The sequence below is a fragment of the Plectropomus leopardus genome, chromosome 3, assembly GCF_008729295.1.
Source record: "Plectropomus leopardus isolate mb chromosome 3, YSFRI_Pleo_2.0, whole genome shotgun sequence".
Lineage (NCBI taxonomy): Eukaryota > Metazoa > Chordata > Actinopteri > Perciformes > Serranidae > Plectropomus > Plectropomus leopardus.
This window is the reverse complement of record NC_056465.1, coordinates 8816016-8888104: the sequence shown is the minus strand read 5'-3', so window position 1 is coordinate 8888104 and position 72089 is coordinate 8816016. Positions and strand designations below refer to the sequence as shown.

General features: G+C 36.6%; 2 protein-coding genes across 2 annotated transcripts; both read right to left on the bottom strand.

The window, feature by feature from the left end:
• Positions 1-28181: 28181 nt before the first annotated feature.
• On the bottom strand, positions 28182-32318 carry LOC121963787 (complement factor H-related protein 1-like). The gene is made up of 5 exons (XM_042514037.1): positions 32135-32318; positions 30739-30897; positions 30193-30387; positions 29604-29783; positions 28182-28690 (listed from the first exon to the last, which is right to left on the bottom strand). The coding sequence occupies exons 1-5, from the start codon at positions 32202-32204 to the stop codon at positions 28599-28601; spliced, it is 696 nt and encodes a 231-aa protein (XP_042369971.1). The 5' UTR covers positions 32205-32318; the 3' UTR covers positions 28182-28598.
• Positions 32319-34152: 1834 nt separating this feature from the next.
• Positions 34153-59306, bottom strand: LOC121963012 (complement factor H-like). Its single transcript, XM_042513373.1, has 29 exons — positions 59093-59306; positions 58786-58968; positions 57872-57977; positions 57636-57712; positions 57290-57472; positions 56835-57017; positions 56516-56710; positions 56209-56388; positions 55148-55318; positions 54746-54913; positions 54102-54269; positions 53283-53441; positions 52642-52821; positions 52362-52550; positions 51562-51720; positions 47049-47154; positions 46494-46570; positions 44753-44944; positions 44387-44575; positions 43757-43942; positions 43033-43212; positions 42706-42895; positions 41171-41319; positions 39330-39506; positions 38001-38198; positions 37743-37931; positions 36587-36772; positions 35897-36076; positions 34153-35757 (listed from the first exon to the last, which is right to left on the bottom strand). Exons 1-29 carry the CDS (start codon positions 59160-59162, stop codon positions 35564-35566), a joined length of 4764 nt encoding a protein of 1587 aa, XP_042369307.1. The 5' UTR covers positions 59163-59306; the 3' UTR covers positions 34153-35563.
• Positions 59307-72089: the final 12783 nt, after the last annotated feature.

Sequence of the window (72089 nt, the reverse complement as noted above, 5' to 3'; positions counted from 1 at the left end):
AATGACATAAAATAAGCCTTCCAAGACACGCCATGGCATAGAATTTGCAAAAAGGGCCAAAAACACCAAAATTTGGCATGTTGAAAAAATGACCAAAAAATGCAAGGCTATAGTATGGCAAAAATGTCAAAAAATGACAGGTCCCAAAAACTGCTGAAAACACATAAAATGACATAAAATAGCCTTCCAAGACATGCCATAGCATAGAAAGTTGCAAAAAGGGCCAAAAACACCAAATTTGGCATGTTGAAAAAATGACAAAAAATGCAAGGCTATAGTATGGCAAAAATGTCAAAAAATGACATGTCCCAAAAATGCTGAAAACAACATTAAAAGACATAAAATAACCTTCCAAGACACGCCATAGCATAGAAAATTGCAAAAAGGGCCAAAAACACCATCATTTGGCATGTTGAAAAAATGACTAAAAATGCAAGGCTATAGTATGGCAAAAATGTCAAAAAATGACAGGTCCCAAAAACTGCTGAAAAACACATTAAACAGACATAAAATAGCCTTCCAAGACACGCCATAGCATAGAAAGTTGCAAAAAGGGCCAAAAACACCATCAATTTGGCATGTTGAAAAAATGACTAAAAATGCAAGGCTATAGTATGGCAAAAATGTCAAAAAATGACAAGGTCCCAAAAAACTGCTGAAAACACATCAAAATGACATAAAATAGCCTTCCAAGACACGCCATAGCATAGAAAACGTTGGCAAAAAGGGCCAAAAAAACAAATTTGGCATGTTGAAAAAATGACCAAAAAAATGCAAGGCTATAGTATGGCAAAAATGTCAAAAAATGACAGGTCCCAAAAAAACTGCTGAAAACAACATTAAAATGACATAAAATAGCCTTCCAAGACATGCCATAGCATAGAAAGTTGCAAAAAGGGCCAAAAACACCATCAAATTTGCATGTTGAAAAAATGACTAAAAATGCAAGGCTATAGTATGGCAAAAATGTCAAAAAATGACATGTCCCAAAAAATGCTGAAAACAACATTAAACAGACATAAAATAGCCTTCCAAGACACGCCATAGCATAGAAATTTGCAAAAAGGGCCAAAAACACCATCAATTTGGCATGTTGAAAAAATGACCAAAAATGCAAGGCTATAGTATGGCAAAAATGTCAAAAAATGACAGGTCCCAAAAAAACTGCTGAAAACAAACATCAAAACAGACATAAAAAAGCCTTCCAAGACACATGCCATGGCATAGAAAATTGCAAAAAGGGCCAAAAACACCATCAATTTGGCATGTGGAAAAAATGACTAAAAATGCAAGGCTATAGTATGGCAAAAAATGTCAAAAATGACAGGTCCCAAAAACTGCTGAAAACCACATTAAATGACATAAAATAGCCTTCCAAGACACGCCATAGCATAGAAAAGTGCAAAAAGGGCCAAAAAAACAACAAATTGGCATGTTGAAAAAAATGACCAAAAATGCAAGGCTATAGTATGGCAAAAATGTCAAAAAATGACAGGTCCCAAAAACTGCTGAAACAACACATTAAATGACATAAAATAGCCTTCCAAGACGTGCCATAGCATAGAAAGTTGCAAAAAGGGCCAAAAACACATCAAATTTGGCATGTTGAAAAAATGACAAAAAATGCAAGGCTATAGTATGGCAAAATTGTCAAAAAATGACATGTCCCAAAAACAGCTGAAAACACATAAAAACATAAAATAGCCTTCCAAGACACGCCATAGCATAGAAATTTGCAAAAAGGGCCAAAAACACCAAATTTGGCATGTTGAAAAAATGACCAAAAAATGCAAGGCTATAGTATGGCAAAAATGTAAAAAAAATGACATGTCCCAAAAAAACTGAAAACAACATTAAAAGACATAAAAGCCTTCCAAGACACGCCATGGCATAGAAAATTGCAAAAAGGGCCAAAAACACCATCATTTGGCATTGAAAAAATGACCAAAAATGCAAGGCTATAGTATGGCAAAATGTCAAAAAATGACATGTCCCAAAAACTGCTGAAAAACAACATTAAAAGACATAAAAATAGCCTTCCAAGACACGCCATGGCATAGAAAATTGCAAAAAGGGCAAAAAAACACCAGAATTTGGCATGTGGAAAAAATGACTAAAAATGCAAGGCTATAGTATGGCAAATTGTCAAAAAATGACATGTCCCAAAAACTGCTGAAAACAACATTAAAAGACATAAAATAGCCTTCCAAGACACGCCATGGCATAGAAAATTGCAAAAAGGGCCAAAAACACAACAGAATTTGGCATGTGGAAAAAATGACTAAAAATGCAAGGCTATAGTATGGCAAAATTGTCAAAAAATGACATGTCCCAAAAACTGCTGAAAACACACATTAAAAACACATAAAAGCGCCTTCCAAGACACGCCATGGCATAGAAAATTGCAAAAAGGGCCAAAAAACACAGAATTTGGCATGTGAAAAAAATGACAAAAATGCAAGGCTATAGTATGGCAAAATTGTCAAAAAAAATGACATGTCCCAAAAACTGCTGAAAACAACATTAAAAGACATAAAATAGCTTCCAAAAAGACACGCCATGGCATAGAAAATTGCAAAAAGGGCCAAAAACACCAAAAAATTTGGCATGTGAAAAAATGACTAAAAAAATGCAAGGCTATAGTATGGCAAAATTGTCAAAAAATGACAGGTCCCAAAAATAACTGAAAACAACATTAAAAGACATAAAATAGCCTTCCAAGACACGCCATGGCATAGAAATTGCAAAAAGGGCCAAAAACACCATCATTTGGCATGTGAAAAAATGACCTAAAAATGCAAGGCTATAGTATGGCAAAAATGTCAAAAAATGACATGTCCCAAAAACAGCTGAAAACAACATTAAAAGACATAAAATAGCCTTCCAAGACACGCCATGGCATAGAAATTGCAAAAAGGGCCAAAAAAACACCATCATTTGGCATGTGAAAAAATGACTAAAAATGCAAGGCTATAGTATGGCAAAATTGTCAAAAAATGAAAGGTCCCAAAAACTGCTGGAAAACAACATTAAATGACATAAAATAGCCTTCCAAGACATGCCATAGCATAGAAATTTGCAAAAAAGGGCCAAAAAAACACAGAATTTGGCATGTGAAAAAATGACCAAAAATGCAAGGCTATATAGTATGGCAAAATGTCAAAAAATGACAGGTCCCAAAAACTGCTGAAAACACATAAAATGACATAAAATAGCCTTCCAAGACATGCCATAGCATAGAAAGTTGCAAAAAGGGCCAAAAACAACAGAATTTGGCATGTGTAAAAAAATGACAAAAATGCAAGGCTATAGTATGGCAAAAATGTCAAAAAATGACAGGTCCCAAAAACTGCTGAAAACCACATTAAAAAAGACATAAAATAGCCTTCCAAGACACGCCATAGCATAAAAATTGCAAAAGGGCCAAAAACACCAGAATTTGGCATGTTGAAAAAATGACAAAAAATGCAAGGCTATAGTATGGCAAAAATGTCAAAAAATGACAGGTCCCAAAAACTGCTGAAAACACATTAAAACCATAAAATAGCCTTCCAAGACACGCCATGGCATAAAATTTTGCAAAAAGGGCCAAAAACAACAGAATTTGGCATGTTGGAAAAAATGACAAAAAAAAATGCAAGGCTATAGTATGGCAAAAATGTCAAAAAATGACAGGTCCCAAAAACAGCTGAAAACAACATTAAAAGACATAAAATAGCCTTCCAAGACACGCCATGGCATAGAAAATTGCAAAAAGGGCCAAAAACAACAGAATTTGGCATGTTGAAAAAATGACTAAAAATGCAAGGCTATAGTATGGCAAAAATGTCAAAAAATGACAAGGTCCCAAAAACTGCTGAAAAAACACATTAAATGACATAAAATAGCCTTCCAAGACATGCCATAGCATAGAAATTGCAAAAAGGGCCAAAAAAACACAGAATTTGGCATGTTGAAAAAATGACAAAAAAATGCAAGGCTATAGTATGGCAAAAAATGTCAAAAAATGACAGGTCCCAAAAAAACTGCTGAAAACAACATTAAATGACATAAAATAGCCTTCCAAGACACGCCATAGCATAGAAATTGCAAAAAGGGCCAAAAACACCAGAATTTGGCATGTGAAAAAATGACCTAAAAAATGCAAGGCTATAGTATGGCAAAATTGTCAAAAAATGACAGGTCCCAAAAACTGCTGAAAACACACATTAAACCATACATAAAATAGCCTTCCAAGACACGCCATGGCATAGAAAATTGCAAAAAGACGGCCAAAAAACACCAACAAAGAATTTGCATGTGGAAAAAATGACCAAAAATGCAAGGCTATAGTATGGCAAAATTGTCAAAAAATGACATGTCCCCAAAAACTGCTGAAAACAACATTAAAAGACATAAAATAGCCTTCCAAGACACGCCATGGCATAGAAAATTGCAAAAAGGGCCAAAAACACCACAAATTTGGCATGTGAAAAAATGACCTAAAAATGCAAGGCTATAGTATGGCAAAAATGTCAAAAAATGACATGTCCCAAAAAACTGCTGAAAACAACATAAAAAGACATAAAATAGCCTTCCAAGACACGCCATGGCATAGAAATTTGCAAAAAGGGCCAAAAAACACATCAATTGGCATGTTGAAAAAATGACCAAAAATGCAAGGCTATAGTATGGCAAAAATTGTCAAAAAATGACAGGTCCCAAAAACTGCTGAAAACACATAAAAACTACATAAAATAGCCTTCCAAGACACGCCATAGCATAGAAAATTGCAAAAAGGGCCAAAAACACCAGAATTTGGCATGTTGAAAAAATGACCAAAAATGCAAGGCTATAGTATGGCAAAAATGTCAAAAAATGACATGTCCCAAAAACTGCTGAAAACAACATTAAAAACATAAAATAGCCTTCCAAGACACGCCATAGCATAGAAAATTGCAAAAAGGGCCAAAAACACCAAATTTGGCATGTTGGAAAAAATGACTAAAAATGCAAGGCTATAGTATGGCAAAAATGTCAAAAAATGACATGTCCCCAAAAACTGCTGAAAACAACATTAAAACACATAAAATAGCCTTCCAAGACGTGCCATAGCATAGAAAAGTTGCAAAAAGGGCCAAAAACACCAAAATTTGGCATGTGGAAAAAATGACCAAAAAATGCAAGGCTATAGTATGGCAAAAATGTCAAAAAATGACAGGTCCCAAAAACTGCTGAAAACACATTAAATGACATAAAATAGCCTTCCAAGACACGCCATAGCATAGAAAGTTGCAAAAGGGGCCAAAAACACCAAATTTGGCATGTTGAAAAAAATGACCTAAAAATGCAAGGCTATAGTATGGCAAAAATGTCAAAAAATGACAGGTCCCAAAAACTGCTGAAAACACATCAAAATGACATAAAATAGCCTTCCAAGACACGCCATAGCATAGAAAGTTGCAAAAAGGGCCAAAAACAACAGAATTTGGCATGTGGAAAAAATGACTAAAAATGCAAGGCTATAGTATGGCAAAAATGTCAAAAAATGACATGTCCCAAAAAATGCTGAAAAACAACATTAAAAGACATAAAATAACCTTCCAAGACACGCCATGGCATAGAAAATTGCAAAAAGGGCCAAAAACACCATCAATTTGGCATGTGAAAAAATGACTAAAAATGCAAGGCTATAGTATGGCAAAAATTGTCAAAAAATGACATGTCCCAAAAACAGCTGAAAACCACATTAAAAGACATAAAATAGCCTTCCAAGACACGCCATGGCATAGAAAATTGCAAAAAGGGCCAAAAACACCAGAATTTGGCATGTGAAAAAAATGACTAAAAATGCAAGGCTATAGTATGGCAAAAATGTCAAAAAATGACATGTCCCAAAAACAGCTGAAAACAACATTAAAAGACATAAAATAGCCTTCCAAGACACGCCATGGCATAGAAAATTGCAAAAAGGGCCAAAAAACACCAAAATTTGGCATGTGGAAAAAATGACTAAAAATGCAAGGCTATAGTATGGCAAAAATGTCAAAAAATGACATGTCCCAAAAATAGCTGAAAACAACATTAAAACACATAAAATAGCCTTCCAAGACACGCCATAGCATAGAAAATTGCAAAAAGGGCCAAAAACACACAGAATTTGGCATGTGGAAAAAATGACTAAAAAATGCAAGGCTATAGTATGGCAAAAATGTCAAAAAATGACATGTCCCAAAAACTGCTGAAAACACACATTAAACACATAAAATAGCCTTCCAAGACACGCCATAGCATAGAAAATTGCAAAACGGGGAAAAAAACAACAGAATTTGACATGTGAAAAAATGACTAAAATGCAAGGCTATAGTATGGCAAAAATGTCAAAAAATGACATGTCCCAAAAACTGCTGAAAACAACATTAAAAGACATAAAATAGCCTTCCAAGACACGCCCAGCATAGAAAATTGCAAAAAGGGCCAAAAACACCATCATTTGGCATGTGGAAAAAATGACTAAAAATGCAAGGCTATAGTATGGCAAAATTGTCAAAAAATGACATGTCCCAAAAAACAGCTGAAAACAACATTAAAAGACATAAAATAACCTTCCAAGACACGCCATGGCATAGAAAATTGCAAAAAGGGCCAAAAACACCATCATTTGGCATTGAAAAAATGACTAAAAATGCAAGGCTATAGTATGGCAAAAATTGTCAAAAAATGACAAAGGTCCCAAAAACTGCTGAAAACAACATTAAAATGACATAAAATAGCCTTCCAAGACATGCCATAGCATAGAAATTGCAAAAAGGGCCAAAAACACCAGAATTTGGCATGTGAAAAAATGACTAAAAATGCAAGGCTATAGTATGGCAAAAATGTCAAAAAATGACAGGTCCCAAAAACTGCTGAAAACACACATTAAAAGACATAAAATAGCCTTCCAAGACACGCCATGGCATAGAAAAATTGCAAAAAGGGCCAAAAAACACCATCATTTGGCATGTGAAAAAATGACTAAAAATGCAAGGCTATAGTATGGCAAAAATTGTCAAAAAATGACAGGTCCCAAAAAACTGCTGAAAAACACATATTAAAAGACATAAAATAGCCTTCCAAGACACGCCATGGCATAGAAAATTGCAAAAAGGGCCAAAAACACCATCATTTGGCATGTGGAAAAAATGACTAAAAATGCAAGGCTATAGTATGGCAAAATTGTCAAAAAATGACAGGTCCCAAAAACTGCTGGAAACACACATTAAATGACATAAAATAGCCTTCCAAGACACGCCATAGCATAGAAAGTTGCAAAAAGGGCCAAAAACACCAAAATTTGGCATGTGGAAAAAATGACTAAAAATGCAAGGCTATAGTATGGCAAAATTGTCAAAAAATGACAGGTCCCAAAAACTGCTGAAAACACATTAAAAGACAAGACATAAAATAGCCTTCCAAGACACGCCATGGCATAAAATTGCAAAAAGGGCCAAAAAACACAGAATTTGGCATGTGGAAAAAATGACTAAAAATGCAAGGCTATAGTATGGCAAAATTGTCAAAAAATGAAAGGTCCCAAAAACTGCTGAAAACACATTAAATGACATAAAATAGCCTTCCAAGACGTGCCATAGCATAGAAAAGTTGCAAAAAGGGCCAAAAACACCAGAATTTGGCATGTGGAAAAAATGACAAAAATGCAAGGCTATAGTATGGCAAAATTGTCAAAAAATGAAAGGTCCCAAAAAAACTGCTGGAAAACACATAAAATGACATAAAATAGCCTTCCAAGATGCCATAGCATAGAAAGTTGCAAAAAAAGGGCCAAAAAAACACCATCAATTTGGCATGTGGAAAAAATGACTAAAAATGCAAGGCTATAGTATGGCAAAATTGTCAAAAAATGAAAGGTCCCAAAAACTGCTGAAAACAACATTAAATGACACATAAAATAGCCTTCCAAGACGTGCCATAGCATAGAAAAGTTGCAAAAAAGGGCCAAAAACAACAAATTTGGCATGTGGAAAAAATGACTAAAAATGCAAGGCTATAGTATGGCAAAATGTCAAAAAAATGACATGTCCCAAAAACTGCTGGAAACCACATTAAATGACATAAAATAGCCTTCCAACACACATGCCATAGCATAGAAAGTTGCAAAAAGGGCCAAAAAACCATAATTTGGCATGTTGAAAAAATGACCAAAAAATGCAAGGCTATAGTATGGCAAAATTGTCAAAAAATGACAGGTCCCAAAAACTGCTGAAAAACACATTAAACAGACATAAATAGTAGCCTTCCAAGACACATGCCATGGCATAGAAAATTGCAAAAAGGGCCAAAAAACACCATCATTTGGCATGTTGAAAAAATGAGCAAAAATGCAAGGCTATAGTATGGCAAAATTGTCAAAAAATGAAAGGTCCCAAAAACTGCTGAAAACAACATTAAATGACATAAAATAGCCTTCCAAGACGTGCCATAGCATAGAAAGTTGCAAAAAGGGCCAAAAACAGCAGAATTTGGCATGTGGAAAAAATGACTAAAAATGCAAGGCTATAGTATGGCAAAATTGTCAAAAAATGACATGTCCAAAAACTGCTGGAAACAACATTAAATGACATAAAATAGCCTTCCAACTGCCATAGCATAGCCGTTGCAAAAAGGGCCAAAAACCATAAATTTAGCATGTTGAAAATTTGACAAATGTGGTGCAAGGCTACCTGGCAAAATTTCGCGATACGGATCAAAAATGGCAAAAACGCTAATCCTGCTGCCTCTCAGAAATTCCTGCTCCCTTGCTGAAAAGTTTTCCTGATCCTGGCTGTAAAATTGAATGCCTGACCATGGTGATAGCATGCATGAATGCTGCAAAACCCTGCAAAAACACCAAAATTTGCTCATGCTGCATGTTGAAAAAAAAAATGCAAGGCTATAGTATGGCAAAAATGTCAAAAAATGACGTCCCAAAAACTGGAAAAAAAAACACCTAAAAATGCTTAATCTTGCCTTTGGACACCTGCCTATCACAACATATGCATAGACTTTTGCAAAAAGGGCCAAAAAACATCATCATTTAGCATGTGCAAAAAATTTCACAAATGACATGCAAGGCTATAGTATGGCAAAAATGTCAAAAAATGACATGTCCCAAAAACAGCTGAAAACACCTTTTGCCATAAAATAGCCTTCATTTGACACGCCATACGACATTGCAAAAAGGGCAAAAAAATTGTCCGTCCAAAAAATGACCAAAATCAAGGCCCAATCATCCTCAAACCGCTCTTCCTGAGGTTATTAGCTTATGGAAAAAAAAAAACAGCAGTTTTTCTATAGTATGCAAAAATGTCAAAAAATGACATGTCTAAAAACAGCTGAAAACCTCAAAACACTAAAAAGCCCTCCTGAGACACGCCATAGCATGTTTTGCAAAAAGGGCCAAAAAACCATGAATTTGGCATGTGGAAAAAATGACCAAAAATGCAAGGCTATAGTATGGCAAAATTGTCAAAAAATGACATGTCCCAAAAACTGCTGAAACCACATTAAACATGACATAAAATAGCCTTCCAAGACGTGCCATGGCATAGCATAGAAAGTTGCAAAACGCCCAAAAACAACCATCATTTGGCATGTGAAAAAATGACAAAAATGCAAGGCTATAGTATGGCAAAAATTGTCAAAAAATGACATGTCCCAAAAACAGCTGGAAAACAACATTAAATGACATAAAATAGCCTTCCAAGACGTGCCATAGCATAGAAAAATTGCAAAAAGGGCCAAAAAACAACAGAATTTGACATGTGGAAAAAATGACTAAAAATGCAAGGCTATAGTATGGCAAAATTGTCAAAAAATGAAAGGTCCCAAAAACTGCTGGAAACAACATTAAATGACATAAAATAGCCTTCCAAGACGTGCCATAGCATAGAAAGTTGCAAAACGGGCCAAAAACAACAGAATTTGACATGTGGAAAAAATGACTAAAAATGCAAGGCTATAGTATGGCAAAATTGTCAAAAAATGAAAGGTCCAAAAAACTGCTGGAAACAACATAAAATGACATAAAATAGCCTTCCAAGACACGCCATAGCATAGAAAGTTGCAAAAACGGGCCAAAAACAACAGAATTTGACATGTTGAAAAAAATGACTAAAAATGCAAGGCTATAGTATGGCAAAATTGTCAAAAAATGAAAGGTCCAAAAACTGCTGAAACACATTAAAAGACATAAAATAGCCTTCCAAGACACGCCATAGCATAGAAATTTGCAAAAAGGGCCAAAAACACCATCATTTGGCATGTTGAAAAAATGACAAAAAAATGCAAGGCTATAGTATGGCAAAATTGTCAAAAAATGAACAGGTCCCAAAAACTGCTGAAAACAACATTAAATGACATAAAATAGCCTTCCAAGACGTGCCATAGCATAGAAAGTTGCAAAAACGGGGCCAAAAAACAACAGAATTTGACATGTGGAAAAAATGACTAAAAATGCAAGGCTATAGTATGGCAAAATTGTCAAAAAATGAAAGGTCCCAAAAACTGCTGGAAAAACCACATTAAAATGACATAAAATAGCCTTCCAAGACGTGCCATAGCATAGAAAGTTGCAAAAAGGGCCAAAAACACCAGAATTTGCATGTGGAAAAAATGACTAAAAATGCAAGGCTATAGTATGGCAAAATTGTCAAAAAATGAAAGGTCCCAAAAACTGCTGGAAAAAACATTAAAAGACATAAAATAGCCTTCCAAGACACGCCATAGCATAGAAATTGCAAAAAGGGCCAAAAACACCATCATTTGGCATGTGGAAAAAATGACTAAAAATGCAAGGCTATAGTATGGCAAAAATTGTCAAAAAATGAAAGGTCCCAAAAACTGCTGGAAACAACATTAAATGACATAAAATAGCCTTCCAAGACATGCCATAGCATAGAAAAGTTGCAAAAACGGGCAAAAACACCAGAATTTGGCATGTGGAAAAAATGACAAAAATGCAAGGCTATAGTATGGCAAAATTGTCAAAAAATGGCATGTCCCAAAAATAACTGAAAACAACATTAAAAAGACATAAAATAGCCTTCCAAAGACACGCCATGGCATAGAAAATTGCAAAAAGGGCCAAAAAAAAACACCAAATTTGGCATGTGGAAACAATGACTAAAAATGCAAGGCTATAGTATGGCAAAATTGTCAAAAAATGAAAGGTCCCAAAAACTGCTGAAAACAACATCAAAAATGACATAAAAAATAGCCTTCAAGACGTGCCATAGCATAGAAAGTTGCAAAAAGGGCCAAAAACACCATCATTTGGCATGTGGAAAAAATGACTAAAAATGCAAGGCTATAGTATGGCAAAAATTGTCAAAAAATGAAAGGTCCCAAAAACTGCTGGAAAAACATTAAAATGACATAAAATAGCCTTCCAAGACGTGCCATAGCATAGAAAGTTGCAAAAAGGGCCAAAAAAACACACAGAATTTGCATGTGGAAAAAATGACTAAAAAATGCAAGGCTATAGTATGGCAAAAATTGTCAAAAAATGAAAGGTCCCAAAAAAACTGGAAAACAACATTAAAAGACATAAAATAGCCTTCCAAGACGTGCCATAGCATAGAAAGTTGCAAAAAGGGCCAAAAACACCAAATTTGGCATGTGAAAAAATGACTAAAAATGCAAGGCTATAGTATGGCAAAATTGTCAAAAAATGAAAGGTCCCAAAAACTGCTGAAAAACACATTAAATGACATAAAAAGCCTTCCAAGACATGCCCATAGCATAGAAAGTTGCAAAAAGGGCCAAAAACAACAAAATTTGGCATGTGGAAAAAATGACCAAAAATGCAAGGCTATAGTATGGCAAAATTGTCAAAAAATGACATGTCCCAAAAAAACTGCTGAAAACAACATTAAAAGACATAAAATAGCCTTCCAAGACACGCCATAGCATAGAAAATTGCAAAAAAAGGCCAAAAACACCATCATTTGGCATGTGGAAAAAATGACTAAAAATGCAAGGCTATAGTATGGCAAAATTGTCAAAAAATGAAAGGTCCCAAAAACTGCTGAAAACAACATTAAATGACATAAAATAGCCCTTCCACACGTGCCATAGCATAGAAAGTTGCAAAAACGGGCCAAAACAACAACAGAATTTGCATGTGGAAAAAATGACTAAAATGCAAGGCTATAGTATGGCAAAATTGTCAAAAAATGAAAGGTCCCAAAAACTGCTGGAAACCACATTAAAAATGACATAAAATAGCCCTTCCAAGACGTGCCATAGCATAGAAAGTTGCAAAAAGGGCCAAAAACAACAGAATTTGCATGTGGAAAAAATGACAAAAAAATGCAAGGCTATAGTATGGCAAAATTGTCAAAAAATGAAGGTCCCAAAAACTGCTGAAAACAACATTAAATGACATAAAATAGCCTTCCAAGAGACATGCCATAGCATAGAAAGTTGCAAAAAGGGCCAAAAACACCATCATTTGGCATGTGAAACAATGACAAAAATGCAAGGCTATAGTATGGCAAAATTGTCAAAAAATGCATGTCCCAAAAACTGCTGAAAACAACATTAAAAGACATAAAATAACCTTCCAAGACACGCCATGGCATAGAAAATTGCAAAAAGGGCAAAAAAACACCATCATTTGGCATGTGGAAAAAATGACTAAAAATGCAAGGCTATAGTATGGCAAAATTGTCAAAAAATGAAAGGTCCCAAAAACTGCTGGAAACAACATTTATGACATAAAAAAGCCTTCCAATAAAATACACGCCAAGATGGCCATAGCATAGAAAGTTGCAAAAACGGGCCAAAAACACCATCATTTGGCATGTGGAAACAATGACTAAAAATGCAAGGCTATAGTAGTATGGCAAAATTGTCAAAAAATGAAAGGTCCCAAAAACTGCTGGAAAAACAACATTAAATGACATAAAATAGCCTTCCAAGACGTGCCATAGCATATAGAAAGTTGCAAAAAGGGCCAAAACAACCAGAATTTGCATGTGGAAAAAATGACCAAAAAAATGCAAGGCTATAGTATGGCAAAAATTGTCAAAAAATGAAAGGTCCCAAAAACTGCTGAAAACAACATTAAAAGACATAAAATAGCCTTCCAAGACGTGCCATAGCATAGAAAGTTGCAAAAACGGGCCAAAAACACCATCATTTGGCATGTGGAAACAATGACTAAAAAATGCAAGGCTATAGTATGGCAAAATTGTCAAAAAATGAAAGGTCCCAAAAACTGCTGAAAACAACATTAAATGACATAAAATAGCCTTCCAAGACATGCCATAGCATAGAAAGTTGCAAAAACGGGCCAAAAACACCAGAATTTGGCATGTGGAAAAAATGACTAAAAATGCAAGGCTATAGTATGGCAAAATTGTCAAAAAATGAATGTCCCAAAAAAACTGAAAACAACATTAAATGACATAAAATAGCCTTCCAAGACACGCCATAGCATAGAAAATTGCAAAAAGGGCCAAAAACACCATCAATTTGGCATGTGGAAAAATGACTAAAAATGCAAGGCTATAGTATGGCAAAATTGTCAAAAAATGAAAGGTCCCAAAAACTGCTGGAAACAACATTAAATGACATAAAATAGCCTTCCAAGACGTGCCATAGCATAGAAAGTTGCAAAACGGGCCAAAAACAACAACAATTTTGACATGTGGAAAAAATGACTAAAAATGCAAGGCTATAGTATGGCAAAATTGTCAAAAAAATGAAAGGTCCCAAAAACTGCTGGAAAAACAACATTAAAAGACATAAAATAGCCTTCCAAGACGTGCCATAGCATAGAAAGTTGCAAAAACGGGCCAAAAACACCATCATTTGGCATGTGGAAAAAATGACTAAAAATGCAAGGCTATAGTATGGCAAAATTGTCAAAAAATGAAGGTCCCAAAAACTGCTGGAAAACAACATTAAATGACATAAAATAGCCTTCCAAGACATGCCATAGCATAGAAAAGTTGCAAAACGGGCCAAAAACACCAGAATTTGGCATGTGGAAAAAATGACCAAAAAAATGCAAGGCTATAGTATGGCAAAATTGTCAAAAAATGACATGTCCCAAAAAACTGCTGAAAACAACATTAAAAGACATAAAATACCTTCCAAGACACGCCATGGCATAGAAAATTGCAAAAAGGGCCAAAAACACCATCAAATTTGGCATGTGGAAAAAATGACTAAAAATGCAAGGCTATAGTATGCAAAATTGTCAAAAAATGAAAGGTCCCCAAAAACTGCTGGAAACAACATTAAATGACATAAAATAGCCTTCCAAGACGTGCCATAGCATAGAAAGTTGCAAAAAACGGGCCAAAAACACCATCATTTGGCATGTGGAAAAAATGACTAAAAATGCAAGGCTATAGTATGGCAAAAATTGTCAAAAAATGAAAGGTCCCAAAAACTGCTGGAAAACAACATTAAATGACATAAAATAGCCTTCCAAGACGTGCCATAGCATAGAAACGTTGCAAAAAGGGCCAAAAAACAACAGAATTTGACATGTGGAAAAAATGACTAAAATGCAAGGCTATAGTATGGCAAAGTTGTCAAAAAATGAAAGGTCCCAAAAACTGCTGGAAAACAACATTAAATGACATAAAATAGCCTTCCAAGACGTGCCATAGCATAGAAAGTTGCAAAACGGGCCAAAAACAACAGAATTTGACATGTGGAAAAAATGACTAAAAATGCAAGGCTATAGTATGGCAAAATTGTCAAAAAATGACATGTCCCAAAAACTGCTGAAAACAACATTAAATGACATAAAATAGCCTTCCAAGACGTGCCATAGCATAGAAAATTGCAAAAAAGGGCCAAAAACACCATCATTTGGCATGTGGAAAAAATGACTAAAAAATGCAAGGCTATAGTATGGCAAAATTGTCAAAAAATGAAAGGTCCCAAAAACTGCTGGAAACAACATTAAAATGACATAAAATAGCCTTCCAAGACGTGCCATAGCATAGAAAGTTGCAAAACGGGCCAAAAACACCAGAATTTGGCATGTGGAAAAAATGACTAAAAATGCAAGGCTATAGTATGGCAAAATTGTCAAAAAATGAAAGGTCCCAAAAACTGCTGCTGAAAACAACATTAAATGACATAAAATAGCCTTCCAAGACGTGCCATAGCATAGAAACGTTGCAAAAAACGGGCCAAAAACAACAGAATTTGACATGTGGAAAAAATGACTAAAAATGCAAGGCTATAGTATGGCAAAGTTGTCAAAAAATGAAAGGTCCCAAAAACTGCTGGAAACAACATTAAATGACATAAAATAGCCTTCCAAGACGTGCCATAGCATAGAAAGTTGCAAAACGGGCCAAAAACAACAGAATTTGGACATGTGGAAAAAATGACTAAAAATGCAAGGCTATAGTATGGCAAAATTGTCAAAAAAATGACAGGTCCCAAAAACTGCTGAAAACAACATTAAAAGACATAAAATAGCCTTCAAGACATGCCATAGCATAGAAAAGTTGCAAAAAGGGCCAAAAACAACATCATTTGGCATGTGGAAAAAATGACTAAAAATGCAAGGCTATAGTATGGCAAAATTGTCAAAAAATGAAAGGTCCCAAAAACTGCTGGAAACAACATTAAATGACATAAAATAGCCTTCCAAGACGACGCCATAGCATAGAAACGTTCAAAACGGGCCAAAAACAACAGAATTTGACATGTGGAAAAATGACTAAAAAAATGCAAGGCTATAGTATGGCAAAATTGTCAAAAAATGAAAGGTCCCAAAAACTGCTGGAAACAACATTAAATGACACATAAAATAGCCTTCCAAGACGTGCCATAGCATAGAAACGTTCAAAACGGGCCAAAAACAACAGAATTTGACATGTGGAAAAAATGACTAAAAATGCAAGGCTATAGTATGGCAAAATTGTCAAAAAATGAACAGGTCCCAAAAATAACTGGAAAACAACATTAAAGACATAAAATAGCCTTCAAGACATGCCATGGCATAGAAAAGTTGCAAAAAGGGCCAAAAACACCATCATTTGGCATGTGGAAAAAATGACAAAAAAATGCAAGGCTATAGTATGGCAAAATTGTCAAAAAATGAAAGGTCCCAAAAACTGCTGGAAACAACATTAAATGACATAAAATAGCCTTCCAAGACGTGCCATAGCATAGAAAGTTTCAAAACGGGCCAAAAAACAACAGAATTTGACAGTGGAAAAAATGACTAAAAATGCAAGGCTATGGTATGGCAAAAACTGTCAAAAAATGAAAGGTCCCAAAAACTGCTGGAAACAACATTAAATGACATAAAATAGCCTTCCAAGACGTGCCATAGCATAGAAAGTTGCAAAACGGGCCAAAAACAACAGAATTTGACATGTGAAACAATGACTAAAAATGCAAGGCTATAGTATGGCAAAACTGTCAAAAAATGAAAGGTCCCAAAAACTGCTGGAAACAACATTAAATGACATAAAATAGCCTTCCAAGACGTGCCATAGCATAGAAAGTTGCAAAACGGGCCAAAAACAACAGAATTTGACATGTGGAAAAAATGACTAAAAATGCAAGGCTATAGTATGGCAAATTGTCAAAAAATGAAAGGTCCCAAAAACTGCTGGAAACAACATTAAATGACATAAAATAGCCTTTCAAGACGTGCCATAGCATAGAAACGTTCAAAACGGGCCAAAAACAACAGAATTTGACATGTGGAAAAAATGACTAAAAATGCAAGGCTATAGTATGGCAAAATTGTCAAAAAATGAAAGGTCCCAAAAACTGCTGGAAACAACATTAAATGACATAAAATAGCCTTCCAAGACGTGCCATAGCATAGAAAGTTGCAAAACGGGCCAAAAACAACAGAATTTGACAGGTGGAAAAAATGACTAAAAATGCAAGGCTATAGTATGGCAAAATTGTCAAAAAATGACATGTCCAAAAAAAACTGCTGGAAACAACATTAAAAGACATAAAATAACCTTCAAGACACGCCATGGCATAGAAAATTGCAAAAAGGGCCAAAAAAACACCATCATTTGGCATGTGGAAAACAATGACTAAAAATGCAAGGCTACAGTATGGCAAAATTGTCAAAAAATGAAAGGTCCCAAAAACTGCTGGAAACAACATTAAATGACATAAAATAGCCTTCCAAGACGTGCCATAGCATAGAAACTTTCAAAACGGGCCAAAAACAACAGAATTTGACATGTGGAAAAAATGACTAAAATGCAAGGCTATAGTATGGCAAAATTGTCAAAAAATGAAAGGTCCCAAAAACTGCTGGAAACAACATTAAATGACATAAAATAGCCTTCCAAGACGTGCCATAGCATAGAAAGTTGCAAAACGGGCCAAAAACACCATCATTTGGCATGTGGAAACAATGACTAAAAATGCAAGGCTATAGTATGGCAAAATTGTCAAAAAATGACATGTCCCAAAAACTGCTGAAATTCACATTAAACCACACAGAGTAGCCTTTCAAGACACGCCATGGCATAGAAAGTTGCAAAAAAGCTCCAAAAACACCATACTTTGGTTGTAGAAAAAATGTCAGAAAATACAAGGCTATACTATGGCAAAATTGTCAAAAATGACAGGTCCCAAAAACCGCTGGAAACAACATTAAATGAAGTAAAATAGCCTTCCAAGCACGCCAAAGCATAGAAATTTGTAAAACAGGCCAAAAACAACAGAATTTGACATGTGGAAAAAATGACTAAAAATGCAGGCTATAGTATGGCAAAATTGTCAAAAAAGGACTTGTTCCAAAAACAGCTGGATACCTCATTAAACCACATAAAATAGCCTTCCAAGGCACGCCATGGCATAGAAAGTTGCAAAAAAGCTCCAAAAGACCATGATTTGGGATGTTGAAAAAATTAGCAAAAATGCAAGGCAAAAAAATTCTTTGCCTTCCAAGACGCGCCATAGCATAGAAAGTTGTAAAAAGAGCAAAAAACACAATTATTTGGTATGTGTAGAAAAAATGACCAAAAATGCAAGGCTATAGTATGGCAAAATTGTCAAAAAATGAAAGGTCCACAAAAACTGCTGGAAACAACATTAAATTACATAAAATAGCCTTCCAAGACATGCCATAGCGTAGAAAGTTGCAAAACGGGCCAAAAACAACAGAATTTGATATGTGGAAAAATGACTAAAATGTAAGGCTATAGTATGGCAAAATTGTCAAAAATGAAAGGTCCCAAAAACTGCTGGAAACAACATTAAATGACATAAAATAACCTTCCAAGACGTGCCATAGCATAGAAAGTTCCAGAACGGCCCCAAAACACTATAATTTGGCATGTGGAAAAAATGACCAAAAATGCAAGGCTATAGTATGGCAAAATTGTCATTAAATGACATGTTCCCAAAAACAGGTGGAAACCAAAGTTAACAATATTAAATAGCCTTCCAAGACACGCCATGGCATAGAAAGTTGCAAAAAAGCTCCAAAATACCATAATTTGGGATGTTGAAAAAATGACTAATAAGCAAGTCTATAGTATGGCAAAATTGTCAAAAAATGGCATGTTCCAAAAACACCTGAAATCCACATTAAACCACACAAAATAGCCTTCCAAGTCATGCCATGGACAAGCCATGGCATAGAAAGTTGCAAAAACGGCCCCAAAACACCATCATTTGGCCTGTGGAAAAATTGAGCAAAATTGCAAGGTTATAGTAATAACCGAAGAAGGCAAGGGAAAATAGCATTGCTAAAAATGTCAAAGTATGACATGTCCCAAAAACAGCTGAAAACACCGCCAAAAGCGGAAAATAGCGTGCTGAGTGCATGTTGAAAAAATGACCAAAAAAAGGTAAGGCAAAATTGTCAAAATATGACATGTCCAAAAACAGCTGAAAACACTTCAAAACACATGAAAAACATGCCTAGACAGCCATAGCATAGAAATGTTGAAAAAAAGGTCCAAAACACCATGATATAGGATTGAAAAAATGACCTGAAAAGGGAAAAACAGCCAAGAACACCAAATAATGCATGTTTAAAAATACCGAGATGGCAAGCCTATAGTCTGGCTAATAGCATGTCAAAATAACATGTCCCCAAAAACAGCTGAAAACACTCAAAACAGCATAAAAACGTGTCGAGACATTCCATATGATAGAATGCTGCAAAAACAGCCAAAAACAACACCATAATAATGCCTGTTGAAAAAAATGACAAAAAAGGCAAGGCTATAGTAATGGCTCAAAAATGGCTAAAAAATGTCCAAAAACAGCTGAAAACAGCTGCAAAACTGCATAAAATAGCGTGCCAAGAAAGGCTATAGCATACAATATTGCAAAAAGTGCCAAAAACACTATATAATGGCATGCTGAAATAATAACTCAAAGAGCAATACTGTAGTATAGCAAAAAATGTAAATTCATTCTAACACAGTATGTACATTCAGTACTAACACATGTTGCAAATATGTTGCAAAGAGTTTTCCAATTTAAATTGGTGGTGGTTTCAAACATAATCACAAAGTACAGGAATTCCACACCAAAGTCAGGTTGTGGTTTAGGTTGTGTAAGCACTTTGCTTAAGATTGGGAAACACTTTGGTTTCTGTTAAAAAACAAAGACCTGAGGAGCAGCACAGTGCTTTGAAGCCAGTTTTACACAGTAGCAAAAGGGGCTCCATTTTGGATGTCATGGAGCTCAACAAAATGTTTTTTCCCATAGACTTGCATTGTAAAACAGATGTCTGTTATTCAGTGGATAAATTGCCCATTAATTATAAAATGACACGTTTCATATCTTGCATTGCTCCGGAATGAGCACATTAATATATCGCAAAACTCTCAGAACACAAACATGTATTTCCTTAGAAAACTTAAAATCACAGACTCTTTGAGGCTTTTACTCTGTGAATCATTTTCTAATTATCTGTGAAACAGCAAGCCTGCTAAAATATCTTCAATTGTATTTCAAGCCTGAAAAATAAGAGATTACAAAAGGTTACTGTGTTTTGTATTTTCTTACTTAAACATTCTGGAGATCCTATCTAAACTGAATCCTTACAGGTCATATTAAAACTCCCCTCAAAACCATTCTTGCAGATTTACTCGACCTGGTTATTGTACTTATATTGTTTGCATTTTGGTATATTTATATTCCATATCCATGGATGCAAAGACAGGGATTAATGAAAAAGGAAAAAAGAACATCAACAAAATATTACCTGTGCATTGACCATTCCCGGTCCAACCACCTTCCCCACAGGTTAGAGTAAAAACTCTTTGATAACCTTCCTTGCACTCATATCTGGTCCATTCCCTGTATTTGTATGTCTGCTTGATACTGCTGACGACATTTCTGAACATATTGTTTTGTTATTACCAGCAGTATGAAAAACTGCTTATATGTTTCATAATTAGGCTACATTTAGTTTACACTGAAATAGCTTGGCCATGTGGAGCTATGGGGCTGCAAGAAAAGACAATCAAGAGATTGAGAGATTGAGAGACATGGCAGAGTGGTAGAAGCATTACAAAATAGTAATGATCAGCTAGATATCACTTTGTGGTTATAATAATGTAAAATCTGATGCTGCTTCTTTTTGAATGTGATCACCAACAGTTATTTCTGTATTCATGTTGTGGGATGATGGGTGTGTATTGGGATGAATGTAATGTAACCATATAGTTAAGCTGCATAGAGTACTACTTAACATAATACCTAGTTTACAGATCTTCTTTAACCCTTTAAAAATCACCATAGACTGTGACGAGGATAGATTAGAAAAGTTAGGTAATTTTTAAATTATAAACAGGACTTTTAGTTCCTCATTTAGTGATCTCTATGAACAAATACCTGCCTATATATGTATAATCTGTATGCAAAAGGACAAGATTTCGGTATTGGAAGCATTGTGGTTTCTGTTCATAGTCTGAGTAGTATTGACCAACTAAGTTTAAGTGGGTTTTGGTTGCTTGCTGGTAAGCAGCCCCTATAGAGAGCAGAAGAGGCAGAAAGCATTGGCCAAAATGCAACCTTCTTATTCATATGCAGATATCTGTTATTGTGATTAGCTGAAATGTTGCCTGCAGATGTCTTAGATGCAGATCTTTCCTAATCCAACTGTACAAAATGACTGGTACATGGAAGATAAAGTGTGGATATCTGCTGGTTATACCAGAACTTCCGAATATCAGCCGTTGCCTGGAGGGGCTACGTCATCATCAGACCAATAGCTGAGGCTCTGAGATTGCTGATTTAGTTCAAGAGTTAAGTAGCTCTAAGGTTCTGGGCCTTTGTGGTGGAAAGTAGCCTTTAGAGTTAAAGCCTTCAACCTGACCGAGAAAAAAAAAGCTCCTCCCCCATTTTCCAAAATAGGGATTCAAAATGAAGAATAATGTCATAAACATAAGGTTAACTTCACAATACCTTCACAAAGTGGATCTGGTTTCCACCCATCTCGGGTGCATTTGGCCCCGCTGGTAGTACCCGTCCTCTTGTAGCCTGTCCCGCACCAATAATTTGTAGTTTGATCCAATCTGATTATTTGTCCCCAATAGACATCCTTGTACTGAACATGTTGAGGTCTTCGATTGCTACACCTAATCTCTAGAATTAATAAAAAGGACTTGAGTATCTTAAGTAATACAGATAAGAATGGTAATTATCATCATGGGTTAATAAACCATCCAAACTAAGTTAAGATCAACAACAATCTTCTAATCTGTTTAAGGTACTAAAGCCCAATGTAGTTTCATACCTTGTCATACTGGATTTCCATCCTCATTGCATGTAGTTACAGCTGTGATGTTGTGATGTTTAGAAAACCAGTGCTGAATTTGTTGAGAAAGGAAATGCACATTGTCTGTTAGCACCAAATTTCACTAGTAAGTGTGAGAGCCCCCCCCCCCGCACCTCCAACAAACACACACACACACACACACACACACACACACACACACACACACACACAAAAACCCTGCCATTAATCAGTTTATACTTACGTTCACACACCGGTGTGGGGCTCCTCTCTGCTCTTTGTCTTAATTTTGTGCATTTTGAAGATCTTTCTTCAGCGCTTGTATATCCATGATCACACTCATAGTGCAGGACATCGTGTTCTTTGTACTGTTGGATGTCGTCAGGTACATGTTGTTGCTGTTGAAGAATACATACAAGCATGAATATAACTACATTTGTCCATGAAAAAGTTCTGTTCTTAAGGAAAGGTTCTACTGGTTCCTTACAGTGGCGGTAGTGTCAGTATACATTTCATTTATGCATTTGCTGAGAAATTACACATTACTGTTAGCTTGTGGAACTGAAAAAGAGCACTCTGACATCTCTTAATTAACTATCCAACTTTCACCAGCATAATCAAAACCTTAAACTGGATTACACTGTTTATACTACACTAACACTCTGCATTCTCTACCTTAACCTAACTGTGAGCAAACACACTGAAGCCAAATTTGTATTTTCAGTTTTGCTGAGTAATAAAAGCAAAACAAGTTAAAATCAATACTCCAGTATATATATATATATATTATAATATATATAGCTGGTATATAGCTGGTATATATATATATATATATTATATATATATATATATATATATATATATATATATATATCTAGGAACTTATATAGACAGTCCAGGTTTTCAAAAGTGGGTCTTGTGGATTGCTGCAAATGAGCTCTATAAGAGAAAGACTTGTGGTTATCTTAAATAAATCCAGTTAAGACTTATAATTATCATCACAGGTTAATGTTCCATAAATAAACAGGGGAGAAACACAATCTTATAATTTGTTTCTGTATAAAGCCCAAGTTGTTACATTCTGGTATGACAGTCCAGTCTACATCCTCTTTGCATGTCGTTTCAGCTGAGGTTGTCTTAGGGGTTGAAATCCAGAAGTTATGTCCACATATGACTCTCACTGTGTCACCAGGTGAAAATTCATTTCTCAATGGAGGTTCGTACCTGGTTTCTTCCAGTGTTGGTTATGTCAGTTCACATTTTATGTCTGCATCAGCTGAGATATTAAACACATTAAGATTAGCTGGTGGAAGTGAAATGAAAACCCTGACATCTGACTATCTAGTATCCAGCCTTCACCATAAGTGTAATCTAAACCATAAACATAATTACATTATTCATACAGGTTCACACTCTGCATAAAAATAAACCCAAGTTTAACCTATGTCAGTCATTAGTAAGCACTGGCCAGTAAACTGATAATGCAGAGCCGCTAAGTGCATTGTAATAGAATTAAGACAGTTACAGTGGTAAAATGTGGAGTAAAAGGATAAATAACAGAAACTAGACTTCTGAAATCTATACATTTCCATTTACACTTAAAACCAATATATGTGTCCACTGACAAGATTAGTATTATTATTGCAACCCAACTTTAAACATTTTTATAACAACTACAGGTGTATTGAGGTTAACCAGATTCTGTGTTGAAACATGGCACTGTATGAATTCTTATAAAAAAATGCTCACAAGATGCATGTGCTAGAGAATTGGATTGGATATTGGATTTCTCTGACTTCACTGTTTTTATTTGTGAATGGTGCTAGTATTAATCATGTGATGTCGGTACAAATTGCAGTACCTCATACGACCACCGGTGCTGTTCCTGGGGGATTGACTACAACAATAACTGTTATATTACTGCACAATTATAAAGTTAATATGGAAACACTTGCATGTAGCCTGCACACAATCATTTTAAAACATTTACAAATGGTTACAAAAGTCTCCAATATTCCAACTACTTCTTTGTTTAAAAATATTATGAGACAACAAAATAGCTTCACAGCTAAAAAAAATGTAGCTTTTCTTTAGGCCTCTAGCATTTAGTGATGAAATGTCTGATTGCTGTTTTGCAACTGCAGTAAAACAGCAAAATAAACAGACCATTCTTACCATTCTGTTGTAATGACCTATCCATATTCAGCCACAGGATAAAATGCCAAAGAAGGTGAAAATGTCTCATAATGACGATCAAGGAATTTCTCTCTGTGTGATTGTGTTAATCTTTCTCCAGTACAGTTATTCGAATCAATTGTAGAAATGCACACATTTGCAATGTAAGCAATCTCTGGAACACAGGCACCTTTCCTAAAATCCTCCCCCCACCACATGTACACATGAGCACACACACAAAGCCAAATCCGCTCAATCATGCTTTCCCCTCCACACTTGCCCCCTGCTTGGGTCTCAGTCAATGATATTAAAAAGCTGGATGCATTTGACAAAAAACAAATCTCCAGGTTTATTATGACGAAGACTTTGCATTTATAATTTACAACTAGTAGTCTGTATCCAAGTGCAATTGCCAAACAATAATATAGCATGCTCCTTATTTGCTACTGTTGACAGCTGTACAAACCATCCTGTGTCAGTAGATGCTCAAGTTTTATCGACTAATTCATCCAATACATTTGGCTATTTCTTGACTGACAGAATTCAGAAAAATAGATGAGCTGTCAGTTCCTCTATATGGTCTGTAATGTCATTGCTTCCCCTTAAAAGTTCAGTGTAAAGTATTTTGTGGTAAAAGATTTGGGTATATTCCATATTTGGGGTTTTATGTCTATTTTGCAAGTCTAAGTGGTTCTTTTTGTGGCTGGTACTGAGAGGATGGTGGACTGTGGAAATGTGAGGTGCTGTCCTGTTCCTGCTGCAGATCACTGCTAGATGTTGCGCAGAACCGGCTGCAGAGCGGTGCTGCCAGAGATGTGGGAGGAGAAACCATGAGGCTGCTTTGTTTAGGTTGGGACATACGGATAGTTAATTCATTAAAGCAGTAGGCCAACAATGTAAGAAGATACAAAAATTATGATTGAAAGTACCTAAAATAGAAACAGGTTTTTGGAGATAAACTCAGTAGGTTTGACTCCTGTTATGCCATCTTTATTTCCAGAAGGTAAATCAGATGGCGACAGTTGTTAACAGATTCCTCACAAACATCACTCCAGTTCTAAAACCTCTATACTGACTCCATGTTTGTCAAATAATTGCTTTTAAAATGCTAATGTTGGTTTATAAAGCACTGAATGGTTTAGGGCCCAAAATACATTTCTGATCTGTTCATACAATATGCAATAAGCAGAAAACAGACGGAGTTTGATTACAATCATTACAAATGACAGAACTGAATTAAGAACAGATGACTGGTGCTTAACTGTTCTACAGTGCACGGCTTCCTCTTTACCTCTGTCAATCATGTTTGTCCAGCCAGCTCATGTCACTTCCAGTTAACTAAAGCTATTACTGGCAAGATAGCTAGGATCATTACACCATCAAAACACCAGAAAATTTCAATGTACCAATAGATCTTCCTTTGGTAAATTTTACTTCTGTTAAACTACTTGAGTATCATCAGTAAAACATGCTCAAAGTTTCAAAAGTAGGAGTCATTAGGAACAAAAAGGCTGGCGAAGATTTGTTGTTGTTCAAGCTGCAAGCTGTTACATGCAAACACTGAATGAATGAATCAAAATCTATTTCATGTGTGCAAAATCCTCCCAGAATGCAACATGAAAAATATAAAGGGAATTTAACTTACTGAGGCATCTCATCTGTCCAGTCCATTTAACCCTTCCATCGTATCTGCACTGGAGGAGAGCTTTCTTTGTTATCTCCATCTGCAAGGGGTGGTGGTTTTTATCAATCCAAAGGACCTAAAAGAATATGTGATGGTAGGTGATGAAAAAGAAAGCTGAATTTTAGGCTTTAGGGTGTTGCCGTGATGACATTTGCACCATGAGTGAGTTGCACAATACTTAACCATGTTTTGTGGCCTTTAAACTCAATCTAAATAACATAATTAACTTTGTCAACAAATAGGAATCAACATGCTCTCCAAAAAAAATTGAAAGCTTCTTCTATGGATATTTATTTTTTTATTTGTACACTGTCACATTGATCTTTACCTCTCAAAGAAGGGGATGGATTATCCCACATTTTCACCACGTCACCTCAGAGTTGTCATTAAGGTAATATTTCCCAGGACCATCACAGCTGAAATTGAGGAAGTGACCAGGAAGTATTGGATTGTCGTCTTCTGGAAAACCATTAACTGTAACTCCTTCATCTGCAGGTGGGTGGGTACAGCCAGAAACTGAAAACAAACCAAACAGTTAAGTTACAAATTAGGTTAATGAAGAAAAAAGCTGAACAATGTAATTTTGTTGTATAAGTACACCCTTTTTGTATGCCAACATCACAAAGATTTCCAACACATAAAAACAGGTCCTGTAAGCGTGAAACTATTGTTTGCTGGGATGGCAAGATGTGATTGGTCACAACATGCCAACCTGAGGACATCACTTAGACCAGAGTCCTACACAATGATGAGTGGTCTGCAGTCAGTTGCCTTCAATTTAGCAGCACTGTAGTTAATTTGAGGTGAGGTGACTTTATTTGTACTTGTAGGTAGATTTGTTTTGCAGCGTAACAGAGAGAGCATCCATGTTAGTTTGTTCAATTTAGTTTCATCAACAGGTCTGTTGCGACTTACACATTACAAACTCGAGCTTTGTCAGCTTTGGTGATGCTGTTGCCTGCTGACATTAATTAAGTAGCTTCACCTGTAAGCTCATAGGTGATAGTAGTTTCAGAACAGTTTCCCCAATATGCATATATATTGAAACAGAAACAGTGAAAAAACAAACAAACAAACAACAACAACAAAAAAAACTCATCTGCATGTTTATTTTGCTCCAAACTGCATGTGACTAGCGTTAAGTGGGCATGTCTTCAAAGGGGAGACTCATGGGTACCTGTAGAACTAATTTTCAGTCAAGTATCTTGAGATGAGAAGTCAAGATACCCCTGTGAAATGGTAACACTGTTTTCCTTGCCAAAATTTAGCATAGGAGGTACTTCCCCCTGAGAAGCTTGCATGGCATGGTTGGATTCCTTGGGTTTTTCATACGATACCAGCATCTTTACTCTAGTTTTAAAAGTCAGCTTGGTACAGCCTCTTCAAGACAGAAATGTCAGTCAGGTTTAATTGTTATCAACACAATAAACAAAACCCCAAAACACACAAAATATATGTATGGGTGTTAATCATATTCAATCAATTTGTGTCAGTATGTTCACTGTTTTCTGTTCAGGCATTCTTCATGAATTTAAGGTAGCATGGGCTAAGTAATTGATATAGGGAGACCAGGGTTGGTTGGCACACTTCTTTAGTCTGTACAATACTTTTTGGGCATAATTTATGTCAGTTTATTGTAACCAGCAGCAAATTAAAGTTTCAAGGAATACTTCAACCACAAAATAAACATCTGTAAATCAATTACTCATGCTGTGTTACCTTAAAGTTGTGAAGAAAACTTTGTTTCTCTCATATGTTTTTCCTTGAAAACAGGGAACATAATGATTTATTGGCGCCCAAACTGTATCAAATCATTGGTTTACAAATTCTCACAAAACTCATGCATTAATATCCAAATCATTTATCCAGTCATATACTCAGAACATCTTATGGGAGCCTGCCTCTGAGAGAGCATATATAGCCTTCACTTTTTTTGGACCCCGGGAAGACTAGCTTGTCGCCTTGGCGTCAGCTACTGGGGATCCTTATCAAAAACAATAAACAATTAAACTTTCAGTTCAGTTTTACACAGTGTTTCTTGCTGACAGGCACTTTCTCTTTGACTTGTACTCATAATAACAGGTATAATGGAGGAAATAACAGACTGTGAAAAATAATCTTTCTAATCTATGAATAAAGTTGCCTGCGGTCCTTTAATTGTTCAGAGCTGTAATTTACACAGCTGACTTTTTTAACTACATGGTCTATCAGAAACAACCAACCAACCAACCAACCAACCAACCAGCACGCACGCATGCACGCACGCATGCACGCACGCATGCACGCACGCACGCACGCACGCACACACACACACGTTTTCTGTGAAGTGCAGATGTTAAGATGTGTCTGGTCAGCTATTATCCAATGGGGGGATGTGTTGGTGGGTAAAAACTGCCATGCAGGTTGCTCTTATGTACCCTGGGTCACTGCTACGAGGAGGAAATGTAGAGGAAGCGAGGAAATATCAAATAAGAGACTTAGGATGCACACTTAACTCTCATCATACGACAAGAAGGAGAGGAAAAATGATCACACACAGCAATTAAGTAAAGAAACTGGATCAAGACATAACTGGTCCATCTCTTCACTTTGGTTCACTTACTTTTATTATTTTTATTCAACCATCTCATGTTTATCACATCCAGTTGACTGAAAAGCTTTACTGGCAAGTAGGCAGGCTCAACACACCATCAACACACCTCTGACGCATGCTCATTGTACCAACATGTCTTCTTTGTCCTTTACACTTGAACTCGATTACATCATTGTGGGTTAAATACAGTTTATCATCACGTTTATATCTGAACTCAATATTATGTGAATTTGTGGTGTGATTTATCATTTACATGTACGTTTGTCCATCCAGGTCATGATAATCCTATCTAGTTATAAAAGCTTTACTGGCAAGTGGGCAGCTGCATCTCACCATCAACACACCTCTGACGCATGTCCACTGTTCCGATGTGTCTTCTTCGTCCTTTACACCTGAACTCGATCATATCATTGTGGGATGAATACAGCTTTATCATCACGTTTATATCTGAATTCAATATTATGTGCGTTCATGGCTTCTCTATCCACAGTGCAGGGTTCTACAAAAGATGAAAGATAAGCAGCATTTTATTAATGGTAAAATGACAGTACTACGGAAGCCCTAAGCGGACGTGTTTTTTTTTTTTTTTTTTTACAAGCCGTTTTTTCTCGATATAACGAGATATTATCTGGTTATAACAAGATATTATCTCGTTATCTCGAGAAAATGGGGTTTGTTTTCCTGAGATATTATCTCGTTATCTCGAGAAAACGAACTTTGTTTTCCCGAGATATGAAGTATTATCTCGAGAAAACGAACTTTGTTTTTTTTTTTTTTGTTTTTTTTTTAACTTTATTGAATGAATGTCGAAGAAGAAGAAAAAGTGGCGGGTGAATGATGTGACAGCAGGTGCCGTGCGGTGTTCAGCGCGGACAAATGCGCAAGGTAAGATGATTATTACAGGAACACATCACCCAAATTCATCAGTAATCATAACTAGATTATTATACTGTTGCTCCGGTGCTTTTTGGTACGTGCAGGGGCGAGAACCTGCACGCATTTGTCCGCGCTGAACACTGCACGGCACCTGCTGTCACATCATCCACCCGCCACTTCTTCTTCTGACGTTCATTCAATAAAGTTTAAAAAAACAAACCAAAAAACAAAGTTCGTTTTCTCGAGATAACGACTTAATATCTCGGGAAAACAAAGTTCGTTTTCTCGAGATAACGAGATAATATCTCAGGAAAACAAACTCCGTTTTCTCGAGATAACGAGATAATATCTTCTTATAACGAGATAATATCTCGTTATATCGAGAAAACGGCTTGTAAAAAAAAAAAAAAAAAAAAAAAAAACACGTCCGCTTAGGGCTTCCGTACAGTACAGCATATTGCATATTTAATTATTGCTAGTCTTGCTAAATCCTCACAGAATGCAATGTGGAAAATAGAAAGGGAATTGCAACTTACTGCGGCATCTTATCTGCCCAATCCATTCACCATTTTTGCAGATTTTGTAAGTCTGAGTCTCAATAGTGTAGTAAGGCTGACACACGTATTCAATAAAGTCATTATGCCTGTACTCCAATTGAACAGTCGTCTTGATGTCTCCATTTTCAAGTGGTGGTGGAATCCCACAGCTCAAATCAGCTAAAAGAATGTACAGAACCATAAAAATAAAAACAAATCAATAACTCTGTGATCAATCCACCCTTCATCGAAATTTTGATGTTCAGGTCTAATTTGGAGTCCCTCTTGAAAGGTCTCTCAATACATCCATGCTCTCAAATGCCTGGATAAATAAATATATGTATATATATATATATATATATATATATATATATACACACACACACACACACACACACACACACATATATATATATATATCACACACACACACACACATATATATATATATACATATATATAGTATTTAATCAAGACCATGATCTCTAGCCTTAAGCAAGTATCTCAAAAAAAAAACAGTACTTATCTCTAAAAATTATCATGGAGCGTTCTGTGTGCAACTTTGTGAAATGCTTTTGGATGTACGTACATGTGCACACAATGTTCTTCTCCTCCCATTTTCCACCAATGCATCGAATTGTGTCTTCTCCCTTTATAGTATATTCATCACGGCACTGATAAGTCACTGCAGAGTCAGGCAAGTATTCACTCTGATATGGAGCTATAACAACTGCATTGTCAATTTTTAGTGGAGGATTGCACCAATTGGATTCAATGGATTTAGCTGCAAGAGATGAAAACATGTACAGTATTAATATCAAGATTCTATGCCAACAAATACTTCACATCTGCTAATATAAGACTGGAGATGACATAGTCTATTAAAACAAAATTGTCACGTGGCTGTGGTAATATCAGATTTAGTTTTTCTATGAGGAACAGGGCCACCTGAGCTGCCCAAGTATAGCATGGGATTGGGGGACTCCTCTTTCAGAAAATACTCCTTGTGTATGTCCTTAGGAAATGTTTATGGATTCCTCATGTAATTTTATTCCTAAAATGTCAAGCAGCCTGAGCTTTTGGTTCACTTCATGCTGGTTACAACTAGACTTGTGAGGCATTAAAGACTCATTACCGATGCATTTGTCAAGCCCATGCCACACGCCATCATGGCATTTAGCCTCAGCCCACCAGCCTTTGTTGAGAAGTTTGAAACCTTCATCGCAGGTGTAGTACAGTGTGTCATTGTATGGGCCAACTGCAAATCCGTGTTGAATTTCAGGGTTTGGACATGCTGTCAATGAAAACCAAAAAAGAAGAAGATCCATTCAGAAAGCATCAATCGATACATAGCAAATATTAACTTGTTAACACCCTTAACTAAGATATGTTTACCATGTTAACTATTAGCATGTTAGTGTTAAATCTTGACAGCATGTAAGCTTACTGGCATTAGCGTTCTTATTCTGCAGGAGTTAAAATACAGAACTATCTCTTCATAAGCAGCACTCATCACTTTCATACAATCAGGCTGATCTTAATGCGACAAATGGAGCATTAAGTACAAAAATTGTTCAACAATACATACAGGTGTGTAGATTTCTGGAGGGAATGCAGGGGACACACACCCCTCAATATAAAGAATGTGTGGACTTGCCCTTGCAATAGGAGTTACTTTTATAACTTTTATTTAAAAGATAAATAAAAGGAGTTTTATTTTTATAAAATTAATAAAATATTTTTGCTAGAAAATTCCTGGCACCCGTGAGTAATCAAACAAATAATATAATTTGAATTTTATGTCGCCATAGAGGCAGTTTTAGCTGCTAGGAGATATTTATTTTTATTGCTATTAAAACACATAAACTGCGATCACACTATAATCATGCTTTAAATTTATCTGTTGTGGTTGTATATGTTGTTTCCTGGACATGTCTGAATCCCAGTCCAAACATTTTGCCCAAAGGTAAGAGCAAAAACTTTGTCAACGTTGCGCGTGCATGCATAGTGGACTTCTTCATTGAAGCCATAGGTGTCGCAGGTGATATATGCATTCTCGATGTGGAGTTTTCTACACTGTCTCTCTTAATTAATTCAATGACATTTTGAAGGAATTCACACACCCTTTAAGTGTTTGGTTTACTCTTAACTAGTCTGAAAGAAACTACATCATATATTATGGCTTATCTTAAAGGGAGATAAAAACTAGACTGAAGAGCTCCAGAAACTATGCGAGAGCATTTAAAGACAAATCCATAAAATAAGAAACTGACCCATGTTATATCTCATATCTTGCCTCTTGTCCATTCTTGCATATATGTGGTCTGTTAATTGTCATTATATGTCTGCTTGTTATTGCTGATAATATTTGCATTCTGGATATGAACTCTGTTGCATCTTATCTCTGAAAATAGCAAAACAAACAAATGAAACAGTTACTCTCTACACTGACTAGACAGGGACTTCACAATTTTCTAACTACAGGAACTAGAAGTCACCAAAAAACAGCAGAGTAAATAGACAGTTCTTACCATTCTGTTGTAAAGATTTATCCATATTCAGCCACAGGATAGAAAGCCAAAGAAGGTGAAAGAGTCTCATCGTGAGAATCCAGCAATTACTCTCTGTGTGGCTGAGTTAATCTCTCTCCAACAGTTATTCAGATCAATGTCTTTCTGCACAGTAGAAATGCACACCTTTGCAATAAAGACAGGAACGTGGCTACCTCTCCCAAAATCCTCCCCCCACCACATGTACACACGAGCACACACACAAAGCCAAATCTTCTCAATCATGCTTTCCCCTCCACACTTGCCCCCTGCTTGGGTCTCAGTCAATGATATTAAAAAGCTGGATGCATTTGGCAAAAAAACAAATCTCCAGGTTTATTATGACGAAGACTTTGCATTTATAATTTACAACTAGTAGTCTGTATCCGAGTGCAATTGCCAAACAATAATATAGCATGCTCCTTATTTGCTACTGTTGACAGCTGTACAAACATCCTGTGTCAGTAGATGCTCAAGTTTTATCGACTAATCCATCTAATACATTTGGCTATTTCTTGACTGACAGAATTCAGAAAGATAGATGAGCTGTCAGTTCCTCTATATGGTCTGTAATGTCCTTGCTTCTCCTTAAAAGTTCAGTGTAAAGTATTTCATGGTAAAAGATTTGGGTATATTCCATTGATGTCGCCACTAGTCGCCCCTCTGTCAGCTCTTCTAATTTTGTGCTATATTTGGGGTCTTATGTCTATTTTGCAAGTCTAAGTGTTTCTTTTTGTGGCTGGTACTGAGAGGATGGTGGACTGTGGAAATGTGAGGTGCTGTCCTGTTCCTGCTGCAGATCACTGCTAGATGTTGTGCAGAACCGACTGCAGAGCGGTGCTGCCAGAGATGTGGGAGGAGAAACCATGTGGTTATTTTGTTGAGGTTGGAACGTGCAGACAGTTAATTTATTCCACAACCAGAAACTATTGATTACTAGAACCATCCGGACACATTATAAAGCAGTATGCCAACAATGTAAGAAGATGCAAAAAGGACAAAATTACAGCACGCAAGCTAATGGAGCTGAATGGACCACATTTCACTGGAGGTGTATCCCGTAAAATTGACAAATAAATGATTGATTTATTGATTGATCTTTTGGCTGAAATGGAATGAAACAAGTGTGTTTTCTTTGGTGTATAATCAACTCAAAATAATAATCATCATGTTCTCCCTACCTTAGAATCAGCCATTTAGTTCTACTTAGGAAGCTGTTCCTCTTCAACATAGAACACCATGTTGTATCTCATGATCTACATTAGCCCAGAACAGACAAACTAAACATTGGCTCTAAATACGTCCATTTGTGTTTTTGCATAGACCATTGCAGTTAGAAGTTGCCCCGTAAAGAGAGAGTCAGAATAAGACCATTTTTTTGTAATGTGCTGCTGCTTCATTGTGTGAAGAAACTGAGGAAAAAATCTCTGCAGATAATTTGGTTCCCAGTAAAAAAACATTATTTGGTATGAGGCGAGCAGCAGCTTCTGTAACATACAAAAGCATAGGAAAAAACACTTATTTGTATCGTAAAACTGCTTTACCCAGTGCTTCTTCTACCTTTCGTCACCTAGTATGTTTGTTTAGCAGAGAAAAGTAACTCTGTGGATAATTTGTCTCACGGTAAACATCTCCTGAACAATGAACAAAGAATTCTGAAGAAAGAAGTCTTACAGATCCAATCGTCACTACTAAATGTCACTAAATCCACTAAATCTTAAACATAGTTCCTTTAAAACTGCAGCCACTGTGAGGATATTATTAGAACAATACAGATATTTCATTAACTAACAATTAGCCAATACACCCACGTCAAACCTCCCATTTTAAAGTAAAATAATTTAGAGGCAGTTTTTCAACAGCCAATCATGTTCTTTGCCCTAAACCTTTTTTCCCCTTTTTCTCTATTTTCCAGGCAGAATTTCGACCACACAACAGAACTGAGACTGCTCTTGTTAAGGTCTTGAATGGCATGCACTTAAACACAGCAACCAAACAAGTCTTGGTATCATTTAATCTCAGTGCCGCATTCATCATGGTCAACAACTACAAGATATTATTGGACAGACTGTAAAACAAGGTTGCACATTGCTAAACTGGTTTGAATCCCATTAGAAGGACAGGGACTACTTTGTGTCAATCAGTAATAACTTATACAAGCCCACAAAAGTGACATGGAGCACCCAAGGCTCCATTTAAGAGCCTCTTCTGTTCAGTTTCTATATGCTCCCACTCACTCAGACAATGGAAAATGACTAATTATCGTTATTATGCAGACAACACACAGTTATATGTACTTTATCACCAGGTGACTTTGGTCCCATACAAGCACTAAGTGAGCGCATTAAACAAATCAGTGATTGAAAGTACCTAAAATGCAAGATAAAGGACAGATGCGAGATAAAACTCAGTAGGCTTGGCTCCTGTTATGCCATCTTAACAGCTATTTTGAAAAGGTAAATCAGATGGTAACAGTTGTTACCAGATTCCTCACAGACATCACTCAAGTTCTAAAATCCCTATATAGATTCCATGTTTGTCAAATAACTGCCTCTAAAATACTAATGTTGGTTTATAAAACAATGAATGGTTTAGGGCCGAAATACATTTCTGATCTGTTCATACAATATGCAATAAGCAGAAAACAGACGGAGTTTGATTACAATTATTATAAATGACAGAACTGAATTGAGAACAGATGACTGGTGCTTAACTGTTCTACAGTACTTGGCTTTCTCTTTACCTCTGTCAATCATTTACATGTTTGTCCAGCCAGCTCATGTCACTTCCAGTTAACTAAAGCTTTTCCTGGCAACATAGCTAGGGTCATTACACCATCCAAACACCAGAAAATTGTGACCAATAGGTCTTCCTTCCTACATTTGAATGCAGTGCAGTAATCTAAAAGCAGCAACTGGGTAGATAACTTAAAGGTTAAGGGAAGGCAGGGATTAGACACAATGCAATTACAAATGGAAACAGAAGACAGTAAGTTTTACTTCTGTTTAACTACATAAGTATCATCAATGAAACAAGTTCCAAAAGTAGGAGTCATTAGGAAGAAAAAGGCTGGCAAAGATTTGTTTTATCTTAACGCCCTGTATTTGATTAGATGTCTTTTAAATAAATCAGGGCTCGAGGAAGCCCTGTGAATCTGGCCGTTTTTTCCTTGCCAAAATTTATCATAACTTTGGAGAGTTATTTAGCCACTGAAATGTTAGCATGACATGGTTGGTACCACTGGATTCCTTTGGTCTTTCATATGATACCAGTATCTTCACTCTTTAAAACTCAGCCCAGTACAACCTCTTAAGATGAGGATGTCAGGCTGGTTTGCCTGACGTTTGCCTCAATTACTTGTATGTTTATTCAGCCATTTCATGCTTATCACATCCAGTTGACTAAAAAGCTTCACTGGCAAGTGGGCAGGCTCACCACACCGTCAACACACCTCTGACGCATGCTCAATGTTCCGATGTGTCTTCTTTGTCCTTTACACCTGAACGTGATCACATCATTGTGGACTACATACAGCTTATCACTATGTGTATATCTGAATTCAATATTATGTGCATTCATGACTTCTCTATCCACAGCGCAGGGTTCTGCAAGAGATAAAAGGAAACAAAAGCATTTTATCAATAGCAAAATGACAGTACAGCATATTGCGTATTTAATTATTGCTGGTCTTGCAAAATCCTCACAGAATGCAATGTGAAAATTATATAGGATATTGTAACTTACTGAGGCATCTCATCTGTCCAATCCATTCACCATTGATGCAGGTTTTGTAAGGCTGTCCCTCCATCGTGAAGAAATTTTGACAGATGAATTCAACCCTCTCATTATGTCTGTAACTGAAGTAAACAGTCGTCTTGGTGTCTCCATCTGCAAGTGGTGGTGGCCTCCCACAGCCCAAAGGAGCTATCAGAATGTAAATAACCACAAAAATATACACAAACATTACAAATTTCCAGAAAAGCCCTTTAAGGTGTTAACTTAAAACAAGACATAAAACTATCTTTATTCATACACTGTCCGTTTATCAGGTAAACCTGGCCAAAATTAATACATCCTGTCTGATACAGCTCTGCAGTCAACCCCACCTTCATGAGGCCTAAATGTTCACCTCTTGCTCAGCCGCCCCCCTCAAGAGGTGTTAAACTTAACACCTCACTTAACACTTCATGGTAGAGCTAAATGAATGTTGGTCACTTTTTATTAAACATGAAACACTAGTAAAACTACTTTATAATAGGGAAAAACAGCAGAAAGACAATATGTATTGTTTAAAAGTTAAGGCAAACAGCAAATGAAGCCCTGTGAGAGCAGTGCACTGTGGGACAGGTGGGTTTCAACCGCTGAGTCATGGATCATCTTTTCTCATTACTTCCCTCCATAAAGACTAAGAGGGTAAGAAAATAGATGAATTACCTCCACATGTTGGGAAGGGATCGCTCCACTGTCCGCCTGCTGAACATTCAACCTCTGCCTTCCCTCGAAGGAGGTCTCCACGCCTCCTGCACTGAAACCTTAACTTTTGTCCTTTTTCGACTTGATTGCCTGGTACACGTGTGATGAGATACACGCTGTCTAGTACACCTGCCACTTTGCATTTTTCTGTTTTGAAGAAGATAGACTGTTTAATCATAAAGGTTATACAGTATAAACAGCAGATTATTAGACTTGACTGTGACTTCTTGGGTTTCATGAACCAAAATTTAATGCAAATCCTAAATGTCCAAATCTATGTAAATAAAAAATTCAAATGTATGCAAATGTGGTGCTGATCAGCAAAAAACCTCTAAAAACCAAATGTTGCTAGCAGAGCCCTTGGAAAGAAACAGATTGTTTTATGAGCTGGTGGAGACAAAAATTGAGCTAAAAGGACAGTGAATATTTGACTCTCATTTGCCAAGTGACCAGAAACAAAACAAAAAATATGTGGATAAAAAATCATGTTTCTTTTCATCTTCCTATACTCTAAAAATATTCTAATGGAATTTTTCAAGAATTGATCATGGCACATGGCACACAAAACCAACCAATCAGAGCCAAGGAACATCTAACACAGCTGTCAGTCATGCCGATTCACTTTGTCAACTGTGGTCAAACTAGGAGGTGCTAATCAAACAGGAGACAAAAATGAAGCTAAAAGGACAGCCCAAATTTGACCATGTGCACGTGCAACCCAGAGCACAGACAGATGACACAGAAGGAAACCTTAAAAGTCATTGGTAGATGTGGAAGGTCCTGACAGAGTGGCAACATGTGATGAGTTCAGAGTGAGAAGGTGTTATGGTATTATGGGGTTAAGTGGGGGCAGATATCATAAAATTACCTTCAATACTCAACTTTACCTTTGACCTGTTGTCATGCTTTGATTTTAATGTGATGTCTGACGTATGTCACATGTCAAAAAAAAAATCTCTTAGATTTTGTCCTTTTCTAATCACCGTTCATTTTTTACTATCTTCTATGAGTTGTTCCGGGAATTACTTTTCAGGTTTTCCTAAAGAAGACTGGTGAAGTCAAATGTGCAAATAACATCAGTGTAAATGGCACTGACTTCCAATGACAGTGAACATACCAGTGCAAGTTGGAAATGAGGCATTCCACTTCCCAGTCTGTAAACATTCAACTTCTTCTGATCCATCCATTGTATATTGATCGTTGCAGCTAAATTGTAATTTATGTCCAATCTTCATCGCCTCATTTCCTGCTGGTAGTCCAACTACATTGAGATAAGGGGGCATCACATCAGCTTCACAAGTGATGTCTGCAAAGGATAAAGCAGATGTTATAAAATGAAAGACTAAAAATCTTTGTCTCGTCTTAAAGGGTTTACCTTCGCAAAAGGGGAATGGATTATCCCACTGTCCGTCTTGACCGCACATCAGCACTGAACTACCATTCAGATATTTTCCAGGATCATCACAGCTGAATGTGAGAGGATGGTCAGGAAGTATGGGATCATCATTTTCCGGTAGACCTTTTACTGTGACGCCTGCATCTGCAGTTGGGGGGGTACAGCTCACACCTGAAACTAAACATGAAAAGTAAGTCAGTTAATACACTGAGGGGGGAAAAACAAGGCAAGATTTTGATATGTAATGTTGCTAGGTACGCATCCTGTATCTTTGACACAATAAAATCTGAAAAGAATGCGGTAAATTCACTATTGAGGCATCGAGGAGACATGCTACATTATTAACAACAAACCTGTGTTGAAGATCCAGAAACAGTGGACTATTTTGACTTCTGCAATAGTTGGTGACACAGCTAGATCTGCTAGCTCTCTGTATTTTGGACATTTTTGCATTTTTGATCGTAAGTATTTTGAAAATATTTCTCATCTCACAGATGCTGAATTCACTCATATCGATACGACCTGATGATGCTTTACCCACCAGGTGACGCTCTGGGATGATGATAACCTGCAAAGTAAAGCCTATTTACTCCGAAGTTGCAGTGTGAACTTTTATCTTAATATTGTACTAGTGTAGTGCCTCACTACAGGGTATGCAGCCTGTACTATCAAGGCCCCCCTTGTTACATTTAATTACAGGGTAATTGCAGGGTATGTGGGTTGCAATCAGGGTGTTACCCAGTAGTATCCAGTAGGCAATGATAACTACAGTATAAAGTCCTTATTACTCAGTACCAAGTAGTTAAAAAGTTGTTCCCCTTTATTCCATAACACCACATCTTGTTCTCCAATACCTACATATATTTTGGTACATACTGTGCTGGTATTGTCTATTTTTCAGTTATTCTGCAAATTTTTACACTTTTCCAGACGTCTGCATGCATCTTGTTATGGTCATCTTAACCTTTTAATAATTTACTGTTACAAGTACAACTGAGTCAATAATCAGTCAAATTACTTACAAGCTATGCAGAAATGACATGGAAATGTAAGTAGGTTTGATGTAGTCAGCCTGCCATTGGAACTTCTTGAAAAAAAAAAAACAACAAAAAAAGAAAAAGGAAAGGCTTGTTTAAAGTGAAGCTGCTTGTGTGTGAGGGATGTACTGTTATCCTTCCAAAAAACTCTAACATGGTAATGTATCTTTAAAATCTATCGAACAAAAGTGTAAGCAAATTACATGATCAACAACAACAGAAGTCATTCAGTCTGTTTTGAAAGTGTAGAACAGTCAGACAATCAACTTACAGTCGCATGTTCCCTGACGGACCAACAGCCAGCCGTTGCTCATGCATATATATTTGATACCAGGACCTGATGCAGTATAACCTGGTTTACAGGTAAACTGTATCAGGTCTCCTTCTTGGTACTGCTGGTCTGGATCTGACACATGGGCATGAAGAACATCTGGGAGCTTCAAACATGCTTAGAGACAAAAACATGGTGACTTGATGAGACAAATCCTGCTGTGACACACTGCACCTTCTTATGCAGGTTATATTCATCTGACTATTGTCTTAACAAAACCTATGTACTTGTTCATCTGGAGGATTCACGCATAACATGCATTAATCATGGCCTTCTAATGTAATGGACATACAGCAGCTACTGTGACATCACCCACTGGTTTGTGGACTGCGATTTTAAAACCTTAAATGTTGCATATCTGACTCATAGACGGTACCAACGCCTCACAGACAGCCTGTTACTCAAGTGGCCCTGCTCTGATTTATGCCTTACTTTTGGCGTTAATAACATAAAAACTGCCAAGTAATAAAGAAATTCACCAATGTACGGTTGTCTTGAAAATGGAAATTAGCTAAAGGGACCAAAATTGTTTTTTTTTTTGTATGCTTATTTTGCAGTATATTTGGGCATTTTAACATGGGGGAGTCTATGAGGATTGACTCACTTTGGACTCAGTCTCCTGTGGCCATTCATAATAGTGCCATTTTTGGCATTTCCAGGTGGGCTTCTTTATTCAGTCTCTCAGGATGCCACCTTAACATCATCCATTCTATAGACTGCTGTTTTAAAGCATAGAGTTTGGTATTTCAGCCATCTTTTTTTTTTTTTTTTTTGAGCCAAAAGGGACCATATCTGGGCAAGAGACTGATGCTGTGGGGGAGTGAGGAAGGGATCTGACTGAAAAGCCTGCTTACTTAAGGTCACTTAAAGCAGCCCGCCCTTTATTATGCGTAAATTTGAGCTTTGAAATGTAAATGGATGAGTTACATTAAAATTCACTGCCCATACAGTATAGTCAGAAAGGGTTAGCTATCAAGACCAAAACTATTTTTCTTGCCAGGTAGTAAGCATGTTTATTTCTGCTGTAATGATGGGTATTTTAACACTGGAGTCTATGGAGACTGAGTCACTTATGGAATCAGCCTCAAATGGTCATTTAAAGTAGTGCAGTTTTCCAGGCAACATTTGTATGTGGAGTTCATGTGGGTGATACATGGGCTGGTACTTGGCACTTCTGCACTGTTTTCTTTTTGCATCAATCTATAAAGTCCTCATGAACAAAGCTAAAAAGGAAAGCATTTTAAGGACATTGTAACAATAAGTGAGCTCATGAGGTCACTCTTAACAACAGTAACAAGAAATATAAGAATAAGGGTCACATGTCACGGGAGCCCCCCCCCCCCCCCAAAAAAAAAACCCAACAAACACAAAAAAAAAAACCATCAACAAATTGTCTACAGATTCCCCCCAAATAATGTAAGAGAATACAGCATTATTTGGGCAAACATGGGCATTTTCAGATGTGACACAGATATCAGTAATCCTCTTGCATCTAGAGTCACATCTTCAAATAAAATAGATTTTTTTTCTTATTGGATGCCATTAGGTATTGGAAATCTATAACTTTTTATGGCCCATAATGACAGTTTTTAGAGTAGAAAGATCACAATATAAAACATTTTTCTTGTTTTTTTTTTTTAGACAATAAATACACCCTTCAGGCACACATACGCACTACTTCCATTGTAATGACGTTATGGTGCAAACAACAGCATCAATTTTATTTCAACGTTGAACCCTTTCAAGGCTAAACCATAACAATGCAGTATTTAGAGACTTACCACTCTGTGATGAAGAAACCTCAACATTTGTCCACAGTTGGAGAAACAGAAGGAATATAGAGACTCTCATGGTCCTTTGACAAATGCGTTTTCTGACAAATGTTTTCTGAGAATTTCTTTGTGTGTTTGAGTCCCTGCAAAGTGGCAAAGTTCATAACATGGACTACCCTACCCAGTGGGATTGCACAACGCATGTCACATTGCAACATACGCACTGTTTGCAATACTAGAAGTCCCATAATTGCTCACACACAGCATATATGTTAAGTATAATATCAGTCTAATTCATAAAAAAATACTAATATTCTAAGACAATCTTTCAAGCTGTTACACTAATCAACAGTTTTAATTAATCTGTTAAAATGTTTCTAGATTGCTATTATTAGGTGCTTAGCTTAAGTTGTACATTATTAATAAATAAATAAATACATTATTTGAGCAAATCAGGAGGTGAGATCCTGAAAAAGAGGTTATGATGGATGGTTGGATGTACAAAGCACATGACTTTAATACTGAAGACCAGGTTTTCTGTCCTGTTTCCCTCATGTTGTTAGGTTAAGGCCACTGAATCATGATTGTAATTTTGGTTAAATACTGCAAAATTCAAGGTATATTTTGCTTCAATTCAGTGTTAACTGTTTAAATATTTTATGTTTTGTGTTAAAAAACCCCCCACCAAAATATTTAAGCTAACACATATTTTCAGCCAGTGCTTTCTGGTGGTATATTTTTAGACTCAAGTTCTTTTATTCATTTATGTTTTGTATGTTTTGCAACACACCTCAAGCTCTATAATACAGAAAAGATGACAGAATTATCTTCTATGAATACTGAAAAGACAGCTTTTGGTTTAGGTCAGCAGGCAAAGTTTTCTTTCTGAAACTGACCTCCACCCAGGAACATAAATTATCATTGTGGCAAACTTAAGATATGGACTGTGGACATTAAGAGAATAGTGCCCCTTAAAAACTAATTGACTGTATATCAATTACATGCCCCATGTTAAGATGAATATGTAAAGAAAACATTTCTCTAAGCACAGCTTACAGGAAGTTAAATATACAAAGTTACTTTAAAATGTATTCAGCACCATCTTTAGCACCAGGCATGATTTGGCCTGAATCACCAACCCAAAACATTAGCGTTTAATGACCAGGGAATGAGACTCAACAATCGTCTTTCTCTCACGGCAGTTACATGCAGCACTTTTAATATTTTGGTTATTATATATTATTTCTCTTCCAAAGAACAACATTTTTCTCCAAAAACGCTGACACGAATCTTCCTCTTAACACATTAGAAAAAATCAAGATGAAAAAAAAAACCCACAACCCTCCACTACCATAATATTGTAGATGGAGGCAGAAAACAGATTTAGGGGAAATATGTTTAATCAAAATGACCATACACAAAACACTTAAGTATAGAAACTGGATCAGAACATAACTGGTCTAACTCTTCATTTTGATTTATCATTTACATGCACGTTTGTCCATCTTGGTCATGATAATCCTATCTAGTTATAAAAGCTTTACTGGCAAGTGGGCAGCTGCATCTCACCATCAACACAACTCTGACGCATGTCCACTGTTCCGATGTGTCTTCTTCGTCCTTTACACCTGAACTCGATCATATCATTGTGGGATGAATACAGCTTATCATCACGTTTATATCTGAATTCAATATTATGTGCGTTCATGGCTTCTCTGTCCACAGTGCAGGGTTCTTTAAAAGATGAAAGATAAGCAGCATTTTATTAATAGTAAAATGACAGTACAGCATATTGCATATTTAATTATTGCTAGTCTTGCAAAATCCTCACAGAATGCAATGTGGAAAATAGAAAGGGAATTGCAACTTACTGAGGCATCTCATCTGTCCAATCCATTCACCATTTTTGCAGATTTTGTAAGTCTGACTCTCAATAGTGTAGTAAGGCTGACACACGTATTCAACCCAGTCATTATGCCTGTACTCCCACTGAACAGTTGTCTTTATGTCTCCATTTTCAAGTGGTGGTGGCTTCCCACAGCCCAAAGGAGCTAAAATAATGTACAAAACCAAAAAAATACAAACAAATCAATAAGTTTGCAATCAATTCCTCCTACATCAAAGTTTCAATGTTCAAGTCTTATTTGGAGTCCTTTTGGAAAGGTGTTTATGATGAAACTGAGTCAGTTGTCAGAATAATTTATAAGAATCTTGAAACACTGAGAAGCACTAAGAATAACTACCCTATACTAGGACAAAAATAGCACAAAGATAATATCTTGGCATTGCTCATTTCTGCAAACCATGAATAAATTTGCAAAATTCATACATTTTGTAGCAATGTTTCCAAAGTGATGCATTGTATGAGCCAAGTAACCAAGTGGTTTTGTGCCTCAACCTAATCAAAGTGTTGTTGAAACATAATGTTTCACCACATCCACATTTTAATAATGTGCAATGCAAAGTATCTATGATTTGCCAGCATTTTTCTTGCAATTGGGTTAGCGGGCAACATCTGATAGTTGAGTCATGGATCATCTTTTCTCATCATTTCCCTCCATAAGGAGCAAGAAGGCAAGAAAATAGATGAATTACCTCCACATGTTGGGAAGGGATCGCTCCACTGTCCGCCTGCTGAACATTCAACCTCTGCCTTCCCTCGAAGGAAGTCTCCACGCCTCCTGCACTGAAACCGTAACTTTTGTCCTTTTCTGACTTGATTGCCTGGTACACGTGTGATGAGGTATACGCTGTCTGATACACCTGCCACTTTGCATTTTTCTGTTTTGAAGAAGATAGACTGTTTAATCATAAAAGTTATACAGTATAAACAGCAGGATATTAGACTTGACTGTGACTTCTTGGGTTTCATGAACCAAATTTTAATGCAAATCCTAAATATCCAAATCTATGTAAATTTACATCAAAATTTAAATGTATGCAAACATGAAAGACAGCGTCAGATGAGAATGCGTCAAACAGAGCCATAAATGCTGATATTGCTCTTTGGTAAATGGGTAAATAGGCAACCCTTTGCTTAGAAGTTTGCTGTGTCAATTTTAAAGACAATCATCAGTTCAGTCCTGCACCACAACATGTTTCTGCTGCCCACAAGGGACCAAAAAATAAATAATTATATGTTTTATTATTGGTATATCGGCATATACAGATTATTGAGGGGGAAAAGCAGTAAATGGAATAAAGCCCCAATGAAAGTGAACATACCAGCACAAGTTGGAAAGGCAGTGTTCCACTTCCCAGTCTCTAAACATTCAACTTCTTCCGACCCATCCATTGTATATTGATTGTCACAGCTAAACCGTAATTTATGTCCAATCTTCATTGTCTCATTTGCTGCTGGTAGACCAACTACATTAAGATTAGGGGGCATCATGTCAGCATCACAAGTGATGTCTGCAAAGAATAAAACAGATGTTATCAAAAGAAAAAATGAGGGTCAGTTGATAGAAGTTTATGTCCCATAAGGGTCACCCTTATGATTGATGTGAATTTGTGTATTGAAACATGCTCAACAATTAAAAATATCACATAAATATTGTGAACAGCATTTTTTTTTCTCTCAGGGTTTACCTTCACAAGAGGGGAATGGATTATCCCACTGTCCGTCTTTACCACATATTAGCAGTGAACTGCCATTCAGATATTTCCCAGGACCATCACAGCTGAACTTCAGGAAGCGGTTAGGAAGTATGGGGTCGTCATTTTCTGATAAACCTGTTACGGTAACCCCTCCATCAGCAGGCGGGGGTTCACAGCTCAAAGCTGAGTAGACACAAACAGTCAGGTTGTTGAAGCAAAAAAAATTAATAGATAAAAATCTAAAAAGCTGAAAAGGGCAAGATTCTGAAGTAAGAATGAACTTATTTCATCAGCCATAATCCAGCAGAGAGGTCTGAAGAGAGAACAGAATCTCCCCATAGAGTTAAAATGTGGGAGGAGGGTGTGTTTTTCTACAAATTCAGGCTTCTTTTCTTAGAAATAGTTTTATCCACCATTTTTGTGTGGTGCACAGGTTTTGCTACGACAGTACCCATGAGCGTCGGCCATGGCTGCCATGGAGAAACAGCCAGTGAGGGGGAGAAACAGCCAGTGAGGGGCACAAACCACAATTCAAAATGCTTTGGTTTGGTGCAGTTGTGAACAAAAGACCGCATTATAGTTCCTAAATCATCCAAAATTTACCCTGAAAATTAAAAGCAAATTGACTGAAGCTGCACATTGTAAAATCAACCCTGAACAGTGTAATCTTTTACTCGCCGTTAGCTGCACATGGAACAGTTGGGTGTTTCTTGCTGAACTGGACCCACGGGACACATATTTACACCTCCTCTCCAATGTTATAATGAACATAGGCTTGTGACTTTGACTTTTTAATCAAAGGACCAGCTACTTTTATGCAGTTGTTGAAGTATGAGCCACGCATCATTAGCAATGGGAAAAATATATGGGATTTTTACCAGAGGTGGGACTAAGTCATTGTTTTACAAGTCACAAGTACATCTGAACTCTTAACCCGTAAGTCCTGAATTAAGTCCCAAGTCAAGACAGGAAAGAGTAAAGTTGAACGTCCTAAACTTTGAGTTTCAAGTCCCAAACAAGTGCTAATGTGCTATTCACCAATGTAATGCTATTTTAACTCCACAGTAATAATATATTAAATTTTGCAAAAATTATGAATGCCTTTTTTTGTCTCAGTCTGTAATTTTTAAAACATGTTTTACCTACTACATTCTATTTTATGTTGAAGACTATTTCACTTTTTTAAGTGCATGACATTATTATTTTTTATTTATTTTATTTAACCTTACCTTTGGTATCATAATTTCAAACTAGCACTCAGTAGCACAATAGTTTTTCATGGTTCCCTCCTGCAAATTGATTGGATACTGTTGGACTGGTCGGAACAAAGTAGATATTTTGAGGAATAAAGTGTCGACTTGCTGGGAATCAATCGAGTTAATGTTGGTTGATACAGGAAATGGAGGAAAATTGACCGACTCATGGCACGTTTTGATTAACATACTTAGTCTTTGTGCATGAGGGAAGGTATTTTCAAGTCAAAAGGCTAAAGTTCAAATTAATCACAATTCACTGATGTTAAACTCCAAGTTGACAGTCATGAAATCTGTGACTCTAGTCAAACTCGAGGCCAAGTCATGTGACTCGAGTCCACAACTCTGACTTTTGCTACGTGATCCTGGGGTGCCTTTAATAGCTCCTCCAAATTTGCAACTGAGATGCTACATAGTCTTCCTATTGTGCTTTAGTAAAATAAAAACTTTCTCTTTGTAAAATATGCCGTGTAACTTACGTTCACATACTGGCACATGGTTGGTCCATTTGTCCAGCATACAAGTCCTGGTGTCATCCTTACTCACCATTTGATATCTGCAATAAACAGTAAAATAGAGTTTCCATTATGAAATGAATAATAATAACAATAATAAAAGATCAGAGGAATTTTGCAAATCACTTTCAGAAAATAATTATTCTATGTCAGTAAATTAATCTGGACTATTTACCATTTATAAGCAGTATACATGTACAACTAAAAAATGGGTTAAGATAACACATTATAAAGGTAGCTGTAAGAACATATTGGGACATTTGTTGGTTAAAATTTAATTTAATAATTTAATTTATTAAAATCCACAGTACCATATATATATATATATATATATATATATATAAGATGACTGTAATCATAGTAAATATGTCTCTGTAAAATTGACTACATCAATAGGCACTTGAAAATGTCCTTATATCTGCTTACAGCTACATTATGTTGTGTTTTAAATAACACATTAATTAATAATACTTAGAAAACACTGTGTTGCCATTGGATAGCCATTCCAGATGCACGTACCCTTCATAACAAAAATATTTGATTGTTGTCCCAAAAACAAACTCTTCACCGCGGATTATTTGATAATAGCCATTGGGAGTGTCATCAGGAAGTTCACATGGCTTTACTGAAAACAGAGAGAAAATATTCATCAACCAAAAAGTTTCTTAATAATTTTTTAGACTCTATTTTGTTCTTTAGTCCTTCTGGCTTTGTTACATTTTAGCAAACTGACAGTGATTTTGTTCTTTTGATAACACAACATTGTGCAGTAGTCATGTTTGTTGCTTTGAAAAAGCATATTGACGCCTAGTTACTAGAAATATTTGTCAGCAACATAATGCAGCATGACTGTCAACTCTCTCAGTACCATATGAGTAAGTAAAGTTGTTTTTGGAAAGTGAAGTGAAAAGTTATTCAGATATTTCCAAATGTGAGAATGCACACATGTAATTATCATCTCTAGGTATAGGCAATTACCTATTTACAAATACAATCGTGTCTATAATCTGTCAAACTACTCTGGACATTTGGACTACTGCAATAGATAATTTTGAAAATACAATGAATTCCAGCTTCCAAAGGGTTAGCATTGGTTATGACGTGATTACTTCGGTCAACCAAGGTGCAATAAAATAAAGAACTGAGTAGCAAGTGAACTCACAGTAGCACTTTCCCTTACGGACTGCCAGCCAGCCTCTGTCTGAGCATATATATCTGATGGTTGGGCCTGATATATAACCAGTTTCACATGTGAAATGTATCACATCTCCTTCTTGGTATGCAGCCTTTTTGGTCTCCTCTGACACATAGGAGTGAGGAACATCTGGGAGGCTTGAACATGCTACCAACATGGAGGGAAAAAGAAGAAATTGGATATGTCTTCTCAACAGGTGTGTGCTACAGATGCCAGTCAGTCATATCAAAACATGTGAATCAGAATCTTTAGCTATATAAAAGGGTAAGACCATAACTTAAAGACTGTACACTATACTCTTAGCCAATCATCACATGCAAAAACTAAATCCCTCTTCCTTTAACCATAAGCACCTTTAGAAAGCAATTTAAAAAAAAAAAAAAAAGTATGTCTTACCATTCTGTGATAAAGTAACTTCCGCATTCCCCCACAGGAGAAACACAAGGACTAATGAAAATCGCATTTCAGTGAGCAGGTGTGCAGTCACAAACCAGTCTAACTGAGGCAAACTTCTTTGACAAACTCTTTTCTGTGTGTTTGTCCCCAGCTGCAATCCTCAGGGAGTAAAGAGGGTCATATCATGGACTGCCCAGTGGGATTGCATAAGGTTGGATGAACACAACATGACGCATAGGGAAAAAAAACAAAAAAAAAAAAACACAGCTCGCAATGTTTACGTAAGCACTACGGAAAGCACAGTACAGTACAGAAAAGTTCATGTTCAGTATCTTTTGTGCAATAATAATCAGGTCATAGAATTTCTTATATACTTATTTGGTATCATATTGAATTAATTCATAAAATGCTGCAAGGGAGTCGTCTGAATTTCAACCAGAAAATAACAGATTTTGTTATAACATACCATGAAATAAAGTTTTGGGACAGATGTGATCAGTAGCAACAAATTTGCCCTTACAAGATCAACAAACAATGGTGGAAACACATAAATACTACATAACAGCAGTAAGGCCAACATAAACTACTTTGCTTGAACACAGCACATTCAAGACGATTTTTAGCTGACTGCAGAAAAACATTGAATTCAAAGTTCTGTGTTTGATGTTGTGAGTATCTGATGATGATCAAAGAGTTTCTGTTGATTACCACATTCATTGTGGCATCAAAAGTGTTAATGACAAAGTCCATTGTACAAATCAATAAGTAGAGCAAATAGTCACTGAAGTAATTCAATTACAGTAAAAGGTACTGATGGTACTGAGAGAGTGATGCTGTTTGTTTTGCACTGAAATGATTCATACCTAAAAGTGCATCAGTTTTGAGAATAGAATCTGTCACATGCATATTGTCACTTGTTTTTCAAAATCTAAAGGACATTGTATTGACTTGCACTCATGCTGAATACCAAACATGCCAAACCCCAATCTTTACCATAGCCTTCCTAACCTAAGCTTCTAATTTTAACCAAAAAATAAGTATTAGCCTTCACACCGACTAAAATAAATGGTTAATTTCCCCCCTGAAAAAACAGTCAACTATGAATTTAAACTGCTGTTTTATTGTTTGATTTTTCTACTGCACTTTTATCTCCTTTGTTGCCTTCGGGAAACTTAAGCCATCACTGTAACTGTAAATCCCTTTGAATTACCTGTATGTTTGAATTGTGTTTTTAAAAAGACAGAAAGAAATGCAGTTTAGCTAAGGGTAGTTAAGCCCAGTTGATAGATATGAATTGACCTACATTTGTACTTGTATATCAACAGTCCCAAGTAACACAATATTTGCTGAGTCATTGTCTTTGCACAAATAACATTTTCTAATATTTCTTCAATGTAATTCTGCATTTTTATCTTGTATACGTATTATAACAATAATGTATGCATTACAATTTGTTTAATATATTATGCCATCCATATCTTAATTAAATGTTTTTAGAGATGGCTTCAGAAATCACAGTTATAATCATCAAAGTGATAAATATATTCATACAAATTCATATGCCAATTATAGTCATAATTAAGGTGAATTCTTGAGTTATGGCCAAAACATGTTTTGTGAGGTCACAGTGACCTTGACCTTTGACGCCCAAGCACTTGTGTCCATGTGGATGTTTGTGCCAAATATGACGAAATTCCCTCCAGGCCTTCTTGAGAAGTCATATTCACAAGATTGACAAGATAACAAGGTCAGAATAAGCTTGACCTTTGACCACCAAATTCTAACCAGTTCATCTCTGAGTCCAAGGGGGTGTATGTGCCAAATTTGAAGAATTTCCCTCAAGCTGTTCTTGACTTATTGCATTCACAAGAATGCAGTGGACAGGATCACGGTGACCTTAACCTTTCACCAACAAAATATAATCAGTGCATCACTGACTCAAGGTGGACATTTGTGCCAAATTTGAAGGAATTTCCTCAAGGTGCTCTGGTAATCTCGCACTCATGATGAACACCAAAATCCAATCAGTTTGCCCTTGAGACGTGTACCAAATTTTGAAAATAAATAAATACATAAATAAATTCTTGACAGTTTTCTTGACAAGAATGAGACAGACAAGATCACAGTAATCTTGCCCTTTGACCACCAAAGTCTTACCAGTTCATCATTAAGTTCAAGTGGACATTTGTGTCAAATTTGAAGAATTTCCTTGAAGGCGTTCTTGAAATATTGCATGAATGAGAATGGGACAAATGAATGGCTACCTGAAAATATAATGCCCACAGCGTTGTGACAAATAGTCTATAGAGACTGGCCAAGTATGTTGTGCACATGCTTTAACTTGGTTAATTCATATTTTGACTAAGGCTACTTGTTTGCCATCCAACTGTTTCATAAATGCACTGAATGTCGTCCATGAAAAACAGTGGTCATTGAAATTCACAAGATTATTCTTAAACTTAAACCTACAGTGGGGCACACTATTGAGAAATGACTGACAGAATATTTTCTTCCAAGATGTAAAACCTTAAGTAAATTTGGAAACTTCTTTTTATTATTATTTATTGATTCTGTGGTGTTAAGAAAGCACTTTTTTTTCTTGTTTTAGGGTATGGGCTTTGTGTTTTCAAAACTATTCATACAGTTCTAGACCAAAACACACAGATTAGCATAGCACTCATACTCTAAAGGCCTCTTTTAATTTTGTTTCAAAAGCCTGTTTATTTAGTCATTATAGGCCTAGTTTTTAGAATAAATAATAACAATAATAATAAGACCACGTAAAGGCTTTGTCATTTTTGCGTCTTTTATTCAAAATAGCAAAGCTTCATATTTTAGGATCACTTTAATGCACAAATAATTGATTCAGTAATTCATTGTCCAGGACTTGTATGTAGCAGGATTATGTACCGTTATATACCGTCAGTATGAATAGTGCACATGGTCAATGCAGTTTTCTTTCTCCAAACAACTGATGTAAAAAGTTGTCTCTTTGGCATTTTTATTGAATCTCCTATTCTGGAGTATCATCACTGTGACTGTTCCAGTTGAGAGCTGTGGGTCAAAAATTCTGTGTTCAGCACCACATATCAGCATGCAGTGTGTATAAATCAAGCATCCAGTTCTTAACACTTGTCTAGTTTTTGCAATAAAACTCTTCAATAATATCCAAGAACATTTGATGTTTTGTTACTGATGTGTTGTTTGGGACATATACTAAAACTTATTTTACACAGAACATGACTGTAGGTTTTGTTCCTGGTCTTGAATCAGTGTGTTTGCACTACAAACTTATCTATTTATGAGCAGTAAGGAGAGGAGTGATTACAGTGACCTATTACTCTTTTAACACACACATGCTTTGTTAATACTGTATTTAGTTGGACTTGAAAGAAATTCGAAGATATACTATACTTTTCATCTTCTTTCACATCATCTTACCTTTGCATTCTGCTGATTTATTCCAATTGCTATTGACACATTTTGCGGTGTGTTCAACATCAGAATAGGCACATTTATACGTTATGACTTCCCCATCCATATATCTTTCTTTGTCGGCGGTGATAGTCATTGTGTCATCTTTGAGCTTGTCACAGTATGCTGAAAATACAAAAAAAAATATCAACATATAAACACATTTTCTAGAATTACTTAACATAGTACAACACCAGAGCCACAGTTCACTTTTCCAAAAAGATTTACATTGTGAGACATTTCTGTAAATCAGTGGGTAAAATGACTCATTTTACTATTGGTGTTTGAGCAGTGAGACTGAGATTTGCACACCAGGAAGCTCCCATTATAAAATTTTATTCTGCAAAACACGTGACACCTGACAGTTCAAGCCAGTATGCTCTTCCTCAGACATGCAAGTTTATTGTAAACTTTACAATAAGCTCTATCTCTTTACACTTGTTCATCTTCGATCCAGCACCCAATAAAGGATGTGCATTTTATTTTGAATTACTATCGGTATTTGACCCTTTCAGTCCGATAACATTTTGAAAGCCTAGAAAAATGTAAGATTCAGTCATTTATATTCCTGTTCAAATTATTGGAGCGCTACACCAGAATTTAGCCATTCCACAAGCAGATGTTAGCTGTGATCGCTCGCCATAAGTCTCTAGTGTGCTTGCTTGATGGGCCTCAAATGCCAAAGATCTGGGTAATTTCATATCTTATCTCTAAAAATCATCTTCAAGCATTCTGCAACTTTGTGGAATGCTTTTGGATGTACGTACATGTGCACTTGATGTTCCTCTCCTCCCATTTTCCATCTATGCATTGAATCGTATCTTCCCCATCCATTATAGTATACTTATCACGGCACTGATAAGTTACTGCAGAGTTTGGCAAGTATTCCTTCTTGTATGGAGTCATAATAACTGCATTGCCAACTTTTGGTGGGGAATTGCAGAGTTTGGAATCAACTGCAAGAGAAGAAAACGTGCAGTATTAATAACAAGATTCCATGCCAACTAATCCTTTACATCTTAAAATATAAGACTGAAGATGACTCACATTTACAGACTGTTTCGGGTGAATATCCCCGCAGATTCCATTTTCCCTGGTGACAATTGAAAGTCGAAATCTGAGCGCTGTATCCTAAATTGCAAGTAATCCGGTAAGAATTGCCTTCAACACGTGGAGGTTTCACTTCCCCATTCGGAATCACAGGAGTATTTCCACACTTTGTATTCTCTAGATAGGATTACAAACAATTAGGTCTGTAGAATGACGCTGACAAATGTGAAATTTGCAATAAATGAATGAAGAAGAATGTTCCTCCTTTCAAAATGAGCCCGCTTTAAGGAGATAATCGAAAAAAGACACATTTTAAACAAATTTAAACACATAACTTGTCCACCTACCCTCTTAAACGAAAACAAGACAACAACAAAAAAAGTGGTCAATGTGGTAATATCTTATTTAGCTCTTCATGAGAAATAGGGCAACCTGTGTGTGAAGTGTTCACTGCCATTTTATAGCATGGGAGTGGGTTGCTTTGAACTCACTTTTACAAAATACTTCTTGTGTATGTCCTTAGAAAAAGTTTACCAATTACACATTTGTATTTTGTCCTAAAATATCAACCAGCTTGACTTCTTGGTTTGCTTCATGCTGTTTACAACTAGACCCATGAGGCATTGATGATTAATTACCGATACATTGGTCAATTCCAGACCACACGCCATCATGGCATTTAGCCTCAGCCCACCAGCCTTTGTTGAGAAGTTTGAAACCTTCATCGCAGGTGTAGTACAGTGTGTCATTGTATGGGCCAACTGCAAATCCATGTTGAATTTCAGGGTTTGGACATGCTGTCAATGAAAACCAAAAAAATAAGAAGATCCATTCAGAAATCATCAATCGATACATAGCAAATATTAACTTGTTAACACCGTAAACTAAGAGAAGTTTACCATATTAACTATCAGCATGTTAGTGATAAATCTTGACAGCATGTTAGCATGCTGGCATGAGCATAAAGCTCAAAGCACTGCGGTGCCTCAACACAACTTCACAGTGACACTAAGAAGGCTATAAATTCTTATTCTGCAGTAGTTAAAATAAAGAAATGTCTCTTCATAAGCAGCACTCGTCACTTTCAAACAATCAGGCTGATCTTAATGCGACAAATGGAGCATTAAGTACAAAAATTGTTCAACAATACATACAGGGGTGTAGATTTCTGGGGGGAATGCAGAGGACACACACCCCTCAATATTAAGAATGTGTGGACTTGCCCTTGCAATAGGACTCTTATTTTTACAACTTTTATTTAAAAGATAAATAAAAGGAGTTTTATTTTTACAAAATTCCCTGCACCTATGAATAATCAAACAAATGTAATTTGAAAGTTATGTCCCTGTAGAGGTAGTTTTAGCTGCTAGGACATATCAATTTTTATTGCTATTAAAAAAGTGCAATCACACTATAATTATGCTTTAAATTTATCTGTTGTGGTTGTATGTTTTTACCTGGACATGTCTGAATCCCAGTCCAAACATTTCGCCCACAGGTAAGAGCAAAAACTTTGTCAGCATCGTGCGTGCATGCATAGTGGACTCTTTCATTGAAGCCATAGATGTTCTTTTCATTGCGGGTGATGTATGCATTCTCGATGTGAAGTTTTCTACACTGTCTCCCTGAAACAAATTCAATTAAATGTGAAGGAATATCATACAGCCTTCTGGTGTTTGGATTACACTCAACTAGTCTTAAACAAATGACATTACATACGATGGCTCATCGCCTAGGAAGATAAAAACTAGAAAGGAAATCTATGTAAAACCAGAAACTATATAACAGCATTTAAAGACAAGTTCATAAAGTGAGATACCAACCCTTGCCACATTTCATATCTTGTAGTGCTCCAGAATGAGCACATTAATAAAGGAACTTTAGCCAAACTCTCATAATATGAACTTGTATTTCCTTAGAAAACTTAAAATCACAGACTCTTTGTGGCTTTTAATTAGTGATTCATTTCCTAATAATCTGTTAAACAACATGCCTGCTACAACACTTCAGTCGTAGTGTAGGTGTGAAAAATAAAAGATTACAAAATGATGAAAAAAGGAAAGTTGTCCATTAAACTGTGCTGTATTTTGTATTTTCTTACTTGTACAATCTGGAGTTCCGATCCAACCTGAATCCTTACAGGTCATATTAAAACTCCCCTCATAACCATCCTTGCAGATGTACTCGACCTGGTCATTGTACTTGTATTCGTGCTGATACTCCCCAGCAATGTCTGAATTTTGGTATTCATGTCTGTTGCATGTTATTGCTGAAAAAAAAGGAAAAAAATCCAGTAGATTCTATATACACTGAATGGACAGGAGCTTCACTGTTTTCTAACCAAATAATCGAGAAGTCACACAGTTTGGGGACTGACTGGGAACTCAATTCAGGAGATTTGACCAAGATGGTAATTTCTTAAAATATATTATCCAAATCCATGGGTGCAAAGACAGGGATAAATAAAAAGGGTAAAACAACAACAATAACAACAAAATATTACCTGTACATTGTGCATTCCCAGCCCAACCATGTTCCCCACAGGTTAGAGTGAAAACTCCTCGATAACCTTCTTTGCACTGATATCTGATCTTTTCCCTGTCTTTGTATGTCTGCTTGATACCACTGCTGATGATATTTGCATTCGGGATATCAGGTCTGTTGCATTTTATTTCTGAGAAAAGAAAATGCAAGTTATAAACTACTGAAAACATTATGTTGTTGTTGCCAGCAGTATGAAAAACCACTTCTATGTTTCAGAATTAGGCTACAGTTGTAGAGTGTACTGGGCTACAAGAAAAGACGTCAAGAGATTGAAAGCAGTAGAGCAGAGTGAGTGGTAGAAGCATGACAAATAGTAATGATCAACTGACTATCACTTTGGGGTTATATAATGTGATATAACAAGATAGATTGTTTCCAGATCTTTTTCCCTCTAACAAGCACCATAGACTGTGACCATACAGATTAATAAAGTGATTTAGATGTATATACTAAAAACAGGACTTTTAGTTCCTGATCTAGTGATCTCTATGAACAGATATCTGCCTATGTATGCAAAATATGTAGGCAAAAAGATAAGATTTAGGGTATTGGAGGCAATCGGGTTTCCATTTGTAGTCTGAATAGTATTGACCAACTAAGTTTGAGCTTCGGTTGCTTGCTGGTAAGCAGTCCATGTTGAGAACAAAAAACGGTGGAACGCATCGGCAAAAATGCAACCTTGGAACCAATCCGCTATCAGCTGATGATGATTTAGCTTGTTGTTGTTTTTTCTCATTTATGTTCATTCATATGCAGATTTCTGTTATGGTGATTAGGTGAAATGTTGCCTGCAGATGTCTTAAGTTCCTAATCCAACTGTACAAAATGACTGTTAAGCAGGAAAGACCACACTAAAACTAACGAAATATTGGCCGTTGCCCAAGAGTTAAGCAGCTCTTGGTTTCTGGGACTTTTTGGTGAAAAATAGTCATTAGAGTTAAAAATTTCAAACCGAACTGGACGGAAAAGCTGTCCCACATTAACAATGATGTTATAAACACAAGGTCAACTTCACAATACCTTCACAAAGTGGATCTGGTTTCCACCCATCTCTAGTGCATTTGGCCCAGCCGGTAGTACTCGTCCTCTTGTAGCCTGCCCTGCACCAATAATTTGTGGTTTGATCCAATGTGATTATTTGTCCCCAATAGATATTCCAGTTGTAAACATGATCGGGTCTTCGATTGCTGCACCTAACCTCTGGAATTAATAAAGAAGAGTATAAGAATGGTAATTATCACCATGGGTTAATGAACCATCCAAACTAAGTTAAGATCAACAATCTTCTAATCTGTCTAAGGTACTAAAGCCCAATGTAGTTTCATACCTTGGCATACCGGAGTGATAGTCCATTTTCCGTCCTCTTTGCATGTAGTTACAGCTGTGATGTCATGAGGGTTAGAAATCCAGTACTTCTGTCCGCATGTGACTGTCAATGTTTCACCAGGTGAAAACAAATTTCTGTAGGCAGGTTCATAACTGGTTCCCTCCAGTGTCTGCAGTGTCAGTTTACATTTTATTGCTGTATTTGTCGAGAAAGGTAATGCATATTGTCTGTTAGCACCAAATTTCACTATTAAGTGTGACAGACCCCCCCCACCACCACCACCACAAAAAAAACATGCCATTCATCAGTTTATACTAACGTTCACAAGCAGGTGTGGGGCTCCATTCTGCTCTTTGTCCTAGTTTTGTGCATTTTGAAGATCTTTCTTCAGCGCTTGTATATCCATGATCACACTCATACTGCAGGATATCATGTTCTTTGTACTCTTGGATGTCCCCAGGTACATGACCATTTTTAATATGGGGTACAGTGCAAGTTATTTCTGTTGAAGAACACACACAATCATGACTACAACTTTGTTTATAGTATACCAGCTGGCCACCAAAGCCATTAGATGTGATTTGGTTCGATTGTCGTATCGTGTTCTTGTGTAATGTGTTATTAGGTTCTAATGTCACGTGACCAAAATTCAATGTCTAATGCCAACATCAATTTGACCAAGAATATTGATGACAGATGTTGAGATTTCCTTGCTCTTTCTCAAAGTAAGACCTTTTAGTGCTTCCCTTTTTCATTTTGGACAACATGCTGTACCTTGGCATTTTGGAACTGTGCCACTCCAATCTCCATTTTCATCACAATACAACTCTGATGAGCCAACCAGGACTTCGGTGCTGGACTTGCAGCTGAATCGAACTACATTGCCATAGGTTGCTTCCTCCAGGTCCCCATAGACAAGGACATTATCCTTCACAAGAATCACTGGACACTGTTGGGCTGGAGGGGAAAAAAAACAATAAGGGATAACTTGGATGACCCAAAATCTTTTAGATGTATTGACCTATAAGCAATTATTTTAATGTTTTGAAGGTATGATACAGCAGTTATATATCTCTCTGTGTGTTCAGGTATAATTAAGATCCTTTATTCCAACTCTTACCTTCACAGACAGGAACCACACCATCCCACCCTTCAGCCATGCAACGTCGAAAGTTTGTGCGACTGACCATTTGAAAGCTGAAACAAGTATTATGTGGAAGATGGATAATGACAATGCTTTTTCAAAAGTCAAATCAAAATTGCACTCCTTGTTATGATGGGAATACTACTGGGAGGCAAAAAAAACACATACAAAGCACAAAGACACATAAGAGACAACGACATAAATTTCCATACCCTTTATGGCAGGTGTATACAACTTGTGACCCAAATACAAAATCGTCTCCCTTTTCAAGATGGAAATCTGCAAACTGGGCATCTCCAGGATGACCACATGATCTTGCTTAAAGCAGAAGAAGAATGAGAGAGAACATGAATCAATATATATTGTCAAAGGGATAGTTATGATTTTTATTTTCTTTTTTAAGTGGGGTTCTGTGAGGTACTTGTCTATAGTCAATGCATTACCTACAGTGGATGGTGGTCTGCACTAATCAATCTTATGCTGTAGAAGAGTCAGCAACAAAAGGTATTTTAGCTACCCAAAAAAATTCAAACTAGAAACAAAGCGATTTAACATTGATGAACACAGGAGCTCTTGGTCTAACACTGCCTCAATCACTCATTCGTTTTTTGTCATTGTGTAACTCTACCGGGTTGTCTGACGGAAAGGTAAAGCAGTGAAAATACTCTCAATACAGCATGCACCTTTTCTGTTACAGGTTTTTCTAATTTGTACTTTTTTTAGGTGACTAAATTACCTTTTCTGCAGCACAACATCGGTTTTGGCACTCCTACTACTTTTTCAAACTGGGGGGCATGTGACAGACATCTGTTGTAGGTAATGCACTATGTGTAAGTACCAAAACCTGAAACCTAAAAAAACCCCTGAACTTTCCCTTTAAAGCCCAAGTTGTCATGATGATGCAAGTTACTCTTCAGTGTAATCATACACTGTATATTATTTTATATACTATATTTTATGATATAAATTCAATGATAATACAATAAAGTAGAGCCTCCTTTGTAATTGTGCACTCATTCAAATTACACTGCTGCATTCCATTTACAGGAATATATACTGATGCATCATGACCGCCGAAATGGCGGAGTCAAAGCTTATTTTCAAAGAGTAAAGAATTGCAACTCACGTTGACAAACAGTGCCTCTGGACTGCCATTTTCCGTCGATACAGAGCAGTTTGAAAAAGCCACTGAAGCCAACATTGCAGCCCACTCTCACTGATTTTCCACCAGGATAGCTGGTCTCCAGATCAGTTGTGTCGAAGTTTGAATCATACAGGGGGCCCTTTAAAAACTGTTCAAGTGTACAATCTGTGGGACAGCAAAAAAACAGAAATAAACACAAATCATATGATCCCCACAACTTAACCCCAAGCCATAAATTAAGTGCAAAGATAAAAGGATCATGCAAATTATTTGAACTACTCAGGCTTACCGAGACTTTTCACGAAGGTCAGCGTATGCATCCACAAAAATAGGACACAGCTTTGGGTTATTACGCGCATTTTAACTTCATTAGCCTGAACCGCAAAACAGGAGTAAAAACCGAGGACTGAAACACTATTATACACACAGAAGGAGCCGTGGGTTTCACAGGCAAAGAGAGATTGCACAATGATTTACGCAAGTCTGTTCCAGCCTCCAAATACAGTCTCAGGCTCACAGGGAACAGAAAAGAGGAGGAAGTGACCACATGCATAAAACATTCAATAACACACTGAATGCTTCCAAAAAATCTCTGAAACAACAGGGCGTCTTACTTATATCAGTACACGTTTGACTGAGACTTATATAGCAAACTGGAAACCATTAAGCAAAATAACAATCACACAGTAATTATTATTATTACTTTTTTTTTCAAAGTACATTTTTTGGAATTCAATGCAATTAGTTCCTCAGGGGTTTCATGCCCGTGTGTAATCAGGCTTTGCTGTTTATCAATCAGTGACTATAAAAAAAGGCATATTCCTGTAAACTTTTATTTGTTTTGTCCTTCTCGGCAATCATTGGCAGTAGTCAATAAAGCAAACAAATTTGTTACATTCCAGCAAGTCAGCGCGGACTCCACTCATTGAGAGCAAATTGAAAATAAATGAAAAAGCAAAGCAGATATTCAGTTTAAAACTGGATCAAAAGTACGTAAAAATTACCCTGTTGTTTGTTTAATGTTCATAGATGTCACAGTTAAGGCTGTACTTAGAAACAGTTTATACAAATATGTGTTGGTTAATGGCCTGGTGGAAAAAGCTGCCAAAAGGCTAGAGAGCAAATAATGCAGATCCTGACCTCAGTTTGGAAACTATTAAAACAAATTGTAGCTGTTGAGCAATGTGGGGTTTGCCTTCATTTCTCAGTATGGCTTTTTGTTATTCATACTACTTGTTCTGAACAGAAGTTGAGTGTTTGTGTCATTGAAAATACGGAAATCGCAAAAACCCATTCCTCAGAACATTTGCCAGCAATTTGTGAAAAGAAACTATTATGTTATTCAATCTGCAGGTTGGATCTATAAATGAGAGAGGTAGATATTTACAGCTGATATACAGCTTTTTCTTGTAATTTACATTTCCCAACCAGAAATCATGGTTAAATTTATATCTGCCTTGTAAGAAGACGATTTGTCTTTCGTGCATGCTGAAGCACTTGAAATTTTTTTCTAGACTGCTGGAACTATTGGTGTTGACTGTTTGAAGATTGCAAGAGCTGCATGCTTTGTAAACTAGCCTTTTCCTCCACCACTGACATAGCAGATGTGGAAAACTGTTGGACAGATGTGAGTTTTGCAGGGCTGATTGTTTAGACAGAAGTTGCAGAAACTTGATATTTTATGTGCTGACATTGGCTATCTTTATATGTAAAGAACATCATAAAGAAATATTAATTTTCCACATATGCCATTCAAGTATGTTTTTGTTATGCACATTTGACTTTATAGAGTTGATGGAGGAGAGAGAGACATGGAAGAAAAAATGCAAAAGGAATGTCTTCTCGAAGCAGAACGTTGCAATAACAAAATCGGTGTTTACAACCCCTAGACCTCAGGGACCATCCTAAATCAAATTTTAAGGACACAGCCTCACGGTTGTATGCCTCCACACACCAGTCAAGTTTCTTTTACAGTTTACATTCATGTTTGTGAAAACATAGATGCTTAACACACAGCAGCACAGATCATCTATACAATACATAGTTTCCAAGTGGATAAATTCAGTATCTAACCAAATGTCTCCCCTTCTGTTCCTAAGATATGCCATTGTGTTTTACGTCAAATATTATGACATGACCAGTGAGGTTGAGCTTTGACCCTTTGGACATAAAATATCATCACCTCATCATTATTTCCTATTTGACATTTGTGTGAAGTTTTGTGATAATTAACAAAAGAATTCTTGAGTTATGATCAAAAACATGTTTTGTAAAGTCATATAGCCCTGACCTTTGACCTGGAGATATCAAGATCACAATAGCCAAAATCTAATAATATCATTGTTGAGTCCAAGGGAACATTTGTGCCAATATAGTGGGGATTCCCACAAGGCATTTTTGAGATATTAAGTTCACAAGAACAGGATGGACCGATGGACAAAAAAAATGCCTCTGCCTACAGCTCTTGCCAGTGCAGAGGCATAAAAATGTAAATGTACAACACAACTACATGATTAAATTAAATGTGCTATAAAACAAATAATTCATGATTGACTACATGTTAAATTTGCAGTATTTCTTACAGGAACTACTTACTGTAAATCCTACTTTTAAAAGGTAGGAGGTGGGGATCCCACTGAGCTCCTCCTAGGTTTCCTACTGTTTTTCCTGACTTTTTTTTCTTTTTAATGGTGGCAGTGGTGGTGGTGGGTTGACTTTTGATATTAAGTGATATCAATAAAACTTTTTGACTTGCAAGCTAGATAGCTACATAGATGTAATATATTAATATTGTATTAAGGTCTTTGCAATCCTGATAAAATTGACATCGCTGGAGCACCCCTCTCACCTCATGTCACTAATTCAAAATGTGTACATTTATTACACTTGTTTGTGTGTGTATGTCTTTGTTTCTCACAAAATTGGTTAATATCTAATATTTAATTCATCCTTAACAGATGTCGATCTTTTCACAACAGGACACAGCTGATCCAGGACTAGCTCAACAGTGACCTCTTGAGGTACTGGACAGGTGCTACACAGAGACAAAACAGACAGAAATAGGAGGACATTATAAACTTAAGGGGCCAAAACATAGTCACATCAATTGTTGTGAATAAGTTACAACAACATTTTGTTTAACTTTTCTCTTGTTAAAGTTTTGTAGGCAGTACTTTACTGATTTTGACAAATGTAATTACATATCGGCATCAACACTGACGCATAGATAATTCCTGTTTCGATTAGGCAAATGTTCCTTGACTTGGGTTTATGAAGTCAGTCAGTGGGGCAGAGAGACAGACAGAAGGATGGGATATACACTACAGAAAGAAGGTTAAAACAGATGGTGCTGAATATTCAAACGATATGCAGTTACAGACAAGCAGAATGCAACAAACATAAACTAAGATGTGTTAAGTTCTTCTGTGTGAAACAGCCCATCTGCTGGGTGTTTTATTTGAATGCAAATATAGAAATTATTTAGTCAAGGAAGAAAGAAAGACATCAGGATAACTTTTTGTTGAAACTACAGCTGTATTCCAAAGTAATACTACAAATTCATAAAATATACAAAACATATCTGTTGTCATACAATTTTAACAGTTAGTATGTATCTATTTTATACTAAAAGGTAATAATACAGGACCTGTAATGTAGGCAGTAAACCAAACTGCAACTTAGAAAGTGGCATTACAAATATTTAAGTTATCAATACAGTAACAGTAACATGGCATTGATAACTTCTATCCATAAGGTAAATTATTTTTCTGGGTGTGACCAGCTCCTCCACAGTGACCATTTACAGCGCACTCAGCAATCAACTGTATTTAGTACTATGTGGTTTAAGTATACTTTGTTTCGGCCCTTTACAGTGTAGAAACACTACTTACTCAAAACCTGCTAAGAATTAATCTATATATGGATGGATTACTGACTGGGCCTAATGTGCACAGGCACAGGCCCAGGGCCCAAATGTCAGAGAGCCCCCTAGCTGTTACTTCCAAAATGTGACTCAAATTAACATAAAGGGACCAGACAGAAACTCAAAATGACCTAAAGGAGACACTATGACAAAGATATGCACAAGAATTGCAAAGAGACCGAAAATAACTACAAAAAAGCGCAAAAAACTACAAAGTGACAAAAACAATGACTACAAAAAGACACAAAACAACTACAAAGAGACAACAAAAGACAGCAAATAGATTTAAAGGGAATATAGAGGCAAAAAATAACTAAATAAAAACAAAACAGAAAAACAACCACAAAGAGACACAAAAGGACAAAAATAGATGCAAATGAACTACAGACAGATACAAAATAACCACAAAAATAAACTACAAAATGACACTAATAACCACAAGGAGACATCAAAAAATGCAAAAGAGGATGCAAAACCACCACAACCACCTACATATACACACATTTATTTGTGTGTGTGTGTGTGTGTGTGTGTGTGTGTGTGTGTGTGTGTCTGTATAATTTGTAACAACAATAAACAGAAAGCCGTAAGTACATACAGTATCCACTAAAGTGCTTCTACAAAGATTCGGATTCCAAACTACATGGGTAACACTTTCTACAGTATTGAAAACCACTAAAACTTAATTTTAAACATTAGTGGTTAAAGTAATAAGATTCACATGTTGATGACCACTGAAAATCTTTTCAATTGTAGTGCACTGTAATAAAATCTTCGTTAATAGTTCTGTAGAATATTGCCGGTACTGTGACTTCTGATTCAACTGTCACTTTTAAAAGCTTTAGTTTGTTTGTAGGCGTGAAAATGAGCTGGATATTATATCAGAAACAAGAGCTCAGTCTTAAGGAGTACATTTGCTTCACCTTTATGATAAGCCAACAGAAGTTAAGAATCAATCGTTAATTATAATGTTTTGTGGGTCAGGGTTGTTCAGAGCACAGCTGAGAGGCAACTGTGGGAACAGAGGTGGATTTAAACCCCACTGGGACGCCCACACTCTATTCCATTCCCACAGGGGCTAACCATGCTAGATGTACAGTATGGATGCACTTAGTGTAGGCCAACAGTGATGGTGTGTCAGCTGGAAATATACACCTACAGTATATATAGATTCCTAAAGGGTTATACAGTGCATGTGTATCCAATGGCTATGGACCATAAAATGGGTAAAAAAATGGCAATATCTGCAGTAGATATATATATAAATGTGTGGACAAAAGGAAGATTCATTGACAAAAACTCCATACTGACACAGTTTAATCCAATTCAAGGTCATTCAAGCCAGATTTTTTTAAATGTTGAGCACAATAGCTGTGATTGTGTTTGCATCCTTTCTATATTTGTCCACTAGAGGACAGAAGCGATCCATAAGGGGGGGAAAGCAAACTGAGGGGGAAATGAAGAGAATAAAATGACTAAATAAAAGAAAAACAAGAATCAATTGGAGTATTTTAAATTACAGATTTTCCATTATTAAAGTATGGTTCAACAGGAACAAAAATGGACACCATGCTGGTTTTATTACTTCTGGTACCCTATTATTGACCTCAACTTTCTTGCTCAGTTTGGTTTGTCGGTTTGGTTGCATGTTAAGGAAAAAATAAAAAATAAAAATATTCAGAAGGACATAAAGGAAAGGCAATGCTTTCTGTCTGGCCTTTACACTGTTTACGGTGTTGAGAAAGCATATTTTTTATACTCTTTTTCAGCAAATCTCTGCTTCACACTCATTGAGTTGCACATATCCGCACAGAGGAGATAGATAAACAGCTGGATCATAAATATTTGGGCTATTTCTGACGTTCAGGGTCACACACATAGAGACTTCAACTTCTACACAGTGATGACAGCAAAACACATTATTGAAATATGCCTGTAACTTTCCTTTCCAAATTTTGAAGAGTGACAAAATACAACGTTTCACTTAAGGAAAACAAACTGCTAATCATCCTTTTTATTTTTTAAATTACTATAATCATGGTTTATTTTTCCATAATTACACACTACAATTCAAAATCTTTTAAATTTCAATTCTTTCAAAGTAGCCAACTTTTGCAGATACATCAGTCCAACATACTTGCGGCATTCTTTATATAAATGGAAATCAAATATTCTTTTGAAAGTTTTTCCAAACACTATTGCAGAAGTTCCCTCAAATGTTGCATTTGAAGGTTACTTTGCTTTCACCCTTCTGTCCAGTTCATCCTAAACCAGCTCGATGGGTTTTAAGTCTAGAGGCTGTACTGGCTATTCAGTGATTCGAAGCCAACTGTTTTGCCCTTTTCCTCCATAGTAGTTCTGATATAGCCTGGAGATATATTTTGGATCATTATTTTGCTTTAGGATGAACCGCCAGCAAGGCATTGACCAAAGAGTATTGCATGTTGCTGCAAAATGCTGTGGTAAACCTTTAAGTTCCAGTCACTCTCTGACTATGGATCCAGCAAAAAGCCGGATTCATATTGGATGTGGAAGAAGTGCGTGATGGCAAATTTGTCAAACTGCAGCGTGTTTCAAGCTTGTGATGTGCACACTGGCAGCATTATGGCTGGGATGCTTCTGCAGAGCTGCCTGCTGCTGTGAGTACTGTATTTCCACATTTATAAGCACATTTTCTATTCATTTATAACGTCATGCAAGTTCCTGCATTGTCAACAACACAGTCTTACAAATATTTCAAAATAAAATGCCTTCTGTCAACAACTGATGGGATTTTGTCACAGAAATGTTGTCTGAGGACTTTTATTTTGAAACTGGAGCAGGAAAGTTTGAGTAAAACAGACAGCTTTGCATATCTTCATCTCTGTGGCAGAGAGAGACTTAAACTGAGGTAAAAGGTGGTATGAGTCAATATAATCATAAAAATGCCATTTTCACTGTCTATTTCTGCAGACAACTGTGCCTGGCATGCTGATAAAATCGGCGAGCCACCGTTTCTCTAGATGTGCCATGGCTGACAAGCAGCTGAGATGCCTCTGGCAAGCACTGCTCATGCAGCCAGTGTGGGTGCTCTAACTTGTTAACACAGGTGCCGAAATAAAAAGCAAACAGGTTTGGCGACGCTCACGCACTGTTTCCGTGTCCAATATAAATTTGGCGTAAAAGCCACAGACCATTAAGCTTCCTCCTTCATGTTTGACAGATGGTATCACACATAGAAGAACCATCTGAAACGGCACACAAAACCCTGCACAATGAGCCAAATATTTCAAAATTTGATTCATCAGTCCATAACACCTTCTCCCTGTATTCAGTGGACCACTGCTGCTGGTGGACCACTAATGCTTCATGGCCCTGGCAAGCCTCTTTTTCATATTTTGCCATTATAGCAATAGCTTTCCCACTGCCACACGACCAATCAAACCTGCAACTCAAACTCTTCTCTTCATTGTTAAAAGACCTTCTTTCTTCAGCTGATATCAAGCTGTGGTCCTGTGAGCGAACGATCAAATCTTCTGATTCTAGTGTGCCTCTCCTCCAGTTTCCAGGTGCCTTTTGACACTATAGAACACTGTACTCACCAACACATTGCCTTTCTTTGCAATATCTCTAAAGGTAAGACCTACACTTTAGGGTTATTATCGTCTCTCTGGCTTTCTCTGTTAATTAACTTTTGCTCGCCATTATTATAGCAATATGCTACTTCCTGCAGTGCAATATTGTTCAAATAATGAGAAGTGGTAACACTCAGTTCCAACACTTCTTTTATACAATGTAAGGAATCAACAAAGGTGAGACTCCTGTAAGAATGTATTTACATCAACTTTAACAGCTAAATATTCTTTTGCTGCAGAACAGCTCTTGTTGACCCATTACTTTTTGCCTAGAAAGGGTATTTCTAATCTTTACATTTCAAATGTACATTCTTTTTTGTTTTTTGCAGCATATCCCTTTTTTACCTCTGTCATTTGGCATTTAACTGATTAGCTTTCTACCATTTCAGCCTATTCATTATACTTGACCTCCTTACAACTTGGTAAAAATGGGAAAAACTGAGATGTTCTTTTGACTGATAGTGGAGGCAATGCCACACTATCACCAGCAAATAGATTATTTTTGGGGTGTTTCTGCCTTTAATGATAGGGTAGCTACAGACAGACAAGAAAGGTGAGAGCAGAGGTGGCATGCAGCAAAAGGCTGTGGGCCCGGACCGGTGCAAAGGACTCGGCTTTTATTAGGCACACACACACCTGTTGAGCTAGAGGTCACCTTAGAGGAAAGAATTTCTAAAAGCAATGCCAAGTTCATAATTTAGTTCACTAAATATATACATGATGTTCAAATGTTAAGGATATAAATAATTTATCTGACTGACATGATTAATTTTAAATTGGTCCCATAAATAATTCTGCTACTTTTCAATTTGTGGGAATTTTAACTTTTTAATTAATGAAAAGATTTCCAGTGCTAGTCAGATGGCATATGTCTTAATATATCTACCATCAAGAGAAAACATTGTAGTGCTCCTGATGAAAAGGACGTCTTAGCAGATCTGTTTGAGGTTGTTGCCGGAGCAGTTAGCATGTTGTCTCTGGCTGCTAGGATAATCCAGGCCTGTTTATTTGACGGGATGAGCATGAATGTTTAAGCCCACAGCAAACAAACAGCCAAGCCCTCCCTAAGGATTTCAGCTTAATGTTAATGATATACAGTAAGCAGTAACAGTTTCTCTTACAGGTTAATGAACTGGTTGTTTCAGCCAAGCGAGAGATTTTCTTTTCAACACTGCAAAGACCGATGTGTAAAAATGACAGATTGTCACGATAAGCTTAGTCTTAGCCGTCACTGGCTTTCTACAGAGTCCATACTCATTTATGTTCCAGTGTTTCTCCTGCTTTGATCCTCGTGTTTCTTACAGCTGACTGTCAAGAAGAGAGGCCCTGTTAAAAACACATGGCTGACCGACTCGAATCCGATCCATCTCTGCTCCGCGGATGAGCCTCCTGCAGCTCACAAAGGAATAATGAATGATTCAGAGTGATGAAACAACGACTTCAGCCTCAAAAAGCCCAAACGTTGGTCCATCAATGCACCGGGAACATTACTTATTGAGAACCTGTAGACAGACAAAGCAGTGCATTCAATACCACAGCGACTAGTCCGAACTAACTTCAGGGTGGGCGATGAGTCAGATGTCAATAAAGACTGAAGATAGGTGGGATCACTGAATTCTGCCAAACTGCAGTGTTGACTCCATACCCCTATATTTGTACTAGGGTTATACTTATATTGATGGAAAACAAGCAAAGATATTGATTGTTCTCTTATTATATGTCAAGTGTTTACCACGGAGCATTGCCACTCTCTATTATCATACAAGACTTCCCTTGACAGTTGTGCTTGACATGTGCTATAATTGATAGTTTTATAACACCAGTGTTTGATCACATGACAAAATTGAAAGTGGTTACTTGTCGTTATGAAACTATAGAGAATTTCCACTTGCAGCTCGCCTCTGTTTTATGGAGCTATATAGTTTCTGTGCATTGTTAGCTGTCTGGCAGGCAGTTGTTTTCAGAAAATAATCTCTTAAAACTGTGCACAACCCGCTCAGCACCAAACAGCAAATAAACAACTTTAGCGAGGAGCATTTAGAAGCTAAAAAGCCAGATATTTTCTCTGGGGTTGGTAGACAGAGCTAAAGAGAGTAGTTATGGGACATAAAATTCCCCATGTGACCAGAGACATGACTCTGAAACAATTATTAATGTTGCTCGGTCATTGCACTGAAGCTGCTACCTTACCTAAGCCATCTTCAACCACTAAATATGTGTGAGGGGCAACAAATTCTCAATACCAGCATGTGAAACACTGACGCTTGGTCAGTGGCACTAACTGTGAGGCTCTAAATACCCCTCGTGTCATTTTGGAGGTTTAGAAATAACGTGTCAATTTATGCTTGTTATATGCATCATGTCAAAATAAACTTCTGTTTGAAATGCCCATTTTCCACTCATGAAATGCATTCAGCCTGTTTTCAAACTAAACTCATCATGGTTGGACTTTAAATAAGTACGTTTGTTACTCACGTTATATATTATGTCAAATGCTCACAAGTGTAGCATCCTAGACATACAAGCAAACACTTGTTTGACTTTTGGTTTCACACAAGAAATGTACAGCAGTCTCCAGGGTGAAAGTCCCAAGTTTGTCTGACCCATACACCTGCCCTACCACCTTCCCGATGCAGACTTTCTCAGTATCAAAAAATGTGTCTAATTATGCCTCTAATGAAGTGGTTCCCAACCTTTTTCCTTAAGGGACACCTTTTCTAAAATTGAGTAAACTGACCATCCCTGACTAAGGAACATATTTTGGATATTTAATATTATATTCAATGCATAACAGTAACAGTACAGAACAACAGACAAACTGCATAATCAACCCAAATAGTGAATGTAATTACTGAAGAAAGTTTGACTTCACTGAGCGATTGGGATGGATTTTGAGTAGATTTCCTGTGGGTATTGCCTCAGTTTTCCTGATGTTTTTAGGAACTTTTTACACAATATGTATAAATAATTACAAGCTTCTATCTTTCCTCCTCCTAACACAGGGCCATTGTTTTATTAGCTTGGAGCTAATAAAAACTTAACTACGGTTGTTTTAGCTGTGCAGGCCTACTTTCTAACGCAGGATGAGGCTGTTTAGCAGAGTAAAGGCCCCGTGAGAAAAGCTTGTGTGCACATCTTCATTGTCTCTTGACCCTGTGATATATATATATCTATTTTCTTACAAGTTTATATCATGAATAATATTCTCAACTTAAAAATAAGAATATAATTCAGTTTTCGTCACAGAAATTGATAACATGTTACTCATATATATATATATATATAGGCCTACTGTATATTTTATAAAAGTTTTCTTACACCTCTTAAAAGTATGAAGGCCTTGTGACCCCACATGTAGCTTTGGCGACTCATAGAGGGAGTCAGGACCCACAGGTTGGGAACCAGTGCTCTACAGGCTGCCTCTGTGCCTCAGCATCTGATGCTAAACTTAAATTATTGTGGTAGAATTTTCAGTGTGGTATGTAGGGTGTATCAGTGGGTTACCTATACTGGCAAGAATAAAACTGCAATAAAAAAACAGAATATTTTTTCGAAGGGTCAAAATGTTAAGATCTTGAATGTAGTCTAAAAATACGGGAAATGTGTCTTCAAAATCCCTTATCAGTTCATACTGAGTCTGTATCGTTCTCCGTCTTTCTGCCCTGTCAGCAGTGGAGGAAACTAAGAAGTTTGCAAGGCTCACTGCTCTCACAGTTCTCAGTCTACAGAAATAATTCAACAATGCAGCACAGCAGGCTGATGTAACCAAATGAACTTTTATTTCCTGAAGGCAAATGCTTTGACTGGCAGGAGCTCTGTGTCATTTTACAGCCTAAAAGGAAATGCATTTGTGAGGTCACATTGACAAAGATCTCAGCTCAAACATTATCTGCAACCTGTACAGGTCCAAATTGGCCATTGTCTATTATAATATTTAGGTTATGAAAATGAAAGGTTGCATTTTTTAAAAATTAAATTGTTTAAATATGACTGTGGAAGCCTGAAAATTAAGTCATGGCAGCCTTATGGTTGGAGTAGCGGAATAGAAATATGCAGGTGTGATGCTAGGTGTCACTGGTGCTGATAGAACAAGCTAACTGAAAATCAGCTATCTCTATGTCCAGGATGTCAACGATTATTTAAATGTAGACTGATTAGTGGACAGGACAACTGATCTGATAGGCTGGCCCGACTGTCAGCCTAACATTTATGAAGATGCCATGTGCCCTTCAGGAAGCCACTAAGAAACCATTAAGGATTTGACTGGTTTGACTCAATATCTGCAGTTTGTGTCTTGCACTGTGTGTTTAAATTACTACATTAACTGAAAAAAGATAATAACAAACACCTAATGATTGGTTAGAGTTGCTGTTTAGAGCCCCATAATGAGCACACTGTGCCCTCTTCATTTTAGCTAATAATTTAAATCTACATTAATGCATTAGTGGCCACTTTAAAATCCACTTTTGACATTTTACCTAATTATAAAAGGTTGTTAGAGTCAACATGTTAGCAAATTATTGTCTATTACAAAAAGCATAAAGCAACATTGGCATGCTGAACTGTGTTTCTGGTTATCAGACAAATAAGCAAGAGCAATATGTTTTCTCCTTTTACCTCTGCTACTGTCTCAAACAATTCCTGAAAAAAAAAGAATATCTGGGTGTTAATCAGCTAGATGCTCCATGATGGTTAAGAGCTAATTGCTGACTTTATCTGTTTTGGCACCATCTGGCACAAGTGAGATAGTGTTCAATGTGACCCTCCTTGTTTGTTAAAAAATCAAATAATTATCTATAAAGAGAATAAAAAGCTTGTTAGAGCCGGAAAACTGGCTAATTCTTTGATTGAAAAGTTGACACTGATGTTAAATAGTGGAGCTGTGCGTTTTGTTTTTTTTAAAAGTATGTTACCAAGTTGAAGCAAGTGTAATACTTCTGCATTAGGATAATAAAGACTTCCTGCTGAAAAACACTTAAAGGGAGGAAGCTATATCATAATTTAATTTCAAAAAGGTATTGTCAGATCTGAATAATGCATTACACACACACACACACACACACACACACACACACACACACACACACACACACAAATTAATTTATTGGAGCCCAGAATTCATGTTTTTTTCCCCCAACATTTGGCCCTGCATTGGGTATCAAGCTGTGCTGTCATAAATCTACTGGGCACCATGATAGGCAACACCATTCTTTAGCTCTAATCTAACCACTTTGTTAACAACTTCCACCCAAGCAAAAAGAAGATACTCTGCAGCATGACCTAGCCACATCATATCTGCAAAGGTTAAACTACAGTGGCTGGCCTAACTGGCTGAATAGGCATCTTCATCTGAATGCCCCGGCCTGCTCAGTTGTCTTGCCACCACCACCATTTTATAGATGGTTCCACAAGACCTACCAATAATCCCTAATTAGCAATTCTTCTGGTAAAAGATATTTTTCTATATATATGTACTAAGTGCATGGTATCAGTTTGTTTGAGTGCAAGAGGGAAGGCCTGTCTACAGCGTCATCAGGTCAGCACCCTCTCAGTGACTGGTGTTTGGTGTGTCCACCACAAAGAGAAGGTTTAACCGTGTCCCAGAACCACCTTCCTCATCAGCACCCTCAAAGTCAAAACAACCATTTGGAACAGGTTATATTTATTCTCATCTACATATCACCAGCTAACAGCATGCTTAACAACCACAACTGCATACTGCTCAACCCACCAAGCAAGATAAATAATCA

Bases quoted from the DNA above. Each gene is read 5' to 3' on its own strand.
- LOC121963787 (XM_042514037.1), bottom strand. From the start codon at position 32,204: ATGAGACTCTTTCACCTTCTTTGGCTTTCTATCCTGTGGCTGAATATG. The intron at 30,898-32,134 runs GTAAGAACTGTC...TTTCATTGACAG, and splicing joins TAAATCTTTACAACAGAATG to CATGTCCAAACCCTGAAATT. The intron at 29,784-30,192 runs GTACGTACATCC...ACATTCTTTTAG, and splicing joins GAAGAACATTGTGTGCACAT to CTGATTTGAGCTGTGGGATT.
- LOC121963012 (XM_042513373.1), bottom strand. From the start codon at position 59,162: ATGCGCGTAATAACCCAAAGCTGTGTCCTATTTTTGTGGATGCATACG. The intron at 51,721-52,361 runs GTACGTACATCC...TTGTATTTTCAG, and splicing joins GAGGAACATCAAGTGCACAT to CATACTGTGACAAGCTCAAA. The intron at 39,507-41,170 runs GTAAGTCTCTAA...TTTGTCTCTAAG, and splicing joins GGTTTCTTCATCACAGAGTG to CATGTTTGAAGCTCCCAGAT.